Below are 72,089 nucleotides of genomic sequence, written 5' to 3'. Positions count from 1 at the left end.
AACTCTGGCACTTATGGGCATGAAAACCTTTTCTCAAAGGGTATGTATCACTTTCTAATTGCTAGCCTTGGTGGACTACTCAGATGTGATCCATGTGAATGGTATTAAAGAAATACATATGTTTATATTTCCATTAAGAATACATATTGCTAACTCACAGAGATGTTTAAATGGGAATTCAGCAAAATTGTAAAAATTTCTGTACATTCTAAAAATAAACTAAAATAATTTAAATATTTTAAAATAGACTGATGATTTTTTTTTCATAATGTTGAATAAGGATGATACTGTTTAATTTAAAAAACAGCCATCAGATATATAGGATAGGCATACATCAAGAAAGGCTAGTAAAGGAATTACCAGAAACCTATATTTTAGATTGTTTTTGTTCTTTCACTCCTGTGTCAGAAGAGAGCATGGGTTAGATTCCTTCCTTGTTTAGGGATGAGATTATAGCAAAAAAGTGAAACAGTCTAGCATTATATTTAGGAGTCTCTTCCCCTGAAAAAAATATAGTTGGTTGTGTCTAAGAAGCTTTATGGTTTAAGTGTAGACAAATTCTCAGTGAATTTGATAACTCAGTTTTTCTTAATGTCATTTTAATTAACACTATGATTAGCTATGCTAGGACAAATAAAGGATATCAAATGGTAGTAGATATCTGATTACTGAGATTAGCTCTGTTAGTTAGAGCATGGTGCTAAAATCACCCTAGATGGCAGGTTCAATCCCTGTACAGACCAGTCATTTAAGTGTTGGACTTGATGCTCTTCTAGGACCTCTGATGCTCTTCCATAGGACCTCTGCTTGGTCTGACAGATGTTTCTGCCATTTTCCCATTAACAGGGTCAATCAACAGCAAAGTTGTGTTTCCAAGAAATAAGCACAGCCACAAGCAGATCCACACAGGGCACAGACACAGGTGGTCATATAATCAGCATCAGACAAGGCTCTGCCCTCAGAAACTCCCACACTTGAAACTCCCACCAGACACATGCACACACAGCCACATTCCCTAATCCTCTTGGGCTGGCAGAGGCAAAAATCACTGGTGCAGCACACACACCACACTCCCCAGGGTCACAACACACACACCCATTCATGGATTTCCCAAGCACTACTGTGGCCCCTCTGCCCTCCTGGCACCCTTACCCAGCCACCTTTACCTACCCCACAGCTCCCTAATAGCCAGCTGCTCCAGCTGTGTGCTCACTGGATACACACAGCACTAGTCCTACAGGCACACCACTCTTTTGAGTCCTCCTGAGATAAAACCTCCACGCACCTGGTACCCCTGTCCAAACCCAGAACTTCCTACTTCTCACATAGGCCTGCTGACAGTTTTCCAGTGAATCCACACACAGACCCCACACCCCCAGCTGGGCATGTGTTACAACCTGCCCCAGAAAGCAAGGATAATCCAGGTTCTTATTAATAGATCCTGTGGGGGAGATTAGAGTAAATGGCACTGGATAATTAGTGTTTGTAAATACATATATGTAGGATTTGTTTTGGAACAATTTGGTTGCAATAGAAAGCAGGTATATAGCCATTTTGGTTGTTATTATCCATAGCAATATAAAAGTACAAATAATAACAGTTAAGAAAATGAAAGAAAGAATAAAAGTAAAGCAATATAGAGTCCCTATCTGTTGGATCCAGAAATTATACTTGATTGTTGCAATTTTGATGTCCCTTGGTCTAAGTGAAGGTCATATTCCTGTTAAAATTATGATCTTGATCTGTCAAGGAAAGTTCATGAAATTCAAAGATTTGAATTCACTCAGGTGGGAATGAGCAATCTCCCCTGTGGCAAGGAGTTTTACACTGGATGATGTAATGCTGTGAGTCAAGAGTCCAAGTGGTTCCAGCTGCCTATTAAGTCAGTGCAGTTGAATCCATCATGGCCATCAGCAGAGATGGATACCTTCAGGCTACCTGTGAATGTCCCAGTACTTCCCAGGGAAGTTATCACAGCTGAATTCACTTAACTAAGGACAAAGAGACAGTACCCCAACCTACCTCACAGGGTTTGCCTCTTTATTTTGTGCAACACCAGCTGTTAGACTGAGGCATCAGGTGTCCTGTCCACCTGCACCTGGGAGGTTACTTTGTGCCATGGCAGTTTTTCTCTGATTGTTTGAGCCATCAATATTCCACTCTCTCTTCCAGTATCACTTGTGGATATATTCTTCTCCCTAGGCCTGGGATGATTGGACAATAGTGCCCCCTTTACCTTATCTCAAGTTCCCATCACAGTCCAAATTCCAGTTAGCAGGCATATTTGAGGAGGAGTGGGCTTTTGTGGTCACAGGTGAGCGACTGCTTCTTTGCAGTTTGCTTTAGTGGATAAAGGTCCTCCAATAATTTTAGCAATGTTTAAACCATCAATCATTTCAGTCTCTCTCAGGAAGGTAGGTACAGGCACTTGGATCCATCAGTCAGCACCGGGTACACTGGGGCTGTGTTCCACAGTTCTGCTCCAGCCACAGGCAGGGAGCCCTTTCCATTTGTCTTACTCACCCAAGTCCTCACCTCAGTAGCTGGCACTGAGTCCTTGCAGCACTGTCATTCGTGGGATAGACAGCAGTGTTATGCAGAGAGATCATGAAAACATTTTTGTACCCCTTTCTGTCTATTCTTTAACTTTCCTCTCAGGTTCCCCTTCTGAGCATATTGATCTGTCTGCCCTTAGTTCAATTGATATGTCTCTGAACTCCCAAAGTACCCAGGATCCTCACATTTGCATCCTTATTGTCTGCAAAGAGCAGGTTGGGCCTCTTTGAAGTGGTTCCTGCAATTTTTTGGTAGCCCATCAGCTTGACCTGAAAGTTTGTTTTCTCGTAATTGCCTCCATTGTTTTTCTGAGGTATGCCTCCTCCTTTTCTCTACCATTCTGCTTCATAAAGTCCTTTGTCCCAGTTTTGGCTGGGATAGACTAATTTTCTTCTTAATAGCTGGTACAGTGCTGTGATTTGGATTTGGGTCTGGCTGAGACAGAGCTCATTCTCCCACAGCAGCCCTCCCAGTACTGTGCTCAGCAGCACTGGTAGCAGGAAATGTGTTGGATAGCACACCAGTGCTTTGGCTACTGCTGAGCAGCACTGGCACAGCATCAGCACCCCCTCTCCAACATTCTCCCCACATCAAGGGGCTGAGAGTGGGGAAGATACTGGGAAAGGACACAATTAACTTAGGCCAGCTGACCTAAATAAATCCAAAAGGGCATTCCTTACCATATGACCCCAGATATAAAAGCTTGTAGGGGGATACAGCATGGGTAAAGGAAGGTAGTATAGAATGTAATCTTATCCCCCAATGAGTTGCAGCTGGACCAATTAAAAAAGATTAGGAGCAGGCCTGGTCTTAACAGGCCACACCTGTGGCCAATAAGAACAAGTGGTATAAAAGAGTGGATTGGTGGGATCTGGAGTCAGATGACTACTACAAGGACTAAGAAGAGTCAGTGCTTAGAGGAGATGCCTGTGAGAAACATCAAGGCTGTATACAGCTCTGGCAATATGAAATCTTTGCACTATAATGATAACAGATCTCTTAATACGTAAGATAACAAAAGCTGACTGATGCCTTCAGTACATGAATTTTCATGACCTCAGAAAATTTGGTTGTTAAGGTGCAAGACAGAAAAGCACCTTCACAAAAATATGTTAACATATTGCTATTGATTTTAGTTTTTTTCTTCTGTCTTATTTATTTAAAGTTGTTCCACAACTACAAGCCTACTTTTGTACGTCATATATGTGATCAACTCAAGAGACAGCAGCTCAGTCCATATCTTCTCCGATTAGCTGTTACCAGAGCTTGGTGAAATGAAAACCTGGGCCTATTTGTGAATTGATACAGATATTAAGACATAAGATATTAAGACCTTTCTTGTATCTAAGGTATTCTTTTCTTTAGAGATAAAGAAGAGATTGAAATATTGTTCAGCATTATGTCTTTCCCTCACTTGGAGAAAAATCCAGTTGCCAGCTTCCTTATGTAAGATTCTAAGATTCTTTGTTTTTCTGTAGAAACCTTTGCTCTACATCTAGTCCATTTTTATGTGCATAAACTTATTGGAGAAGACATCGTCAATAAGTATTAGCCACTTGCTTCTTATAAAGGATGGATTTTTCACTCACCTGCAGCAGAAGTTCAAAGTAGAAGCAACGAGATTCATCCTTCATAGACACAACCTCAGCCCTAATTGAGCTGATCAACTCAAAATTACGTACATTACTCAACCTACGAAAATGTTTAATATTTTAGAATGTCTACTCTAAAGATATTTCTCAGTTAATAAGGCAAGTAAAAAAGATAATGACAGTACTTATTAGCATAAATAACTAACTAATTTACGGAATATTTTTATTTCCCAATTAATCAAACTTCTATTTGGTTGTTGTGTTTTTGTTTTTTTTTCTGAAGCATCTTATACACACTTAATTATTGGTTTTTTTTTCATAAAAATAATTTCAAAAAAATTTTATACACTAGATTCTGGTAACAAAAATCTTAAATCTTGTTATGGGTTGGGAATTTTGTAGGCTTTTTTCCCTCTTCATTCATCTTGCCACAGTCTATTTCAAGGACAAGGGAAAAGATAATTTTCTACTTATACCCATCCATTTAGCACCTTTGTGGGTATGAAAGAACAACTCTTAAGTTTAATGCCAACTCGTGCAGAGCTATGTTAAAATGCCTTCTTCAGACTAATTTTTCTTAGCCATAATAATGTTTTAGTTTTGAATTGGCTGTGTTAAAACTAACTTTCCATGCTTTGGGGTAAAACTGAGAAATATCAGTAGTATTCATTGAGATAAGGTGATGTAAAAGAAGAGTTGTCATGCTTTGAACAAAGTGAGACATAATAATTTCCTTAAGCCTTTCTAGAGCTTCAATGAGTAAGGTGTTTGTTCCATATGGAATATTTTTCGGCATAATTTGTTAACTTCAAATATAAATTTTAAAATTATTAAGACTTCCTTGTCATTTATACGTACTCTAAGAATACAGTTGCCTAGAAATCTTTAGCTTAACTGGAAACAAAAGAGTATGAAAATCTTTTAGTATCTGGAGATCTCTTGTGAAAAGGGTCTACTATGGCCATTTCTTACAAAGGAACATTGAAAAGTCTACCTTGGTGCTGCTTCCTGCTAATGAAAGTGACTGTCTCAAAAAGTTATTTAGTGAAATTCTGTAAAAGTCATCACATTACTTGGCATCTAAAGAAGATATAAAGAAGACCAAAGCAAATGGAAAAATCACAGCCAGAATTAAGCTACAATTTAATCTCGAAACTAGTTTTGTAATATGATGTACTAAACTTTGTATATTTGAGCTAGAGGCAAAATTGAGGGTTTATTTTTGCTAGATTAAAGAAAAATAACACAGAAGAAACAACAGCAAGGGCTTCAAAGACTGAGAAGCAGAATTCACATTGGTCTTGCAACAAAACTGTGCAGATCAAGTCCTAGATGCAACTGACTTGCATACTACTAAGCATTCCAGGATATTCAACAGACTTTCAAAAATTATTGAAAAGGAATAAATGAGTACCAACTGATAGAATTGAAAGTATTAAGAAAAGAGATGCTCAAGGAGTAGGAATATTGATAATAGGAAAGAAGCCAGGAGCATACAGCATAGGGAGAAGGATTAGTGGGCTTATCCTGTGGGTTATCCACTAATATAAAAAGGTGCCTGAATTGCTCTCCCTCTATCTCATATGGAATTTCTATTCCCCTGAAGGTGAATATATAACACTTTGAAAGCTAGGAGCACAAAATTAGGATTACTTAGATTTACATAGCAACTAGCCTGAATTCACAAGTGGCTTAGAGTAGCTGACTAAAAGTGTGAATTAAATATTAAAATTGGGAAGTGGAAATGGGAGTTTTAGAGAGACCAGGTAAGCAGAATGCCATTTAGACCAAAATTCATGGTATTTAATACAGGAAATGTACAGCTTCCTGATAAGCAGCTTCCCCAAAAAGTATCAGACAGAAAGCTATAGCTTCTCTATGAGGTTGTATCTTCTAAAACTTAATGACATGTCTAGAAATAAGAAAGTGAGCTGGAAATTCTGGTAGGGAGAACTGTGTATGTAGTGGGATATAAGAAAAGGAACAGTAAATGAGTAGCAAATTGTAAATTCATGCCATTGCTCCCAAGAGTTCTCAGAGTTACTGTAATTACTATCTAATATGTCAATCATGAAGCCATATTTGCCCTTGCTGCTACTAACTGTATTAACATCTATTGCCAAATAACATAGATATATTAAATCTAATCAGAATAGCCCCAAAGCTATATCAGAAAAAGACGACAAAAGGAAAAAGAAACTATTTCATTGCATAGAAGTGGAAGGGTATGTATGAGGTTTAAGTCCTGTAAAGAGAAAACCAACTAAAACAACTAAAATGCTTAATTACAAAATGAGATTTAAGTCAGAGTAATCTGTCTGGTACTATGTTTGGGAAAACTACAAGTCCTGAAACCTAGGAAATCCCAGGTTCCTAGACCACAAACTAATTTTCTGTTTATTTTCCCTGGATGTAATGGCAATCTTTAGGCATGCACTTCTTAAGTCTCTCTCTGCATTGTAAGTGTCATCTCTTTGAGTGCTGAACAGCTCTGGAGGTTTACAATTTTGCTACATTCTGCTTTATCGTGCAGTACTAACACTCTTAATCATGATTAAATAAACAGACTTCATTAATATAATATGCATTTCCTGCCAGTCCCCATGTCAAGAAGCTTTCTACACTCTCTTCACAAAAGCTGTGCACTTCAGAACTGGCTTGAAAGGTATGTGATATTAATATACATACGTACCTTCATGTATCTCCTTGCACACTTAGGGAAAAGGTTCTTTCCTTCTAAAAGAAGATGTTGCTTACTTCTTAATCACTTTGCCACAGTCTCATCTCTGGCAAACTAGTGCTAGTGGATCCATCCACTATCCTGTATTTTTCATCCATATTGTTAGATAGTTGGTGTACTTGTCAGCGAATTCCATTCTCCATTGCAGGAACAGGAGATGGAAGAAAAAAGGAAAAATGCATCTTTCTACCTAATCTGCCATTTACCTCCATATATCTGTTTTTCAAAAATATTTGTTCTGTGAACTCATTTTTTTTTTGGAGTAACAGTTAAAATTGTTTAGCAAAGATTATTTGTTTGTTTGGGCATTTGGGTTGGAATTTTGCTGGGTTTGTTGTTTTGCTTTTGAACTATCCATTTGATCATTTCAGTGTAATGAGTGGAACAGCTGACTGTACTCTTGGCCCACTTGATCACATATGAAATGTATAGCATTCCCAATTATATCAATTGATAGTTGAATAATAATCTGAATTGGTTAAAATTATATCATCTTTCTGCCTGAGGCATATAAATGATTCTGCAATGGTGTGCATACGTTATGATAAAATCAATTTTTATTCTGGGGAAGAATCAAATAGATAATGGGAGTGGTGAACATATTAATCAATTTCAAGCAATAATTCACAGCTCAAGTAGTGAAGAGGGAGAAAATTGTTTTATAGGTGCAAATACTAAGAAGTGGAATCCTCATTAACATTGTCTAATCTTTTTAGTTTGCATAATTTAAAGGTCAGGCAAATCTTCATTTTTCAAGGAAGAATACAGACCTTGACTTTCAGAACTTCAAACAGCCAAAACCTATTTTGGACAGTAGCCAAAAGTCTTGTCAGAGGGAAGGCTTTGATTTACAGGTGGTGAAAACTTTTCTCAGTCTCAAATGACTAGGTTATTGCCTTTGTAAGCAGGGATCTCTTAAAACAAACCTTTCCCGAGCCAAGAAATTATTTTGTTTTTTAGAGCTTCATCTGATAATTCCTATAGCCGAGATCTCAGGGCAGTTTGTGTGGTGTTCAGCAAGATTTCATGTTTATTGGAGCTATAGAAGACATTTATTGCTTCATACACTGGGATCTTTTTTGGGATTCTTATTGAAATACATGCCATTAAATCACCTTCAGCCAGTTGCTGCACCGATGGCTGTGGGCATCTGCCAAAAAGCAGAGGCTTAGGCTGAATATAATACCAAATTATTTAATGGCTCTGACTGTTTTCTAGTATCTTTCAAGAAGAAAAACCACAAAAAATTAAATTCTAAAGTTTAAATTCCGTAGTCAATCTCCAAGTAACAATAAAACTTGTTTTAGATATGCAGGAAAAGTCAGTTTCTAAAACAAGCAAAGTTTGTTTTGTGTAGAATATTTATAGGTTTTATAAACTGAAAAGCAAAAAGTCTGTTCATTGAAATAAATACACTTTCTTGCTATGATTTAGAAATTATTCAGTTTGTTTAAGAATAAATTATTAAATTAACATTTTGAGATACTGAAGGTATAGCTCATGATAGTGGTCAATGCGATATACTCACCACACATTTGGGAACACTGGAGAACTGGAGCCCAAGATTCTTATGCCTACCTCTCTGATGTGTAATACCTTTCACGAGAGGCAAGATTTACAAATCAAAGATACAGTGTACTTTGTTTCCCTTTTTTGTGCCATCTGAACATCTAGAGTAAAATACTTGAATTTTGTTTGGTCTTCATGTGATTTGATTTCAGAGAGAAGATTCTCCACTGTACTCAAAAGAATCTCTATATCTTTTATATAAATCTATGAAGCAGACTTCTGGACCTCCAGAAATCCCTTTCAAACTAAAATATTTAATGATTCTTAGCTGAGAAACCGTAGTGAAAAAATGCAATAAATTATTTTCAAAGGAAGCCTAATTATTGAAGCCAATAAAGTGACTAAAAAGATTACTTAAAAGAGTTGTGTAAGTCCTACATCAAAGTAAATTGGCATGGGTTTAAAACAGCTGATGAGAAAGTAAAGAATTAATGGAACATGGGAAAGAAAGTGTGAAGTGTTTAAAATGGTGTAAAAGTTGATTCTCTCTAAAAAGTGTTACCAACATAGAGATAGTGGTTTGGTCTCTCTCTCAGTGAACTAAATGCTGATCCAAGTTGCAAGGAGGGAATCTTGTTACAAATCTTCTCACTGATTGTCATACAGCATGCCACCTGCCACATAGAAGAACATATCTGTCATGGATATATAGAATTCAGACAACTAGCTTAATCTAAGTGTTTAGTTCATAGATAAATGGAGTGCTGAACTTGCTCCCTCATTTAGTCAACATAAACCATATTATCCCTTTGCTTTTCCTAAGTTTCAAGAGATACATGTGTTATACCAGAAGAGAGCATAAATGAAATAAAACAACACCTGATATATCCCTGGTAATCTAAGAAGGAAAACTTCCTTCTCATCTGAAGGAGAGGAACTGAAGTCTTGGAAGAGTGAAACACTCCCATGATGTATTAGATTAACCAAAGTTTATAAAGACCTGCAAGTGAAATCCTTAATTTTATTTTACTATTTTAGAAAAAAAAATCTATAAAATGTTTTGTTTCTTGTTGTTCTTCTCTTTACATTATGTCTTTAATATATATTTGGATTTCTTCTAAAATTGACTGGAAGACCCCTTGCTGTCCCATCAGGTAAGTTTCAAAACTATATCAATTGCTTCAAGAAATAGAAAACTAAATTAATATACTTTATATCATATTAGTAAAGTATATTTTCTCATTGCACTTCTGAATGAGACACAATAAAAGCACATTTAACAATCCCCAAAACACTACAATCCAATAAAAATCTATGTTGAGAAATAGTTTTAATTGTTAATTGCATTTTAATTGTTTTACTGTTTACTTAGATTTGCTAAAGACTCTAACAGAATTAATCCATGGGAACTGGTAACTTTAAACACCTTCAGGAAACAAGCAGGTAAAGAATTAACTAATGTAATAAAATGAAATTAGAAATAGAAAATCTTCAATATCCTCACGTGATATCTGTCATTATTTCAGAGCAAGAAGTAACTTCTAGATCTCTATACCTAATTAAGCTTAAATACATTTTTCCTTTTTCTCTGCTTAGCAGAGATTTTGTGTGCATACAGGCTGAACTATGACATTGCAGGTTGATAGGTAGCTGAACAGGCAAGACCTACCACACCTGTCTCTGTTCTCAGCTTAGTTGAACATATATATATCTTTCTAGTAGATATTCCTCCTCTCCTGGAAGCTTTGAGCTTAAAAAACTGCCTTTTAATGTGTCTGTGTTGTAGACATCTTTTATGAAAAATCCTTTCTTTAGGATTTTTCCTCTTGAGAAGCTGAGAGGCTTCAGGAACAAAATGTAAACATTGATTATCCGCTGCTGTGGAATGCAACAGCTGGATCTTTGTTCGGCCCATGTTAGTTGTTTCTCATTAATGGCCAATCACAGCCCAGCTGGCTCGAGCAGAGAGTCCGAGCCACAGGCCTTTGTTATAATTTCTTCTTATTCTATTCTTAGCTAGCCTTCTAAAGAAATCCTTTATTCTTTTAGTATAGTTTTAATATAATATATATCATAAAATAATAAAGCAATCTTTCTGAAACATGGAGTCAGATCCTCGTCTCTTCCCTCATCCTAAGACCCCTGTGAACACTGTCACATGTCTGTCTTTTTGCACTAGAATTAGACACAGTAAAATGATTAAGGGATTGAAGGTACCTGACATGCAAGGAGATGCTGAGACAGCTGGGACATTTCTAACCTCAGAAAGAGAAGGCTCAGGTGCATTTTATTGTTGTGGATAAATACCTGATGGGAGGGATTCAGAAAGATAAAATCAGAATATTCTCAGTAGCACCCAGAGAAATACAGATTGCAACACAAGAAACTCCAGTTAAACATAAGAAAACCTTTTTCTTGCTGTGAAGTAGGTCCAACAATGGAGCAGGTTGCCCAGACAGGTTGTGGAATCTCCATCCTTGGAGGTATTCAAAACCTCACCATACACTACTCTGACCAGCCCACTCCAGGTGACATAGTGATCTCCCGAGTTCCTGCCAACCTCAGGTATTCTGGGATACTGGGATAGTTTCTAAAAGAGTTCTTTGATCCCTAATGAGTAGTGAACTTCATGATATGTATGTAGATAGACAGATAGATAAATAACTTAGTATTGAAGAAGATGGTTAAGTTACATAAGTTTTTGTATTTTTCACTGGCAATGATCTTGACTATTAAAGCTTAGGTAATTTATTGATTAGATCAGTAATAATGTTATAATCACTATAGTTATCATTATGCTTTAATTTTTGCTCCAATCTTAAATGCTCTGGATGAGATTCTTCTTGTATGCTTTTTTGTAATATGAGATTCCTTCCTTCTGGAGATGCTTTTTTACCCCTACTACTGCACATGGTATGTCAAGAACTAGCCTGAACTAGCCCAGAAAAATATATGTTTTTATGGCCAAAGTTAGGAGACATTAATTATTCCTAAACATCTGCCACAAAAAATCCCTCAACAACAATGACGACAACAACAAACAAAAAGAAACAAAAAACAACCAAACAAACAAAATCATCACCCCCTCCCAAAAAAAAAACCCAACAAACAACAGTTAATTTAACTACCATATAACTCAAAAGGAAGATTCATTAGTACTAACTTGAAAATGTAAGGAAATATTTTTGGAGGTGCATTCTGAAGCAATGTATTTTTCTTCTTAAAAAATCTGAAAAAAAAATCCCTCATATGTAATTTTTACCACAATGTAGCATAGAAGGTGCATTTTCTTGTAAATAAGAAATATCTCTTGAGACATTTTTCTTGTCAAAAAAAGAAATATAAATCCCTTCTGGAAGTAGGGGAAAAGAGAGTTTTAATTACCCGAAGCCGTGTGACAGTTTGCATTTGATAGCTTGACTTTTAATTTCAGTGGTTACTCACAGAGCACGTTGCATTTGCTCAGCCATATGACATCTTATTTCTATTACAAAGATAAAGATACATTTTCTTTTACAAGGCCAAATTTCTGAGGAGTGGTACTGATAAAATTGGCTTGGCATCAAGCACAAGAAACTATCATGCTGGGCTAACCAGTATTATGAGAATTCATGTTTGTAATGTAGTTGATAAACTATGTAGTGCAGTGACTGAAGTTGTTCACAGCCTACTTACAGATTTCCTATTTAGTACTTTTAAAGAAAGATGAGTATAATAGAAAATTCCTGCAAAGAGTTTTTCCTTCTCAGACAGGAGAGCTCTAAAAATCTCTCTCTTTTATATTTTCTATTATTTTCTTCTTAAAAATAAACTAGATTCTTCTAGTCTGTATCTGATTAACTCAAAACTTTTTTAGATTACATTCTTTGTATTTTGCAGACTTTTCATAATTACGAAGAATTTCTGGTCTTCATATGTATTTTAGAATTCTATCACTATTAAAAACGGTAACTTCAGATGCTGTTCTTTGTCAAAGCTTTTGCACAAATGTATTTTTCCTTAATAAATATTAATATCGGTTTTGCAATTTATAATCAGTGACCACTGTCAGAACAGCACATGCGGAGTCAAAATGTATAATTCAAGTAACTAGATGTCAAGTCCTCTTGACCTTCCTTTCTTTTATTTTTTTTTTTTTTTTTCCTTATGCATATGGGCTACTTTTTGTGGAAGGAAGACTCCCAGGCCATTCTTCTGTAAAGCTTCTTTCCAGTCAGCAGGCCTTACAGTCTGTCTTGGTGCCTTGGATTATTCTTGTCCACTCATGGGCCTTAGTATTTCCCTTGTTGCTCTTTTCAATACTCCCATCAGCCTGTTTCTACAGCTAGTCGCTCTGAATGGCAACACAGCCATCTGGTGGTACCATTCCTTCCAGTTTTTCATCATCTGCAAAATTCCTGAGTGTGCACTCTGTCCTATCATCTGGTCATTAATAGAGATGTTAAAAAGTACTGGGCCCCTCACAGTACCTTGCTGGTGTCAGGGATTGGATTTTGTGATGCTGATAATGAGCCCCCAAGCCAAGGGGCTCATTTCACTTTTCAATCTACCTTCAAGTCCTAATCACTTAAGTCCAAATCACTCTGCTGTCTCAAAATAGCTTTTACTACCCTATCACTGAAAACTTATTCAATCATATATATAAAATTTACTTTAGTACTTACACTTAATAGTAAGAATAATACAGTTGATCTTTCTGTAAAAGGTTGTTTTTCCATAACTGTAACCACATTTTCTTGCACCAAATCACTGAAACTATGCTGTTTAAGGTAGATGATATTATGGCTAGACAATGATAAGATTCCCCCCATAGTCAAATAGAATCCATAGCCAGAACTCATATTAAAAAGATGTGAAAATAGTATGAAATGTGTAAAATCATACCTTTTTATATAATTGCTGAAATTTACCACTGTTGTTTGAGTAGTGGAGAAGGCTGCTGTTGCAGACATCTTTCCATTAAAAATACTTTCTTAGGATTTTTCCTTCTGAGAGCCTGAGAGGCTTTAGGAACAACATGTAAACAATGGTTATCTGCTGCTGTGGAATGCAACAGGTACATCTGTGATTGGTCTCGTCTGCTTGTTTGTAGTTAATGGCTAATCACAGCAGAACTGACTTGGACAGAGGGTCTGAGGCAGCTGCCTTTGTTATCATTCTTTTCTATTCTATTCTTAGCTTAGCTAGCCTTCTGAGATGAAACTTTTCCTTCTATTCTTTAGTGTAGTTGTAATGTAATGTATATCATGAAATAATAAATCAAGCCTTCTGAACATGGAGCCAACATTCTTGTCTCTTCCCTCACCTGAAAACCCCTGTGAATGCCGTCACAGGCTACCATATCCATTTCTTGAAAATATGACTGATTGTCCTAGGTACATAAGAATAAAGTCACTCAAAGGATCATTGCAGAGCTTCAACATTATAAACAAGACATTCTTAATATGTTGAAAAATCCTCAGATACAAACTAATATTTTTATTATTCTGGGAAACAGTCCTTTGCTTGTTTACCTGACTGCTTTTTCCTTGATGAAGAATGCAATTTGTCACCCACTGAGTTATTTCAGAATGGCATTTGAATGCTCATTAGGAAGCATTGAATATGCTATAGCTACAAAAAATAACACTTGAACATGAAATAAAAAAATACAGAGAGAGCTTCAAAATGTATGGATATCCAGATCATGAGCAGTCACATACAAGTTTTATAAAAGCAAAATATCTTTCTGAAGGAAACGAGAAAGATTTAGTTTCTCCCACACCTACCCTTTAGAAAGAATAGCAGAGAACAGAGCTCTTTCAAAAACTCATAGCTGAAAGCTTCTTCTACATAAACGGTCAAGATCCCTCATATAGGAGTAATGCTAAAAGGGGTATCAGTAACATTTCATGGTCTGAAAGGTACTGGTACAAAACTGGACCAGAAAAGTCCATTTCCACAAGCAGAAAACAGAGCAACAGGAAGGCACTTCTGTCTTGTATAGTGACCTGACTGGGAAATGCTGAAATGTGAACCAGAAAGACCCAATTGCATGAGGCTGCAAACCAGTCAGCTCTGAAATATTACTTGATAACTCACAATTCAACTGCAAAAATAGAAGAATGTCTGGAGTTAAAGTTCTACCTAGTCCAGCTGTAAGAACACTGTTCATTTTACTCAGCTTATAGTCCAAAGGCAGACACTACCTATAAATTTAGAACAGGTAAATGGATTGATTCAAAGTTAGAAATTCTTTTGTTGCTGGCCCTGGTCTTACCCTGTTGTTATTTTCTATTTGCCAGCACAAAGAAATTAACACTAATGGAAGTGGTGTTCATTACTATCTGGTGGGCAATAGCTCAGTTTTGTGATAACAGAAATGAAATACTAAATTCTCTTGTCCATCATTATTTCAAATCTCTACAAAAGCATTTAAGTTGTTAATTATGCTAAAAAGATATTTCAGTATTTAGAACTTTTTCTGTATTCATATTCCTGTACTTGACAATAAAGACTTCTTGTATAACCCGATGATCTACTCCCACTGGCTTCAGGAAAGCAGATAAGCTTATTCATGTCAAAACATTTAATTATAAATCTGATCATGTTGCTTTAGTACATCTTCTAAGAAGGAAAAAAAAAATTCTTAAATTTTATCTTGAAAAGAAAAGCCTTAAACATAAAATAGGAAATAAACATGTAATTTAGGAAGAAAGTAACTTGGCAGTTCAAGGTAATTAATGAGCTCCTTATACTCTCTAATGATGAAAATGACTACAGTACCCAGAAAAAAATAACTCTAATATGCGATAAAATTATGACAGATAATGAAAAGCTGCTTCTAAAACATATGCAATTAGTAATTGTGGTTTCACTTCTGTTCATGGCTTTGCACTTCCCGACAGTTAACAAAATAATAATGTAAAATAAATATGAATAGTAGAGTTGGCTAAAAAATAGTGTTCTTTTTGTTCAGTAAAATATTATTTTCCCCCACATTTTTTGCATTTGCATGCAGATGGATGAACAGAAAACCAAATGAAATAAAATGGAGTTTTCACTGAGAATTTATTTACTTTACATGAAAGGCAGATAAGGGGTTTTTTTTCCTCAAGGTAGATGAACTGCATAATTGGGGGATTAAATCTGGTGTGGAAGGTCCTCTAGGGAAGATAGGGGAAACTTGCAAAATAATCAAATGGTCTAAATTTCAGAGATTTGTTGTGATTTTTGCACTTCTGTGAGTTCTAGGTAGGACTGTAGAAGTGAGTTAGAGTGAAATAAGTACTACCAGCAAATGTAAGGAAAATGTACAATGCATATTTCAGCTATACAATCATGCTCTGTGCTGGGATTTGGGGGTAATTAAAAAAAAATGCTGAGGGATAGGGGCAAACCTGCGATGACAAAAACTATTAGACTATTAATACACATTAAAAAAAAGGGTGTCCTAAAAGGGATATTTTCAAGAGTTGGAGCTAGTTAGAGATTCTATGTGTGCTGAAAGAAGAGTTGGAAAAACAATTACTAAGGAAATTTTTAAACTGTAAGTCCAGGATGAGCATGAAATATTCTTCAGCAAGAATTCATTATTGGTCAGTTCATATATACTGTGCATCATAATGTTTTCTGTCCCCAGTGAAGAAATTGCTTTGCAGGCATCAGCCTTCTGGTTCCATTTGCACACTGCCTGCATTCCTGTAGTATGCATTTGGATTACATAAAGATCACAGTTATCTGCTAAGCTAAATGAGTGATGCAAATGAGGCACCAGTTTAGGTTGAGGCACCTTCCTATTACACTGTGGAAAAAATAGCTGCAAACACATCACTTTAAAAGTACCAGGTAATGAAAAAAAGCATACTTCAGGAGTGTTGGCAGAAAACACACTAACTATAAAATTCCTGTCATATGAGGTCTTCTAGAGACCCTAATATAGAGCTAAAGAAAAAACTGTCTACTCTGAAAACTATTAGACCTCAAAACCAAGAAAGAATGTCTATCTGCTTACCAAAGAATTGTCTGAACTTTGCTTTGGATAGGAGATCCATTGTTTTGTTAAGAAAAAAATTAAGCTTGCTCTAGAGGCAACTAAAGGACATTTAACACAGACAAAGAAAACCATTAAAAATGAATACTGATCTTCAGTTCTTACTTGAAGGAAAGCTGACACAAGTGCAGGCTGTTGTGTTGTGTGCATAAGTTGGACTGTTCCGTCCCCCCCGTTTTGTAATGGTTCTGCCCTGGTTCTCCCTCCCCTCCCTGCAGTTGTCTGTTATCCCAACTCCTCCCCAGTTACCCTGGTAACCGATGTATCTTTTTTGCATCCCTCCCTGGTGTCCCTGCCTGTCACTCTCTGCTCCCACCTTTTTCTCTAGAATCTTCCATCTGGAGCAGTGGGTGATTGGCTCGGGAGCCGGGGCCCCTCCTTTATGTTGTTCCCATTGGTGTTTACCTCATGTCAGTCCTTTGTACCCCACTCCCCCCTGAATCCCCATTCACTCAAGGACTGACTCCTCCCCTGTATCCCTTACCCTTTATAAGTTGTTACAACAACCTTCTCCCTCTCTTTGGCTGCTGGTTTCCCTTGAAACTCCAATAAATCTCGACTTTATCCCAGCTGGAGAGCGTTCTCTTTATTTCCTGCTGGCTGAAGCTTTGACACGGCCTCATCCTGCACAAGGAGGTGCCGCTGCTGTAACTCAGGGCATCATCCTTAGGCGCTGCCCCGAAGCGCTGCAATTGGGGTAGTGCCCCCCGAGCTGCAAGTGGTGCTGGCCACCTTGCCGGGACGTTTGAGAAGGTCAGCCCTTCTCCCTCTAGCAGGACTGCTTCAGCGGGCAATCCAAATAATTGTGAACAGCCTCTATCACTATATGATAACTCAAAGTTTATAATGGCTTTTGGTAAAATACCATGGCTCCAACCCACACAAGAAAAAGAAAAAAATCTTCATCTACCATTGTATTAGGCTTTAGAAAATTTGTAACTGCATCCTGTGGATAGAATTTAAGTTGGTTTGTTTGAACAGAGAAGTTGAGAGCAAGAAACATTTTAGAAATGAGTAAGAATTTGAAGATGTTAAAGAAAAAGTGGCAACGATGAAAACAATGAAGAGGCATACAACTGTAATGACAATAGTAACTCAAGAGATGAAAACTAACTGCAGGATTTTTTTTTAAGTATCAATTACAGATAAGTAATAAAAAGGGGGCTTTTGTGTACCATATTTAGAGAATATCTTTGTCTTAGTTTTTCTACTTGGTTTGATACAATAGTTGCTTTCTAAATCACTGTAACATTCTGTCACACACGTTGTATGGGCAATGGACGCCACTGTAACTGTGCATTATGAGAACACTGCCACCTTCTGTTTGCTTTCACCCAGCCAGCAACTAACATCATTCATTCGCCAGCTGCAAAAATAAAAAACAAAACCAAAAACCAAAACCAAAAAAAAATCCCAGAAAATAAACATTCCCTATTCTCAGTCTTGTGTTGTGGATCCTTTTCACTATATGCCATAGGATAAACTTTGAGTTACACTTTAGGCAGTATATTTTGTTTTACATTTCTGTAGGAATGAGGTCTAAAGCCATGAGGCATGTGTGGAGGGGATTACCAAGAGAAAAGAATTAATGTGGGTGTGCTAGCCTACTGATGGAAGTGACAGGTTATCAGGCAGAGGTTATCTTATATCAGCCTCAGGGGGGTCGAAGAGGGAGTGATGCCAACATGTCACACCCTTACACAAGACCCACAGCTTTTGTAAACAAAACTCTCTATATCTCTCATTCATATGCAAAGTCTCTTCCTTCCTTACCATTATGACAGAAATCTGGCATTTGAAATCCTCCATGGCAGAGGATAAGAATGCAACAGCATTTCACACACAAATCCACACGCTGGCTCCTCTCTTCTCCCCAAAGCAGGGATCACTCTTTGATAAGATTTGAGTCTCTAACTGTGTCAGATGACACCCAGGTGAAATGAAGCTTAATTGATTGCAAAGTTAAGATTACTGAATTACCAATTGATCTTTTTTTTTCTTTTTGCATGTCAATTTAGCACTAATGCAGTCAGTGCATTTATCAATGGTAATTTCCAAATTTGTATTTTCTTTGCTTCAATAAATCCCAATATCATTGTGATTGTGAAAGTTTTTATTGAATGCAACCAGTCTAATAGTGTCAAACTATTATAATTAGAAATTAAGTGCAGCCAACCTCATGTTGAAGCCAGAATTTACTGGAAATAGCAATGAGATAAGAAAACAATAACAACAACAATATTAATAACAAAAGGACTAAGACAAAGAAACTATTTGCATGGAAAACTTGCAGCAAATAGTGACTGTTATAGATAGATAATGAGATGATTTGCTCTTGCAATTAAGGGATAACTATTGTGAGAATATGAAGAAAAGCTTTAGTGATGTATAGTTATGTTATTGTGGTTTAGATGTCCTCTGTTCTCCCCATAGTTCCCTTTTCCTCCCCTGTATTGTGACCATCAGACAGCCGGGGTGGTCTAGGACAGGTACAAAGAAGGCTGCACACATGTCCCTTACCCAGGGCAGTTGGGAATGGAAAAGCTTGCTGCTTAGGGGGTGTGGCACAGCAACACCTGACCTCCAATCAAGTTACAATAAAGCAACCTCCACCAATAAATGGCAAAGAAGGGCAGACTGACAGACTTTGGGAGGGGCCAGGACTGGCTGATGCAACCCCCAGGGGTATAAAACACTGAGCATCAATCTTGAAGATGACCTGGTTATGTGGTATCTACAAGAGCAGTTCCTAGCACAGTGGATTGTTCCTTATATAGTTCTTTTGTTGTATTTTTGTCAAGGTTTAATATACCTTTTTAAATTTTCAAAGTGAGCAGTTGTTTCTCACACTGACCACCTTATCAGGGCCCAAACAGAACCCACACCCCTCCTGTCAGAAGCCAGAGTCCCTTTTCCCCTGCCCCTGGCAATGACATGAGATGATACCGAGGTATATTTGGGTCTCGCCATGTCCTCTACCAGCTATTGCAAAAAATTTGCCCTGTCCTTGCCTTAAACCAAAACGATAATATAAAGAAAGGGAAGTAACTTAAATTTGTCAGCATAATAAATAAAACAAAATTAACATAACAGTAGCAACCTTCCCTCTAGTCTATCTTGGTTATGTGATATGAATGGTTAAAGGGGGATTTTGTAGGCATTAAACCCATCTTCACTCAGTGGCCATGAATTATAAACTGATTGCAACTGAAATTTGAGATAGCTGGTATGTCTTGTTTTAGTTTATTTCTGTCATGGGAATGGCTTAGAGATGGGTAATTTGATGTAAAGAATATGTCAGTTCTTTGTTGTTTGAAGGCAATATTAAGATAATACTGCCTTAAAAAGTTTAGTCCGGTTCCCATCAACAGAACTTCTGTGTCACCTAACTCGTTTTGCAAATTTCTCAAAAGGCAAATAAAACCTTTGTTCACCTTTCTTCTTCATAGCCTAATGAAAAAGGTATAGTGAACAGCTACATGAAATAATCTAATAGGGGATTTAGTTGCATAAACACTGGTATCTAACAGCTTGTGAGATGACCAGGTTACTGGAAATATGTACCTTTCTGAAAAAGTAGCTGTCAGGTACTCCCATAGAGTCTGCATTTAGAGAACTGAGTATCAGCCTTAAAACTTCATTCGCTTCTACCTTGCAATTTGATGTGCACAATTTTTACATCCTTGATGGATTATATTATTTCAGGTGATGAAACCTTCTAGGTAACTTCACAGATTGGTCTATTGCCCCCAGTGACAACTGCCCAGTCTGCCCTCATCCTCTCTTTGCTCTTTCTCTTTGCTCTTCCTTTTACCCTTTCTTCCTTACCCTTCTACCCTCCTGCACTTCTTCTGTAGGACAAAACTCTTTGAGTATTTTCGTATGGCCAGGAAGCCTAATTTTACCCAGGCTTCCTGATGAGATGCCAGCCTTTATATTCCATGTCCAAAAAAGTGTTACCAGGATCTTAATTTGTTTTGTCTGGAATATGTGTTTGATAAACTGACATATATTGCCATTTTGACGCCATTTGTGTCAGGATTGTGCTCTTGCTCAGAGCTGTATAATAGATAATCCTCTATAACCTACTGTTGCCTTAAACTATTAACTATAACTTTAGGCCTTCTCTTTTTCTAGTTTATTGAAGATCTGTCAGCTTCCTATCTGTGTTGGCTCCAAAATATCTGTCTGCGATATATCAGCGAAGAATCTTAAGATCTTCCTGTTGATCTCTTTCAAGTTATTTTAATCAAGCTCAGCTACTAGGTATTCTATCTTCCTGTTTTCCTGAAAAGGTGATCTTTCTAGATTAGTCATGAACAAGTACTTTTCCTTCTGATGATTGCTGATATATTTTTCTGCAGTTGATACAATAACTTCCAAATTCACACAAACACAAAACTTTTCTCCACTCTTCTACAAAAAAATCCCACATATTTCTGTGGGTTTTTTTTCTTTCTCCAGCACAAACATCAAATACACCACACATTTGCATTGCACTTGATTAGATTTTTTGTTTCATTCATTGCAATGAAGGAGTCCTACTAGTACAGTACCTCTTGGCAACTTTCCTGTTTCTTCATCCATTTTATATATAGGAGAGCCTTTACTGCTTTCTTTTTTTCTTGCCCTCAGTATCCCTGATGCCTCACTTCACTTTCCAGGCTGTGTCCATCTTTGAGGAATTGTTTCCATGACATTAACAAACATTACTTTTTCTCCTTTGTTGCATCTAGTTTTGGAACATAAGCCTGAATCAAGGTGAAGCTAAAGTCTAGAACCAGTTATTCTCTTTCTGCTATGCAGATTATACTCACGCTGCTGTCTGGTTATTATTTCCTGATTTAGAGATTATGATAATCCATCAAATTTCTTTGTTTTCTGTACACCCTGTCTTCTAAATGATCTCACATACTATTTTCTTTAAAGCTGTTTTTTGTTGTTGTTTTTAACCCTGGAACAACCCTGTTGTTTTTAACCCTGTTTTTAATCCAGCTCAGCTCGACCAGCCAGTCCCTCACCAGCACTGTTGGGTCGGGGAGGGAAATGGAAAGAGAAAAGTTAAGTATTTATATATTGGGCAATAAAGACAATTTTAATAGCAAAAGCTGTGCATGAAAGGAGAAAACATCAAGAAATTCATCTTCCCCTTCCCATAGGCAGGCAGATGTTTAGTCATCTCCAGGAAAACAGGGCTCTGTCCCCTGTACAAGTAACTTGGGAAGACAAACACCATCAATGTGAATGACTCTCCTTCCTTCTTTTTCTCCCAGGTTTACATGCTGAACATGGTACCAAATGGCCTGGGATATCCCTTTGATCAGCTGGGGTCAGCTCTCCCAGCTGTGTCCCCTCACAACTTGTGCAACCCCAACCTTCTCACTGATAGGGTAGGTTGAGAGGAGGAAAAAGACTTGGCTCTGTGCAAACACTGCCCAGCAGTAGCTAAATCATCCCTGAATTATTATTTTCAGCATGAATTTAAAGACAAACTTGTGTACCAGCCATTGTGAAGAATATAATCTGTGTTCCAGCCAAAACCAGAATATGTATTGAGCACAATTCCTCAAGTATTTAAGGGCAGCTATGGAACAACATTATACCACAGAAACGAATCAGTTTCTAAACCAGCATTTCTGGTGGTGGATAAAACTCTCATGCTGAATAATTCTTGAAGTGTATGTTCAATTCTTGTTCTCATATGACTATTTTATGATTTTCATCAATAAATAAAAATGCCACTGGATTTCTCTCTACGATTTCTTTTTCCCTCACAGACATTTTTACGTTTTTAAAGACAATATTGTAATATTAGTTCTGCATCAAACTATTTTTACACCATTTGTCACAGTCAAATCACTTAGGAAAGCAGAGAATCTATGAGATTTAAATCAAACTAAATAAAATAGAAATAGACTTATATGAAAATCCAGAATGAGATCAAAACTCAGTCTTTATGCTGCTTTTATGAACTTCAGAATTGAATCATCAGAACAAAAATGTTAGCAGTAGAAATATGTTTAAAAATATGTTAGAGACTCAAATAGCCAAATCTTTATTCTACAAATTCAGATTTTTATTAAACTGAACTGAACAGCATAATGTGCATCCTGTTCTGTCAATCACAAAAACTTTCCTTTAGACAAAAGGCACATTTTTCATTCTATGTACAATAAATACAGAGATTTAGATACATGTATGTGCATCTGTGCATTTGTGTGACCTTTACTCCTCAAGGCTGCAGTATATATTTATTTTTTGATACATCTGGCTACGGTGTAAGCCAATAAATATATAATATTTACTGACATACCACTTACATGAAGCTGAAAAGTTTTAAGAGCTTTATATTTCTCTTAACTTGGTTCAAGTAGATATATTTTATATAAACAAAATTGATTTTGACAAATATCCTTTAAAAGCTAAGAAAAACAATGATGACCAACTTTACCTATAGAGATATACACAGAGAAATATATATGATGAGGAGAATTTTTCTTTCAAGAACATGAGAGAACACAATTACTACTAAATAGCTTTTTTAAAAGATAAATCAGATCTCATACAAACACTTTCCTCTCTCTATTAATTAATAATCAATATTCATATTGGAAAAAATAGAGAACTGCATAGGAAAGAAAACTTCCTTATGAAATATACTGTTTTCAATTCTATTTTAAATTTAGAAAGCAATAAAAGAGGAAAAGTAATTTAACTCTTTGGCAGCAATAACTGTGAATTTTCAAGGAAACATGTCAGTTACAGACAATATATCAGGCTGTTCAAAGTACCATTCTATTCCTTCTGAATAGATCTAGAAAAGAATAAATATGTTCTCCTTTGAATTTCCTTTCTTACTTTACTGCTTCTTTCTCTTACTGTAATGTTTTGCTCATCTACTGCTCTTGGGATATGAGCTTCCTAGGCGTCTAACAATGACTGCATTTTTTTTCTTACTTCTAAATGAATACACTCAAAGAAGCAAAAAGAGAGAAAAAAAAAGGCCATAGTCACAGGATGTTTTGAGTTTGAAAGACAGATTTATCTGCTCCTGGGCTAAACTAGAAACTACTATTGTTTTCCAGTTAAAAATATATCACTTTTACACTTCTGTACATTCAGTTCTGCAATTAAAAGGGAATTGTGCACAACATATATAAATGTAGGTTTCTACAAGGCAGAGTCAACAATATTAAGTATTTAACCTTAAATTGGTTAAAAATATTTTTTTTTTGCAATTAATCCCAGTGGGGCTGGGCTGAGTTTAGTTTTCATTGTTTTATGGGGTTTTTTTTGGGAGGGGATGGTGGGTGGTTATGTTAATTTGCCTATTTTTTGCTGATTTCAGGTTTCTGTGTGTTTAACTGTTTGTGTCATTCCACTATGTGATAATGTTCAATTGACAAGTTCAGTCTTCCTACAACGATATGGAGGAAGATTTCTCCTCTGAGAGGAAGGTTTCTTCTGTGAACTCTCCAGCAAAGTAAATGTCTCACAGAGCTGATACGCTGATATGTAAATTTGAAACAGAAGACAAGGGTCATATTTCAACATTTAAGGTAAATGGAATAAGAAGATTTTAAGCATCCCATCTTACCAGACATTTATCAATTAAAAAAAAATAAAAACCAAACATGACTTAATGTCATGTATACCTTTTAAGTATGAACCTCTATCTAAAACTGAGGTTATTTTGAATGATTCATGATTCAGAAATCATTATGTCCCCAGCAGTTTAACTCCCTGTGAACTAACTATATTAACTATAATAAATCTTAACAGAATACTCTTCCTGATGGTCTTCCCAAGTGAATTTTTAAGGTAGTGATTTTGAATGACAAGGCAAGATATTCACACTGCCTACTAGTTACTCTAAAGAGAATGCTTAGTCCCTGTTCCTTGCAACCATGGCAGGTGTGGATCCTGCTTTACATCTTACAACTGATAAATCTCTTTTTACCACACTGGACTCTGCAATTGCCTGGTCTTGCTCCAGTCAATGTCATGGAGTTCCTACAACAGAATCAGTAACGTTTTAACATCATCACATGCACAGAGAAATTAAAAGTTTAAATATATAATTTATTTTAAAAATATTAAGGACCTAGTAGGAAGTCTTCTGTAAAGTTTCAGTATTTATTAACAGGAGAGATGCATAGAAATAATTTCACCCACCATAGTTGCAAAGCTAAAAATAGTAGAATTTTTGCTAGACTAATTGGCTAATGTAATATTTTCATCCATTCTGCCTTTATAGAATATAAAAGATGAGACATGAAGAAAAGTTTCTGACAAATTTTATTTGGACTTTGTGAAAGGACTGAGCTCTAAGCATTTTATTGCTTACCTCCATGGCAGCAAAAACTCTTCCTATTGTTATGAAGCCTGAGAAATATATATGTTGTCATTTTTGAGGACTTAAATGGAAGAACCTTCTCTTTTCTGATCTGTCACAAGGTGAAGGAAGATACTTCACAACTAGATAACTAAACATGGCTTAATTTATATTCTTCTAAATAAAAAACGAGTTTCTAATAACTCAGAATATGCCTCAGAGTATTTGCAATGCAAAAGTATGTATTAGGATTGTTCACCTTCAGAATCAATAAAAAGAAAAAAAATCAGTCTATACTTTTTCTTATCTTAAAGTACAAATGTAAATAATGTAAACACCTTTGTTACTCCAAAGGTGTGATTTTTTTCGCACTAAATTTGAAGGGAGTTTATAGTAGTCATCTCAGTGTAGGTAATAACATGGTACAGCATGCAAAGTTAGGTAAAATTTATCCCCTTCTCCCTTTCCAGAATTTTGATACATCCTCCATCTGTTGTGCCTGAACAGATTCCATTTCCATCTCCACTTCAGCATTATGTTTTGAGTTTTTTCTTCTGTGTTTGTGAGCATATTGGAAGGTTTCATAATGCACAAAGCTGACTTGGGGATCAAGAATTTCTACCACTAACAAAATTCTTCTCTGACTGTGAATTCACAGAGATACATTAAAGTCTTTTACAAGGTTTTGCGCTGTTCTTATGCAGAAACATATCTGAGGGTATCTCTCATAGACTGGACAAACAATATAGACTCAAAAGGATTACCAACAAATGAGTAAAAGTCACAGCTGCTCTAAGATGTATGATGATGATAAAAATCTTATGACTGGGAAAAAGTTGACATTAATTTCTTACAATGATATTGGCTCATGATAGTAATAGTAGCATGTGGAAGAATCATCAGCAAATGATTACACTGCAAATGATATAAAACAGAAGTGTTTTTTGGATACAAAACAAACTTTTGTTTGGCAAGTTCAAAGGATGGAAGCCTGAAGTGTGACTTTATTCCCCTTTTTTTCATGCAGTTAGCCTTCCTCAAGTTCTGTTTTCTTTGATTCACTATTTGTCTAAAAAGATCTATTTATGTCTAAAACATAAATAAATCTTGACGGATGTCCAAAGGATTTTACTGACAGTTCCTTTCATAAAGAGAATCTAAGCACCTTTCAAGTATTTTGTTTATATGGAAAGGTACATTTTAAAACATAAATCTCCCATTCTTGCATTTCATATAGGTTGATAAATAGTGAAGCCTGCACAGATAGATACACACATGTATAGGTACTACAGTATTGCACATCTTCTTCTATTATTCTACTCAACTACTCCTAATGTTTTGCTGTCAGCATTAAATAGTGCTAATAAACATAAACAACATTGCCTTGTGGGATAATTAGAAGAGTGATGATTTAAAAAACTTGTGAATATATGAGCTCAATTTTAGTTGTGCTAAATCCAGGTATCAAAACAATGTTTTTTTTCCCAGAAGATGATGAAAAGGTGATGAAAAATATCAAATAATCTAAATCAAAGGCTGGATATTTATTTTGTTGAATTTAAGCCTTGTCACTTATTTATTTGCTGTTTTCTCATGCTCTCAAATACTCCCCAGTCTCTTGTCATCCTCCAGTATATGGCTCTTTCTTTTGCAAGTCTGTTGGAGTTGATCTTTTTCCCCATGATAAAAGGCTTTTCTTAGCTGTGCTGATGTTGTGTTTCTGAGTCTGTTGGAAGCCTTGGAAGTCTTTGGAAGCCTTGTTGGCTCCAAATCCAAGAATTAAACCACACATAACATGTTGATGCTGGATCACCACACTGATACATAAGTATGGATATCCATGGTATAGGAACCCAGACAGTGCAGGTGTTATTCTGAAAAGCGAAGGAGATAATTTCACTTGAACATGTTAGTAAAAGCTGAAGTGTATTGGAAAAGTTAAGGGTTTTACAAAGGGTGTAGTTCTGAACATTATACAACATGTGGCAAGTGGCACTGCTTTATAAGTTTGGTGCAGTGCTTGTTTTCTTTCATTTCAATTATTGCCATGGGAATATAGTTACTTCCAAAGTCTCATACACTCAGTAACTAAATTCAGCAGTTGTGTGAAAGGTTAATTGTAAGGACAATGGATTTATAGGTTACTGTCTCAAGGACATGTGATAGGGCAAAGTCTTCACAATCCAACCAGAGAATAATCAATATTGAACATGCAGATGTTCCTACAGAGCTCGTAGAACATAAATAGAAGTGTAGTTTTAAAATCTTTCCTTACTGAAATATCTATCTCCTGCCCTGGGATTGCAGTACCTGACCTCTTTGGACACAGCATATGTACCGTCTGCCTTAGTGACAATTTTTCAAGATACAGAAGCAATTCTTAAAATATTAGCATTCTTTCCTTAAGATATAATGTGTACTTAACAACTACTGCCATGGCTAAGAAAAACAAAACTGAGTAGAACTTGATTTCATAAGTCATATAAACATTTTTGTGAGAATGATTTAATTAGCACAACTATGAGCCCCAAGTACTTTTAGTTTATGAAAATGGACAGCTATCTTGTTTAGGAATTGGTTTTTATTATTGTACCATGCAAATCAAATAAGTAATTGACGAGCTGTTGATAAAATTGTGTCACGCTTAGAGTAGGGGAAGTAGCATTATAGTTTTGCTTGAATTTTAATAGGATAAAGGAATCTCATCTGAGATGTTAAAATATATCAGTCCCTATAACTTAGTTCATAAAAAATACTGGGTATTCAAGAGCTAATCAGTTCTGACTGTCAGTGTCTACAGTCAAAATTGTTATTCTAGGAATTTCAGTTTACTTTTTGAAAGCAGCTAAAACCTATTAAATCATGTTTTCACTACTAGAGGACTTTAAGGATCAAAGTATTTATCAGCATTTTCAGATGTCTGTTATTGATAATTATACAAAACAATTCAGTTTTTGTTAACATCTACAATATCTACAGGGAGATGAAGAAACAAAATATTTCTTCAATGTGTGGGCCTGAAGTTTGATCTGGTCCTCTTGAGTTCTATCACATATTGAAAAATATACAAAATCATATGAAAAGAAAGGAACAATTCACGTTATTTAACTCACATGTTCAGGATAATCTATCTACCCAGGACACAGAATTCCATTTTTCTTTCATCATACACTTCACATTCATGGCACAATTCTTCTGTAAAGAATATTTTGCTTATCAAGTTATTGTGTTTTGCACAAAAAAATTAAAATATCCTAGTAGAGGCATTCAAATGATTTCTTTGTTGGTAATTCTCTAATTTGAAATTAGATATTCAGGGAAAAAAATGTTTCAAACAAGGCATTTTCCTAAAAATACTGCATAATATAGTCAGGTGAAAAGCTTAAATGCTTCATAAAGCCATTCAAGAATGAACAATAGTGAATAGATAAAAATTGTAAATAGTCATTTTGTATCCAAAGATTCAAAACAATGTCAATATTGTAAGAGATCCTCTGAAGTAATAACCAGAAGAGGGTAGGTTTTCTATTGTTTCTTGGAACTTTGTTTACAAGGACTACTAACAGGAAGACTGACCAGCTGTCTCTGAAATAGCTCTGCTCTGCAGTGTGAAAGAGATTTGGGGCTTTCTCATTTGTTTTGCGTTCTCTGAGGCCGTCAGCTTGCTGTAAGCTTTCTTATTTCATCTTCCACAGACCATATTTTTGAAATGTGCATTACTTATTTAGAATTTCTTAAAAATGCACGTCACTGAGTTGAAAAACTCCTTCAGGTTCATAGCTGTGAAAAGTCAAACAAGGCAGAAAGTCTAAGCCTAAAGTATCTTCAAAACTTTGGAGAATTCTAGGCAATCCAGGGACATAAAGTGATTAATACTTAATTATGTAATAAACATGGGGAAAAAAGCTTTACTTCTGCAGTGAATACTATGTGTGTGATATAAACAGGTTCTGTGACAGTACTAAGTACATAGAGGAGGAAGACAGAACTGCAGTGAAAATACAGATGTCACTCTTTTTCATTCTTTTTCACCAAGCTGAGAGCAGAGACCAGATTGTATCTGCTTAAAAGGAACTTAAAGATGTCAGTGCTGAGCTAGGTTATTTAAGCAACCCTTTGGAATTTCTACATCAAAATAAATCTTGAACGGAGCATACGTCTAAAACTGCAATCAGTTTTTCTTCCTGCTTGTTTTATACAACCCTGAGATAAATTAAATTTAGGCAAAATTACAGTTATGACACTCTGCAAAACAATGAAGGGCATATGAATAAATTGGTAGGTATTTCAAGAACGACAGTGTAATCCAGCAAAGCACTTAGACTTTTAAAATACTTCATGGATGCAGATGTTCAGGAGTCTCCTCTACCCTCCAAAGACAGCTCTGCCCCCACATCATGCATCAAGCCTCAAACTGACCCATTTCTGGCATATGAAATTGTACTGGAATAAATGTCCACATCTCTTTGTCTAGGACACAGATTAGAACAGCAGTTGCCTCCTGTGAAAAGGCATAAAATAATCTTTCATATAACTTGCTGGAAAATCCAAATACCTAGCCAAACTTAAGCCATGTTCTCTCAATCAGGCTACTGGCCAAGATAGTAGGACAGTAACAAGAAGGTAATCAAACCACTTGTTAAGGAAGTGAGGAGATTTAGGATTTTGCAAAAGTAATCTAAGGCTCAGTCTTCAGTCTGCTCTGCATAGAGCTTGTCCTCACAATTTTTTTGGAAGTTATACCCCTTGACTGTCAGAAGTCCTTGCTCCTCTAGAATTGTGAATACAAGCTAGACACAAGCATAAAAGCCTTTTGTTTGTTCTCTGAATGGTTGCTGGGTTTTTCTGCAGCAATTCTCAAAAATTACAGGAAAAGTACATGCTCTTTGTCAAGGCTGATCTTACTTTTGTGCTGTCATTAAAAAGGCAGGCGTCAATGTTGCCAGCTGGCTCCCTGGTGTTAAGTGAAAGACTAATACCTACCTTAATGGAAAGACATTTCTAAGAACTGTAGGAATCTTATCCTCAAGCTAAATGGGATATCATTGGTAGTGGTAGTCAGATTTATAAATTATATAAACTCAATTACTTTCTGGATCTTGGATTTTTAAACATATATGTCTTTTTTATCTCTCTGTTGGAATTTTGGCTAGTGTAGATATCTCAGTGAACAATAAGCAGCATGTAATAGATCTCCAACTTGTTATTCTATCTTCCTAATATATTCTGCATTTCTTGTCAAAATCTATGTCAGTACTGGGAAAGGTTTGTTTCCAGAACAAGATAATTCCCTTTTAGCTATTTGTCCTCATAGTCAACTCTTCTTTCTGCTGAAACCTGCATCCCATTTACAATTTATTCCCACTGTTTTCAGTACAGCTCTTCACACATATGGAAGCTAAAGAACCTTTAGAAGAGCATTGCTCTATGTTAAGTTAAATCATTAGAAACATAAATCGTTCTAACTCATTCTTGCATACATAGCTTTTTGACTTGTTTACAGTCATAACATAACTAGTTTTGAAAGAGAAATATAAATTAAAAGTTGCTGCAAAAAGTAGCTACCTAGGATGTTCACATAGTTCTAGTTGTTGTCAGAACTGCAATCACAGAAACAAGACAACAAATCCTTCCAAAGAACATCAAATAATTTGCAATGGGACCTTTTCTGCAAACAAAGCTCTCTGGCTGAGAAAAATATCAGTGTTTTCTCAACACTACACGAATCTAAAAAATAGAAAAACATGTAAATAAATTGCTATTACAGAACTGATGCTAGCTTTGGTAAAGGCTACCTTTCATATCACTTCTGGTACCCTTTTAATGAAAATGTTATTCTGTTTTTCATGGCAGTCAGTTGGAGAATACCAGTCAGCCCAAACAGATGTTACTGTCTCGTAAGCTCCCTCTTTTGGATAGGCAGATCTCTTGCTGTAGTTGAATCCAGGAAACAGAAGGCAAGAATAAGGACAGGCCATCTGGCTACTTAGGAGTGTAGTGTTACTGAAGACTACTGAAGTATTATTCTAAAACCTCATAACCTGATAGTGAGCACAGAATAAGAAATATTAGGCCCAAATCCTTCAAAATTAAGGGAATTTAGTTTAGCAGGGGCATTTACATTAAACTTTTTCAACAAGACCTGGTATAACAGGGTGCAGAGTTGCTTCAGTTCAAAGGAAAAGCTGAATAGGTTGTTGGAAAATGATTAAAGGAACTGTATTCCCATCTCTAGAATTATGCAAATAACAACAATTTAACTTTTGTTGGGTGCATGAGATGTATTTAAGGATAAAAATATGTCTTAATCCACAGAGAATTCAGTTTGTAGAAATAAACATCAAGAAGACATTTTTAGGATACTTAAATTTATCCAAAGTGAAGCATAGTTAAACTATAAAATGCACCATGTATAGTAAAGAACCTTCAGAGAATTCTACTCAGTTTGAAGACTTCAGTATTTTTCTTCAGTTTTTAGTTTTTTGGGGTTTTTTAAAGTAAGATATTTTAAATGTAGGAAACCCTTGCTGAAGAACAGAAATATGTACTTTCTCTGATTAAAAGATCTTTTTTCCTAAAGTGTTCTCTCATGTTTTCTTCATTGACAGGGTTGCACTTTAGTTTGTCAAAAATAATTGGTTTGCATGATGTCTTTTGGCTCAGATGTGATGTCTGAAATTAAAGGCAGTAACAAACAACTTAAATTAAACTGATTATTATAAAAGTATATGAATGTCAGGTTTTATATTTTGAATATAATGCATAGTTCAGTGTTTGAAAAAGATGAAAATGAAATGTGAACAATGCCCACTGAGGCAGAACATAATGTCTTAATATGCAGCCAGTTAATGTCTTGTTAACTACTTTCTAAGCCTCAAAGAATTCTCATGGTGGAGCTGAGCCACAAGAAAAAAGACAATTTACCCAAACCTGGGCCTTATGAGGTTTTATTTGGCGCAAAAAAGGCTTCTACTGATCATGAGCCTATTGTCTTGTGAGCTGCATACAAAGAGAAAGAAAGATCTAATGCATTTGAATTTAAGGGATCTTGGTTTGAATCTTTCCCCCTGCATTTTCATCTGTTTCTCTGCAGTCTTGCAAATAGCTGCAGACTTGGTAGTTTTGTAAATAAAATAACTATGCATGGGTAAAAGAGACCTTGGCACTTCAGAAAGGATTCCACAATTTTCTGCATAAAAATAATGATTCAGTTAGAAAGACTGAAGAAAATTCCTGTCTGAAAGCCTTTCCTTCCAGGGTTTAGGTGCCTAACTGAGTTTTGGTAGTTTTCTTATATTGATTCAGGAGTCATAAGTCAAACTTATGCCTAGAAGCTGAAGAAGAATTTTTTTTTTTATTTTACCATTAACATAAATTCAGAAATAATTTCTGGGGTGATATTTATTTTGTTAAAATTTGTTCTTTACTTGGGATTGAAAAAACCACCAGATCCTGTAAATATAAGAAAATCTATGTTTCTTTACTTTGATTTGGTGTTGTCAGAATTGCAAGAAGAGAAAGCAAGAGTAAAATAATTCAATTTTTTCCCTGGTAGAAAAATCTAATATAAATGTATAGCTCTTTATCAATGTCTTTCTGTAATTATAGCAACAATATGGCAATAAACTCAAAGAAACCACAAGAAATCCTTCTTACATAATCTTAATGACAATTATCTCATTCATTTTGCTTACCATTGCTCTTGCAATTATCTTGCTCTTCCATCTCTAACACATTTTCAGAATGAACTGACTTTGAATTATGACAGCCTATTTCACCTGAAAATTAGAGTAAAGGGATATTGAACCTCATTCTGTGTCATTGCACTCTACACATTCACTTTTTTTTCAGGCCATACATATTTATTCATTCCTTCTAGTGAAGTTGTCACAGTTCAGTTTAGTTCAAAATCTCCTTAGACACAAATTTATCCTCTCATCTGCAAATAATTAAATTTTATTTATCTAGATAGCCACCTAGACACAGGTAAACAATAACATTTTAAAGCCATCAAGAGATTTGAGACTGCTGAATCCGCTTTCTGCAGTTCTTGCCCTTTGCTTGTGCATCTCAGTCTTTGCAATTTTTTTTTTTTTTTTGCAATACAAATTTGCTATAGAACATCTAGGCTCAAATATTGTTTCGGTGTGAAGCAATATCCTGTTTCACCTATCCCAGTCCCTCAGATGTGCCAACCTCTCCCTTCCCCTTCCCCTTGCCCCCTTGCTAAGAGCTGTCCATCAATCTTAACATTCCAGCAAGGGCAGCGTCTGGTTGGTGCAGTTCAAAAGATGCTTCTCAGCCCTGGGGTCATTGGCCAGTCCAGGTGTCATTGTCCCCTGAGAATGCCCCCCCTCCCACCTGGTTGGTGGCACACCAACCCCTTCCCCTCCCCCTTTCCCTGGGCTTACAAAGACACGGGACCATGCAGTTGGGATTCTGTTGGAGCTGTTACCAAGATTCAGAGATCTGTGACCCTGGAATAAAACTCTGGATTAACCCTCCGGCAGAATCCATCTCCTTTTCCTCTTCACCTCGCCTAAAGCCTTTCCACCAGAGGTAAACCTGAGTTCCTGCCTGCCTGGACTTGTTCCAAGTGCCAGCTGCAACAAAAGATGTAATGCCAATAGTCTTTCAATGGCAGGTTGAACACAATAGACAATCGAGAGGCCTGTCTGGACTTTAGAAGTGATTATGCGGTCAAGTCAGAGGTTGCTTCTGCACATATGTTTGGGTTCAAAGGTGCAGCATGCCTTGAGAAATGTGAGCACATGTTATTACATTTTTATAAGTAAAAGTGATATTATTTTGATTTAGCTATATGTTTGAACCTTTTCTGGCCCTTTAATTAACCAACAGGCAGAACAAAAGAGTGAAAAATATGGACTTTTCATGCAGCAAATATGTAGAAGAGTTAAGGAGGAGATGAACATTACAAAAGATGACTGAAAACTAGGAGAAGTAGGAGAACAAATATAATGAAGGATATATAGGGAAAAATGCTTATCAGACAAGGAATAGGAAAAATACTGCATAACAGGATGATGCAAGATATAATCTGGAAGAGAAATTATGTCATGTATAGTGTCAAAAAACTTGACTTCAGCAAGGAATTTGCACAATATCCCATATTATCCCTGCAGGAAAAGTGATGAAGCATGGACTGGATAAGTGGAAAATGAGATGAGCAGAAAACTGGCAAGACCCTTGTGATCAAATTTGATCATTACTGTACTGTGACACTAATAGAAGACTCACTCTTAGCTGGTGCTTCCCCTCAGGATTTAGTACTTGAGCCACCACTGATGAATGTGTATACTAAAAACTTGAATGATGGCACTCTGAGTAGCGTTGCAGACAGTAACACATACAGGGGAGCAGTCAATATGCTGGAGGGTAGAGCTGCAATTCAGATGGACTACAACAGGCTGGAGGAAGGACTGATATATATCTCATGAAATTCAGAAAGGGCAAGTGATAAGTCATGCATCTGGGTGGGAATAATCCCATACACCAGTAGAGGTTAGAGACTGATTGTATATAAGCATTTTTGCAGAAGTGGACTTTGGGGTCCTAGCAGATGAGTAGAAATTTGAGCCACCATTGAATCCTTGTAACAAAGATGGTTATCAATATCTTGGGCTGCATTAATGAGATAGCTGCCTATAAGATGGCAGAAATTACTTTTTTCCCATCTATTTACTACTTGTGAGGTTACATCTGGAGTGTGACATCTAATTTTTAACTCCCCTGCACCATATAAAAGACACCAAAGTATTGGGGTGCATCCATCAAGAAACTACCCAATGCTCATGGGACTGGAAAGCCTAAAGTACAAGGAAAGGCTAAGTGGATTGGACTTTGTTCATACTTAGAAAGAGAAAAGAAAAGGGAGATATTAATGCTAATACCTAAGAGCAGAGCTTGGGATGTGGTCCCAGAATCTTAGATGTGTGTCAACAATACACAGGAGGTAGGAAGCAACAGACTGTAGTTAACAACAGAAGATATTCTCAATTGATGCAGGAAGCAAGAGCTATCAAAGATAGTGGAATATGTGGTAGGGTTTCCATTACTGGTGATACACAAATTTTGGTAGGGCAAGGCCCTCAACAGCTTGATAGAACTGATTCAGCTTTAAGCGGTGGATTTGTGGTGGGTTAACTTTGTGCAGCATTGAGATATCTACCCACAAGGAAAAATGTGACAAAAACACTTATGGGTCTGTATAAAGATGGGGAGATCACTTAGCAATCCCCATTATGTGCAAAATGAACTTTGAAAAATTAATTTATTACTATTTAGGATAGATGTTTGTGGTGAGAAAAAAAAATTTAAGAAACACCTTTCCCTGCACCCTCATCCATGGTTTCAAAGTCTCATTTCATTCCATTCTCATTGTGTTCTACAGTGGATCCATTTTGGAGCTAGTCCCTTCCAGCCTAAATTACTCTCTGATTTTGTGATCCAGTGTTAGTGGCAAGAAAATGGAAAGATGAAATAAAGAGACTTACACACACTGCAGTAACAACTTTATGGTACAGGTGGAGGTATGGAGGAATGCACAAGGAGGAGGGAAAATAAAAAGGAACAGCTGCTCATCTGCCTTTTTTCAGTGTATATATGAGTAAAACAGTAATTCTTAGCATGGTGAAACTGCAGAAGATCATTTGTGTATCTATGACTGCATATAAAATGTGCAAATATTATGGTTTAAAAATAAAACACATACCATGGAATAGTCAAAATTGCAATATCTTAATATTTGCAGATAGCAGTGTTGATAATTTGTAAACAACTCTTCATTAACTTAACAGGATGATTTGCAGGACTGGTTAATACACTGAATAAGTAAATAGATAAGGCTCTATGTTTCATGCTGAATTTGATGCAGAAAAAGTATGTATATATAGACATAAAGATATTATCCTTAAAGTTATCAGTGACTGTTTGACGCATTTATCACAATTTTAGTGCATCTGTGCCACAGGAGGCTGTATCAGCACAATGCAAATCTTTTATAAACAGAAGTATAGTAACAAAGAAAAAATGAAGTGTTGGTAAAAAATAGTTTATTTTTTGAAGTACCACTATTGTCTCCAATCTTTGTAAAATATAAATGCAATCAATCCAAATTTTATCTCTTTCCAAATTTCACAGAAAGTATGGTTTTCATAAAATAGGTGATAGCAGTGCTCTTCTTTAGCTTAGCTCTAGTCACTACTGTGATTCTCAATTTGATATTGCCCTCCAGGGAAATACCCACACACTTGTCATTTGGACTAGGAGTGCAGTCATCACTACAGAGATCCATTTCTCATGCTTGTCACTCAGCTCTTGAAAGGATACACATCCACATATTGTATAGCACATACATTCCACACACCGTAAACCATCACCTCGCACTTTTGATCTGCACAGAAAAAGATGACTATTTGCAGAGCTCCGTATTAGGACTTAAATTGAAATAATGTCCAGACAACCTAGAAAGTGCTTCGGTCTGGAGAACAGTTTAAATGCATTCTGTATAACACTGAAATTAATGCTTGCGATCTATTTGTTACAAAGTTTCATATACTAAGTTTTCTAATGCAGGACTTTTATTTTATTGAGATTTTGTGCTCACAGGAATACTTAAAACAGTTTTAAAAATACAATACCACTGTCCAATGAATTCCATGGGTTTTTTTGCTGAATACATGGGCTTTGTGTAATTTGCCTAATAAGCTGAATGTATTCATATGTTAATAAATTTGACTTACTGATGTTTTATTTGACAAAGCAATTATTTGCATACAGACTTCTACAACTGCAAGATAGTCATGTCTCATGAGATTAGTTTTTAAAAAAAAGAATTGAAAAGATTACAACTCCTTATGGAAAATGGACATCAAAGGTTACTCTGTTCAAGAATAGTGTTGAAAACTCCATTCACACTGGGGGAAACAATAGAAGTTTTATTACAATCATTCAAATATGCAGACCAATTTTGCATTGACTCCTCACAGAGAGTAATTGATCTGCCTAAAAATCTATTCAAAAGAGATATATTATAACTTCTTTTGCATTTACTTACTTCTACATACAATATCTTCATCATCTTGGACTCAAATGGCTATATTCTGTGATTTTACTTTTATTATGAAAAGAGATTTTCATCTTTTCTTCTTTCATTCCACAAATATAGTACACAAAGCAGTATGGAGTTTCATATGAAGCTGGGGTGAAGCTAGAGTATTCATTATAAAGAATTTATTTTACAAGTGAGCCTAAATATTTTCACAACTACACTTTTCCACTTCTATTCTCTACCCCTATTTCTCTTCCTTCCCAATATTTTCATTCTTTTCAAATTATGTAAGTGAACAGATATGCTACTCCACACCTTAGCTTTCACTACTCATTTTTTGCACACCATGTTCTGCTGTTTAGTTCAACTTCAGCAGATGCAAAGGTACATTTCATGAACATTCAAAAATACACAGCAGGTTTTTGCACAGTGCTAACTGTCTCTTTTTGTTCAACTTAAATTAACTAATCAGAAACTGAAAAACTTCAGGTCAGTTAGTACTACAAAGCATTAGGAGATGGTTGAAATATTCTGCCATCAGTTTGGAGTTATTATAGTTACCCTAATAGAAGTTATCCAATAAGCAAAACTAGAGAGTAGAATTTTATCCTTTCTTAATGTTCAATATTTTTTGCCCACGCTCAGATGCTTGTTTCTCTTGTCTACACTGATCACTAAACTTGCTATAATTTATATTGTTAGTGGTATCAAGACCCTTGTTTTCATCTTTCTTCCAGCAACTATTAGTACATTTAATTATAAGACTGTAGCTATTTACTTTAACAGATTAATAGGATTACTTAGGATGCTACATAATCTGTGCATAAAGTAGATATAAAACTCTCTGTAGAATATGGTGTAATTCCAGAATGATGTGTATCAGAAAATCACAGAAAAGTCATTTCATAATGAATATATGTAGGAAATTACTTATTTCATCTTAGCGCCTCATTTTAATTAGACCTCTATTAAACTCATTCAAAGACAATGAAGTTGGCATTCTATAACTTTGAAACTAGGACTTAATCCCAAATGTATATATCACACCCAGGTAACCTATATGTACATAATACTTTATTTCAAAACCAGTGAATTACTTATATTTGTATTTGTACTGTGAAGAAAATGCTTAAATGCATTATTTATACTAACAATATAAAAATAAGTCATTTCAATATTAAAAAGTGGAATCTAGAGAAGATATTTTTAATGTTAATATTAAGGAAAATGGATGTTTGAATAATAAGCAGGAAAGTCTTTTTATGATGTTGAAAGATAAAACTTCTGCAGTAAGGTTTTTGCATATATTGTTAAACTAATTTTGTACCATTTTGAGTCTGAGTGGAACCAAATATCACCCTGTCTTGTATAAGATAGTGTTGCCAGCAGGACCAGGGCAGTGATTATCCCACTGTACTCAGCACTGGTGAAGCTGCACCTTTAGTGCTGTGTCCAGTTCTGGGTCCTTCACTACAAGAAAGACATTAAGGTGTTGGAGCATGTCCAGAGAAGGAAAAAAGCTTCTTCCTAAGAAGCTGGTGAAGGATCTGGAGCACAAGTGTTATGAGAAGCAACAGAAGGAGCTGGGGTTACTTAGCCTGAAGAAAAGTACATTCAGGGGAGACCTTCTTGCTCTCTACAGCTACCTGAAAGGAGGTTGTTGCAATGTACGGGTCGGTATCTTCTCCCAAACAACAAAAAATGGGGCAAGAGGAAATTCCCTCAAGTAGCACCAAGGGAGGTTTAGATTGGATATTAGGAAAAAATTCTTCACTGAAAGGATGGTCAGACACTGATGATGGTAAGTCCCCATCCCTGAAGGTTTTTAAAAGACCCATAGTTGTGGTTCTTAGGGAGATGATTTTCTGGTGGATTTTGCAGTGCTGGGCTTATGGCTTGACTTTATGACCTCAGGGGTCTTTTCCAACATAAATGATTCTATTATTCTATGATTTTAAAACAAAAATGTCTTTTGTGGTTTTTTACTTCCATTGAAATCTCTGATACCAGACCTCTGTCAGAAACAGAACAGACTGTATCTTGTATTCAAGTTATTAAATCTATTCTATTTTTCACATTTTGTAGAAGAGTGTGTGTTTATGCTTCCAGATAATTTTCCAAAGAATTATCTCAAAACATATTCAAATGTTAATCATGATTATTCAGAACAGTGAAGAGACAAAATGAAGAGACAAATTTAAATAATGAAGTAATTACTAAGAGAAAAAAAAATTTCATGATTCTGAACTGAAAATGAAACAGGTTTCTTCTTAAGCCTAGTGATTAGGTATACCTTCAAGTAAGGTTTAAGTCCCGAAATAAGAAATTGTATTAGACAACAAGGCATTTATTCAGACTTCATCATCACTGTGATCACCATCTAAACTGATCATTTTATCTTTCACCCTTATTAATTTTAGCTATATTCTCATGTTTTTATGATGTGAGTGGTGTTGTGAGTCAATCTTATTTTCTTTTAATTGGCATTTAGACATCATGTAAATCAAAAGTGTCTTTTTCCAATTCAGTCTTTGTTTCATTTTACATACACCACAGAGAGGCTTTAGTGAAACACAAAAACACACATACATACACACAGACACACACACACACACTGGTGTACTTGCACATGTACTTCCTCAGCCCCCTTCATCCTCTCTCTCTCCTCACACTGAGGAAAAAAAGGAGGGGTCACTTTTCATGTCTCCTTGAATGAGTTAACCATGGTTTTTGTCTGTCTCACTTTGAGCATTTAACTGTCATAAGAGCAAAGCAAGAGCCTTTTCATACATTTTGAAATAATGCATTGTCTCTTCAGAGATAGCACTGTCATTTTTTTTCATTTCACCAGCACGTCACTGTTCAGATTGAAATATATATTAAAGAGAAAGTCCACTTTCTGAGAAATGTGATGAAATGGATGTGTTTTCCTCAACTGCTTTTCATCTGAAACACAATCCTCTTACAATAAATAGTGTGATGGATTATAAAATATATTTTGAAATTCAATACTCTTTTTTTTTTTTTGCTTATATTATTGTAATTCTAGAGGAGAATACAGGAGACAGTTGTCTCCTTGTCAAAATTTCAGCTTCCTTTTACAAGCTTGTCTATATTTATGTAATTTTCTCAGAAACAGTAATCTGAAATAGTGTATATAAATAGATAAAAATATTATTTTTCTTGTATCTATTGTTATGCTATATATTACTGAAAACTTTATTTCCTTGCAATAGCACAGGGAAGGAGAATCAAATAGGCTTTTAGATTTATAGAACTCAACAGTCAATACAGATTGAATATGACTTACTGTTTATGTGTGCATTTGAATACAATTGCTGAAGTATAATTCATTCTGTGGACAATGGCTGCATGTGTGCTGGTGTGCTTTGATGCCTTTACAAGTTCTCATTACCAAAATCCAGAGGTTACAACAAAGAAAAATTGGAGTAATGGATATTTCAATGTCAGGCAATCCATGGACCATCCAAAGATTTTCCTATTACACATCTAAAGAGGTGTGAGAAACCCTAATTTTGATCCAGCAACAACAGAATGGTGACTTACAGGATGCTTCAATGAAGCATGAAGTAAAACACATTTACAATGAGATTGTGAGAAATTGTCATTTATGTCTTTGTTGTTGGTCATGGGCATTGTTGTTACTGTAGTGGTTTGGTGGGTTTTGTTTATTTGCTTCTTTGTTAGTTCATTTGTTTGTTTATTTTTGAGAGGGACTGGTTATTTTTTAAGATGATCATCTGGAATCTATATCAAATTACCCAAAACACATAGGCCTTGCATTAAGAGTGATAAATAAAATCTCCGAGGTTTTTTTCAGTTAAAAGAATTATTTGCAAATGGACTTAATCCATCTGTTTTAGATATTTCTACTTATACTACGTTGAGTTTGTAGCCTCTTTCCTATTTTAGTGAACTGCATATGTTTACAAGAATATTCCCTTTTTTCTGTCTTTAGTAAATATTCTTCTAATTGAATTAGCATTAAGTTTTAATGTTCACTAGAAGTTACATAAATTGGTCATAGATTAATGTGAGACTTCTCCAAAATTTTGTTATGTTGAAAATGAATAGAAAGTGGAAATAATAATTCCCTCAATGTTATATATATATATATGATCATGTATCTGTACACATACAATAAATAAACATAATTCCAACTCTCCAGAGATTTTTAAATTAATTTAATGGCTCATCATTAGGCGGGAAAACCTGCAAAAGTATTCTATAGGAGAAAGGAGATTTAGAAAAGTTTTATGCCAAGGAAAAAAATTCTTTTGAAATTTACACAGATTATCTTTCCTGAGTTGATGTACACATGGATTTCTTTGTTTTAGTCAATTGATCACAAGTCATATTCTACATTCACAAAGTAAAAAGACTTCTCAAGATAGAAAAAAAAATATCATCAGAATCATGCAGGGTTTTTCTTCCTCAAGAGAAACCTTAGCCAGCAGAATGCATAATTTGGTGTAGTGAGAGAAAAATTGAAGTGACTTCATTTTCTGTGATTCAAAATTTCTGATATGGTTGATAGAATTTATCATCACCATGGTTAAAGCTATCAGAGTGTTTATCACAATATTTTGAGGCATCTATATTATTAATGCAATTTCAAAAAGTACATAAAAAATTATGATTTACATATGGTTTTATTTTTCTGAAAACACCATAACTAAACATGAAAAAAACCCAATCCTGGACTGTGTATTGGAATCTGACATTCCTATCATACACAGATTTTTTCTACATCTATTTCTTTCATGTCAGATAAAAGGACTAAATTGTTTTTGAGGAAGATAGTAAAAAGAAAAGGCTTTTAAAAACAAGCCTTGCAACCATTTTTAAATCATTACAACACACTACATCTGTCAGAATCTAGAATTACTCTAAAATATTGCAGTAACATTCACAATAATGATGAATGATCAACTGGATACATTAGCTAAAATGAAAGGAGCAGCAAACATAAGCAAGAACTTAGTATATACTAATGGCATGTGGCTGGACTAAATGTCAAGAGAGTATGCAAAAATTGCTACATCCTGTGATTTATTTTGGGTGAATATTTCTGGTCTATTCCTTCACTGAGCTGTAAGTTTGCTTGTAAGAGCAACATATGTTTTTCCAGACTAGGACTTGAGTCATAAGAACCAAGTAACATTGAGATGCTAACTACATTGAACAATATAAGAATTTCATGAGAATTTATCTTTTTGAGGCTTCTGTCATCTTTATGCATGAAATATTTGAAATATTTGCACAGGTATGAATATGCAAGTAGACAACTTCACCTCTGCTTCTCTAGGTTTCTTAACTTATGACTTTTTAGAAAGTAATATACACCAGCTACTTCAAAGCAAGCCTCTCAAAACTGTCTCAACTAGAATTGTGTATATAGATTATTTTGCAATTTAGAAGACAAATGGGGAGAAAAGATAATTGTTCTTTTTTCTCTTTTTTTTTTTAAATTAAAAAGTAAAATAGTACTTTGTCACTTTAAGCAATGAGAAATTAGAAGAAAAGGATGTATGCAACTATAAGTACTTCTGGGAAAAAATGCAGCCCTTTATTTTTTTTTCCCTAACCATAAATATACTGTGGATTAAGATCAAATCATATGATAAAAACCACATTTTTACCAAAGTGGCCTTTAACCAAAAACAACAAAACAAGGGAGAATGTGTAATCAAGCTTTAATTATGTAAGCTCTGCAAAAGTGAAGAAAAAACCCAAGCAAAACTAAACTTTTTTTTTCCTAAATACATCATGGTCAGGCTTCATTGATGAAAATAACAGTTTTTCTTCCCTGAATGATTTTACCTGTGCAGTCCTAGAAACACATTTTTGACAAACACACTAAATATCTCAGAAAAAACTTGTGGATCCAGCATACACTGAGCCTGTTTAGAAGCATACTTAGCTGGTGACTATCACTTGTCCAAGAGGAAAAACAGGTAGGTGAATTGTTTCTCCTGTGTGAGTCATTTAAATGAGTTAGGCAGGCCCTTACTACTGGAGGCTGGAGTGTGGTACAGAAATGCTTATTCTAGTGATTATGTATACCTTCAAGTAAGGTTTAATTCCCAAAATAAGAAATTGTATTAGACAACAAGGCATTTATTCAGACTTCATCATCACTGTGATCACCATCTAATTCTACAGAATATGCTTATTCAATGTTGGAGGAGCAGAGAGTGAAGCAGTCTTGTGCCTATATCTGCTTGTTATCATTCTTATTGTGGTGAACATTTCTGAGGGAACAGTGAGCTTTTCTAGCTAGACTTCTTAGAAGGCATTAATCAGCTTAATAATCAACTGCTGAGAAATGTGTTACTTCAGCTAAAATTTGGAGTCAGTTTTATATGCAAAGCACATCAAAGAGTTATTAACTCTGAACCTTCTCTTTGCTTTAGGGGCAGAATTCTGGCTTCAAAGCAAAGATAGATTTGTCTTCTGCTAATGAAAAACTTAATTTCAGCAAAAAAGAAAACTTAGTTATAAAACTAGGAAAACCAAAGATGTAGAAAATTTATTTCTCCTCTCTAGCTCTATTAACCACCAAATGACTAGTTAAGTAGATGTCTTAACTGGATATGGCAAGAACAGACAACTAGTATGAGTACCAGCTGTAGTGACAAAATCTTGCATTTGCTACTGAATCCCAAGGTGAACAAGTTCTATGGACATAAACTAAAAGGGAAGTTTCTTTCTTATAAATAGTGTATAGGAATTGTTTTGCTTCTGGAAATAAATGATCTAAGATACCTTTCTACTAATTTTACGTATTTTTGAGGCACCTATCTCTGCAATCCATAAACACAAACATTCTTGTTTTCTTTTCACTCCTTACAATTCTCTTTCCCTGTGCTCTACATCATTTCCTATGGTGACTGAAAGATAAATCCCAGTGTTGCACTCCTCCTTTCTTTTTGCTGACACTGCAAACTGGAATTCAACAAACAGAGGAGTAGAAAAGTTTTTTGTGTTCCTACCATTGTAAACATACCAGAGGATGATGATTCCATTTTTGAAGTACACTGTCCTGCAAGGTATATTTATGTTTTATTTACTGTAAGTTTTACTAGGAATCTTGACCATATATTTGTATGGTTTATAGTAAGTATCACCAAACTATCTTACAGCAGCTTCTCAGAAGATAATGATGATAATACTTTCTAGCTACTGCATTTCCAATTCTAAGAAATACACCTGAAGAAGATAGCTAGGTGGTGTATGTGAACTGAAGGAGTTGGTACAAGATTACAAAAACCAGTCTTAAAATACATTTTTACAGGATGCTTTAGTTTCACCCATATCACACAATGAATAATCAGAGTTAACTGTAAGAAAAAAGATAATACTTGTCATTCATGAATGACAATAAATCAATTTTGCACCATCAGCAAGGCAACTAAGCCATTCCTTCTTATGGTTGCTTGTTGTGAAAGTTTTGTCTTAAACTGCTACTTTGTGAAATCTACTTAAACTGAATGCATTCTGTACATACACAAAATTTATTATTTGTGTCCTTATCAATTGGTCAATTTGAATACTATAATTTCTGTTTCCTGAATGAAACTCTCAAGAGATGTATTTTCATGCACATATTTTAAATTGATCTTCTGAATTTTTGACTGTAGGAAATCCTTGGGATAGACAAGAATAGGAGCGAGTTCTTTAAAAACTTAGTCAGACCCTATAGCTAGCATTTGTCTATTGATGTCCCAGCTTGGTATGTGTGCATGTGTGTGTATGTGAACACTTCAGGTGGGGAAAATGTCAGCTAAAGAATGAAAAAAGATTAGTAAAAAGCTGCTATGATTGGCTGGATAACATTGACATTTACTGTACCAGAAAATTATGGAAACATTAGAGCCATTAGCTGTCAGTCATTTCTGTGAATAGTTCTAAAATAGGGTTGTAGAAAAAAAGTATCTGTGTAGCTTATTTTTTAAAGTGAATTTCACAGAAGCCACAGAAGTGTTTAGAAAGTGCTGTCATAGAAGGTCTTTTATTTCTTTTCCAAACAGTAAAGTGAGGCACTGAGCCACAGCATTAGTCTAAAGATCAATGTAGAAAAGTGAAAAAGAAAGAGAACTTGAGGGTCAGAAACATAGAGCAATTCAGAGTGGAACCATATAATTTAAAAAGGCAATTTTTTCCCCAAAACCTGAAATTTGGAAAGGTCAAACTAATTTATACAACTTATTTTTCTTAAGAAATAAACAGTTTTACCATAATGCTAGAAATGTTTCTTCTTTATTGCTTTCTTCCTTGAGAACACTCTGCCCTGAAGACAAATTCTGTAATTCACTGAATGAGAAGCTGGAAAAAACAGAGAGAATGATGGAAATTCAAGCACCTGTGAAGTTTGAACGTGTGTGCTTCAAGCAAACTCCTTAAAGATCAGTTATTTAACCTATCCCATAAACCTTGCTCTACTGATTTCTGTTTCTCAAAGCAGTGACAATGTACCCTGATGCTAACTTTTTACAGGTTAGGAAACTGTCTCACATTTGATTTATTGTATTTTTTCAAAATACATAACACAGTGATGTTAAAAGAGTCACTTGTTGCAACAAATATGTCTGTTGTAGGTGAAAAGACAAGCGAGATGTCTTAAAACTGATTCTCACTTAAACTTCATTAGTAACTTTTACTGAAAGGCTGCAGTGTCATCCAAATGGCTACAGGAGAAGTATAAACCTGAAATCCTACAGCAAAAAATAATTTCTACAGAAGTATAACTGCTAATACCTGACATTTAAACTGTGAAAAAAGTTCTACTATCTTTTTATACCTTTTAAAATTCTTATGTACAAAAACCTAAGGTTACTTAAATCCCATATAGAAGTAAGTTATTATGAGGTCTCTAGCATCTGACCATGACTGCAGTGTGCTGGGAGGTGATGTGTTATGAATGGTCAGCATGCTGGCTGTACAGGTCTATGCACAGCAAAAATCTATCACACTCTTCACATCAACACTTGGTGCACAAGCCTGTTTATTGCTGTAGGCACAGCTTTGGATGCCTCCTTTTCCTGCCAAAGAGTACGTGATGTTTGCTGTTCATATACATTTTTCTCCTTCCTCATCTTGCTGTCTTGGTACTGCTAGTGGCTAGAAGCGTAGGTGGCTCTTCCCTAAGCTGTAGTAACCTTTTTATTTCTAAAGGTATTTTGAAGCTGCTCTTTTAGTCAATCTTACTTCCATCCACAGTCCTCTCCGCCCATTAACCATCACACCTGGCATAAACCTTTGGTCATGATGAAACTTGTTAGTTCATGGACCTTAGTAAGGCACTTAGGCAGACAAGCTTCTTCAATTTGGAAGACTTTGTCTAATGCTGAATGTTATTTCGGTGAAGTTTTGAAGCAACAATTATTAGGTCCAGCTTCAGCTAGCTCTTACCCTGGAACTACAAAAACTATCTTTTCATGTTCATTCTTTCCACAACACTCACAATTTGATAGACTTCATCTATCTTCAACACAAATTATTATGGTTTAGTTGCTCCTCAAGCACAGAAATCAGGCTAAAGCCTAATCATCCTCTTCACTTTTTCTTCTGTCACATATTTATTTGTTGAAGGATTTGAATTGCTTACAGTCTTTGCCACAATCTAAAACAATCCATTAGTTCTAATTTTAAATTATTATTCTCAGAGTATCTGTGTGTGTATGTGTACATGTGTGTCTGTAAATATTCCTAACATTGTAGCAAAAGCCTTCCTTTAAAGCAAGGCCTGCAAGCAAGACTCAGAGACCTGTCTAACAAGTTGAGAGAATAAATTTTCAAATCCTTCAAATTAAACGTGTTTTTCTGATCTACTCCATAGAATTTATTGCAAGAGAACATGTCAAATTTTAAGTGTGAAGTGGGTAAATGAAACAATGCAAAATGCAAACAAAAAGGGAAAATTATTTAAGATGTAGTAAATTTTTCATTAGCTGAAGATATTTGTGTCTTCAAACAGACTCAGAGTGGAGGTGCTCTACTGGAGAGCTCACAAAATGAGGAGAAAGGCAACCTGTGGAAGCTGTCTAAACCATCATTCCTGCTCCATGTGTGGTTACATAGAACAGGTTGTCCAGAATATGGTGAAATCAGGTTTCTAATCTTCTAAAATAGACATTCTCCTAAATTTCTATTTAATCTCCTAAAATAGACATTTTACAACTTGTCTTAGCAAACTAATCAGCCTCACAGTAGACACAGACAGAATGGTAAAAAGGCAGGAGAAATAAAGAAAAGGAAAAGAAAGTTTTATGTTCAAAGGTCCCTGTACTCCCTCTGTTCACATAAAAGACAATTCCTCTCCTCCCCTGGTCTGTTCTTCCTGATGAAATGGTGACCCATCTGCAGCAACCCTGCAACCATGTGAGCTGTCTTCTACGTGTCTCTTTGAAATCAATGAGATTGCAACCCTTGGCCTGCACACAGATCTCTACCTCCCTTCTTTTGCTCCCCATTGTATGTGCATTACAATACAGATACTTCGGAGAAAATCTCAGTTATATTAATTTCATGGAAAGGGTATGAGACCTCTTTCTGTAATGCTGTCCTACAGACACTTCCTGATTTGTGTGCAGAATTCAGATGACCCCACTTCAGCCTAGAGAAATCAAGTATGCCCAAGTCTTCTTTACCTCAAACAGAAAGGAATCTCTAAATGTAGAAGGTGAAAGAAAAAAAAGAATTTGGAAAAATCTCTATAAAATACGTAACCAAGACCAGAATGAAAGTAGGAATGCTGTCAGAAGCAAAACCACAGTTACTCAGATATTTGAGAACCTACTTTTAATTTCTTTTACTATGATTGCTTGCCTCAGACAACTAAGAAAACACTTTAAAGAATAAGTTATACAGACTACATTATTCCATACTGCCTGTTAATCAGATCATACTCTTTAATTAGTTATGAATAAGACCATTGATCCATAGGAGGGAGCTCACAGGAATTGTCTTCAAACATAATATTCCTGGAAGGTAAGAAAAGTATATTTACTATAAATTTTGTCTCCATTCTCATTCTGAATTTCTTCTATTCTTCTTGTGTTCCTACAAAAAATCCTTCTTAGTACAATCAAAAAAGGCTATGATATTTTATTCTGCAAATAAAATATCAAATAGTAATCAGCAATGTCACATGAATAGCTACCTGTAATTACTAACAGTGGGAATTACAGCACATGACTGCACAAAGTTAAATTAAAGCTGAAATAAATTTATGGAGTAGTTACCTGCTACTAGACAGTCTTTATGACTGCAAAAAGATAAAATAAAATTATTTCTATTCAGGGCAAGGGCTAAAGATGTTATGAAAGCCACTGAAGCCAGCAGCCTTTGGAGCCCAGGGACTCCTTCCTGACATCTGGAGCCGAGCCCGACACACCCTGAGATGCAGATGACTCAGTTCCAGGCTGTTGGATAAAACTGATGCCTTCTCCTTTGCAAATTCATCCTGTTTCACAGGAGACCAGTGCCAACAGCCACACAGACTGCTGCTGCCAGGGCACTGCATTCAGCAGCACACAGGGATAGTGCTCATAAAGGGTGAGGAGAAACAGCCCAGTCCTGCACCTAACCTCTGGCTGATCAGGGCTGAGGTTCACAAGTGTAAACACACTTTCCACATACTTAGGTAAGACTCTTGAACATCTGCACAGGCCCTAAACACATCTGATATCAACACCCAGATCCTGGGACTTCTCACCAGTATAAAGCTCTCCTCCTGCTTGCTGGATATTCCAGTCTGAAATAGTGAATTGCACAAATACACACACAAGCTAAAGTCCCTGCTCTCATTTATATGTGTGTATCCCAGGTTAAGAAGGTCAGAGTCATTGTGTTCTGCTAGTGCCATCTGAAGCCCCACCAGATCACTTAAAATGAATGCCTGAAATGTCTGATGGATTAGCACCTAAATTAATTTTTTAAAATCAGATGAGAGAGTAATCCATCTTTACAAAATATAAGTAACCATTATTCACTTAACTATTCATGATGGCAAAAGTACTTATATTAGTACACTAAGCCAAGAAAAATCTGAAAATAATATTTTTATAATGATGCTTGGTGTGTTGTACCATAAACATCAAGTCTATAAATTTAAATTGCAGTGTAGTGAAAATGCAAGGTACAAAACTCCAAATCTTACTTATAACGGAGTAACTTCCTGATCAATATATTGTTATTATAGTGGCATTTTTGTCATTATATTACAAAGGTTCCATATTGTTGTCTCCTTATTGTAAGGGTTTCATACCTCCTTGATGTTTCTCGTAGGCAGCTCCTCTAGGCACTCTTAGAGGACTCTTTCTTCTTCTCACAGCAGCCAGCAGACTCCAGCTCCCCCTCAGCCACCCAATCCACTCTTTTATAGCTCTTCTCATTGGCTACAGCTGTGGCCTGTTAAAGTCAGGCCTGCTCCTAATCTCTAATAATTGGCTCAGCTGCAACTCCTTAGGGGTAAGATTACTTTTTATACTATCTTTATTTTCTTATATTCTATCCCCCTACACCAATACATCTAGAAAAATCCCAAATCAAACCTTCTCAAAAATTTTATGAGCTAAGAAATTGTGGAAATAAATAATGTGCTCTATACTACACTATTTTCATTTCCATCCATTTGCACTCAGTTATATCTCTGTTCTTAATGAAGCAGACTGGGAGGGGAAGAGCTTTGCAATTGACTTTCAAGAGTATAGAACATTTCTCAGATGGAACATGTAATAAATTAGTGTATCATAGGTAGCTATAACAATATTAATTAATGGGCAGATGACTATTAAGAGTGCTAAGTGAATGAAAAAAAGTAATGAAAATTGTTTCTCTTCTGAAAATCACTATTTATGTAGTTGCTGTAGTTCCTCTGTAGCTTCTCCAAGACATCCAACAGTGGCTTTGCTGGAAGCTGAAAGTGCCTGCAATGGTCTGTTCATGCATATCTGCAAATAAAAGTGAGAAATGGCCTTTGTCTCCATTTTTAGTTCAATGTATGATTGGCAAGATGGAAATCAGGCTTTTGGCGAGGAGCAAATTTTCTAATAATCACTTTTTTTTTAAGTGCTGCTGACCAAAAGTAGATGATATATTGCCATGCTGAATTTTAAGTAGCACCCTAAAATTAACTTATTTATAGACAAAAATGACACAAGTGAAGCAAAGTTTAGATAAAACTCCCAAACTCGAACCTAAACAGATATCATAAAAACATGAAAAGTTTTCTAAACTATTCTTATTTCTAAGGATCTTTACGTATTCATTTACTTAATTACCAGGGACATTGCTGCTCAAGCCCCATAAGGAGAATTTTGTAGGGAAAATTATAAAAGTACGATTAAGTACATGACAAAAAACCATAAAATTTAAGACAATGTGAGAATATATGTCGTTGGTGGTTTTTCCTATGATGTTATTGAAAATTACTTTAATAAAAAAGAAGTTAAAGAGAATAATATTTTGTGTGGGAAAAAAAATTAAATGACAACAAGATTTTTTTGGTGTGGATTCTCTGTTTTATATTTGCTTGATTAGTTGCTTAGTTTGTTTTGGGTTTGGGGTTGGTTTTGGGTTTTTTTGTGTGTGAGGTTTTTTTTTTGTTTTTTTTTTTTTAAATTTTTTAAACATCCATGAGAGCAGGATTACTGCAGAGAGCTCAAAGCTATGTTCCAGGAATCAAATCTACTATCATTTTTGCATCTATATGACAGCATAAATAAACTAAACTACATGAAATTTTGAAAAGCTTCTTTATTAAAAAGAGATTATGCAATTTTTGAAAGATGAATCCAAACCTTTAATATTGCACATTGGCCTAATACTTTTTTGGATAAAACTGCAGTTTTCAGAGCACAGATGATTTTAAAATAAATCCATAGGTAAAACAATTCTACCTCAATTAACTGATAACAGCATTTATTATGCACCAAAGCAAAAGGCTGGAGAAAACAAAATATTCAGATGGAAGTAATAAAATAGGCATCATTCTTTCTATAGCTCATGTCTGTTGTAATAAAGAACAAAAAACATGTTTCGCAAAAGCTTCATCCATATTCCCAGGACTTTGGGTGCTACTGTGATTTAATTTTTCTTTTTTTTTTTCCTCTTAGAATTTGAACATATTTTAGCTTTCTATTGTGCTGGGATAAAAAAGAAATTAAAGCAAATATAAACCTAGATTTCTGATTTGGGGGTAAAACACTCATAAAAATAATAAGTTCTGAAGAATTTTGCAAATATTTTTTAAACAATTATGCTAAAACTTAATTTTAAGTCTTCTCCAAAAGTTCCTCTTTTGAAAACAAAGTTAAAATGCAGCCAAAAGTTATAGTAAAACGTATCTTATTGCCAGTGCAAGATATTGAAATCTGAAAGGTTGTTTTAGTTTCTCTTACAGTTCATTCAGGTAAGATCTGTGGAAAATTCTCATGTTTGAAGTTCTTTGCTCTCTCTTTAGAAAATCATCTGACACTAAGTAATTGAAATCTATAACATTGATTTGCTTTAATTCATTGCCCTCTTAGTGTCAGCTTCTGAACATATGTGTCTAGTTTGGGTTTAAAAAGGCTTGATCACTGATTCAGTCTCATAGCACCCAATTTTTTTATATGTACATTCACGTGTCTTTATTTTATGCGCTTACACCATAAAAGAATTTCCAGTTCTGATATAGATCTCTTTTTTCACACACTCGGAGGATTCAATCAAATTTTTCAATGCAAATTTTGCTCACAAGAAATGAAAACAAATTAAAATTTATTTGTGAATAAGATGCAAAATTATCCAATAATATCAACAGATTGTCTGTTTCCAATGTCTGTGGGCATGAGTTATTACACACAGTGTAATACACAGGCTTTCCATAGTAATTAACTATTCAATACAAATTTTAACTGACTAAATCATGTTGCCTTATGGTTTCCATCACGGTGCATTGTTTCTGTGACACTGTCATGGGAAGGCTGGAACAAGGATTTAATATCTTTGAGTTAAAAAAGCCCTTAAAAGTAAAACACTTTTCCTCTTTATCTTTGGAGATTCAATTTATCAGAGGAAAATTTCATTTTATGTAGGAAAATTTCAGATAATATCAAAAAATGCAAAGGTAAATCTAAGACGAGATTAAGTAGGCTTGAATATATTCTTAACTCTTGTAATAAAAAAAGTGCTGTCACTTTTTTTTACTTAAGATTTATGGAACTTAATCCATAAAATATATAGATTTAAGCAGCACAATATTTAGTGACAAACTGGGGAAAGACACTCCAATGGGTCCTAAATAAGCTGTTTGTTTTGAGCAATGTGCTGAAAACATGTTTCAGGTTTGCTGCTTTCATCATCCACAGCTGCACCTTTTGTAGAAGTTATCACTACGTCTGGATGACTTTCAGGTGACTGAACAGGGAGAACAAATGAATGAAAATTAAAGGAAATCAAGGTACCTGTCGTGGTTTAGGGGAAATTTGGAGGAGAATTTCCAAATTAGGGCTCCTCCAGTAAGCAAACCCACACGGCCCCTCCCCCCAACCAGTTCGGGAAGGATTTCTCGGAGAGGAGTGGAAAGAATCTGTTTATTTAACAAGCACAGCACCCCCCAGCACACAAAATGAACAATACCGGATGACACCGCTCTGAAAAAAGATGACAAATTCAGAAAGTCTCTCTTGGGGGGGTGGTCGCTCTGTTCTCAGTCCCTCTGGCGCTGGGGCAGCTGCTGCAGGCCGCAAGGTGCAAACTCTCGGTGTTCCCAGGCCCCAGTCCGGAGCAGGTTTGAAATGGTCAGAAAAAGGAAAGGAGAAACAGTCCAGGAAGAAATTTGGACTCTTTAGCTAAACTAGCTAATGAGCAAAAGCAAGCAGAAGCAAAGCAAGCAAGAGTGAGAGAGCAAAAGCAAAAAGCAAAAGCAGCAAAAGCAAAAGCTGCAGTCTCTGTGTCCCGCCAGGCTGATAAGAAAACCAAAACAAAACTTTCCGTCTTCAGAGCCGGTCTTAAAGGTACAGAACATAATATCCAACATTAACAGAACACATGAATGGGGATACAAGCATCATAACGTCACCCTAGGACAGTACCGCACTCACAGACATTGTAATGTTAGTAGTTCTGCTGCTGGTTATTATTCTTAGTAGTATAGTAGAATATAGTAGAATAGTAGTATTCTGCTGCTGGTAGAATTCTTCTCCTCAAAATACATCCTCACTTCCTTTGTTGCTGAGATTGTTCCTAAAGAAGGATAAATTGATTGTCTGAGTGGCTTAGTTTTTTAGTTTTTCTCCATACCCAGTCAGCAAAATAAGTGATCAATAAATAATATCGAAAGCTCTTGGCAGGTTATAGTGATTTTGCATATGGACATAATCAGATTGCCTATCCACTATCTGTGGATAGTCCATGCAATTCAAAAACAAAGGGAATTCTTCAGTTACAGAAGCACTCTGTACATATGTACAGAACATAGAGCACACATACATTAAAATGTATATCTAATAAATATATATATATGCATATACAAAAAAAGAGAGATTTTAAAAGCAGAAATTCCAGAAGAATAATCCAGGAGGAGAGTATTATTAGCAATATTCAGTATATTTGAAAAACTCTTTGCACGCTTTCTTACTTGGTGTGAACATTAGGAATCAATCAGATGACCGATCCCTAAGGTGCAAGAGAGCACAAAAATACTTGCACATACATGCATTCATGATCTGGGAAAAAGAGCTGATTTTACTAAGAAATAAAGGCATACCATATTCTCTTCATTTTTAAAAAAACAACCCTTTTGAAAAGGGTGTTTTTTTCATGTTTATCTATTTGTCTTAAAAATTTAGTCAATGAAGCAAAAACAGATTAAAGAACCCCACAACCTTTTCTGTGGCTACTAGTGCAAATATTAAAATATTAATTAGATAAGTCCTCCAAAAAAAAAAGGCAAATTTGTAGTAAAATACAATTTCTTTTTACACTGCCTGTGCCATGTTCCCTTTCTAAGGCATTAATATTAAGAAGGTGAATAAACTGTGTGTAGATGGTTTAAGTCTATAATAATGGTCCCCTTACATATTAGTAACATATGGGGTGTGTTAGTGCAATGCTTATGCAAGCCCTAGGTTCTTAGGGACAGATTAATATGTATCTAGCAAGTGTAAGGAACTAGTCAGCATCTGACACGTTAGACAGAAGTTCATCTACTGAAGGCCTGAATTTGCAGGAGCTGCAAGCAGAACTCTATAGCTGCAGTAATGTCACTGAAACTTGTTTTACATGTCAGAATAAAGAGAGTAGAAAGAAAGGTACAGTTGGGCAATTTACTTTAAAATGGTGGAAACTTTGCAGTATTTAACATACTGCAGATAACACTACATTTTTGAAAAGTGCATTGTGCCATTTCTTCTACAACACTATTTTTTACCGTTCAGCTTTTGTGTGCTTACAGCACCATGATTTATTATCTGCTTCTAGTTTCTCTTCAAAGTAATTCTCAATCCATTTTATTTCCTTCATTAGCTCTCCCCTTGTTTCTCTCCTTCACCCTTAATCTCCCTTGCTAACCTTTCCTGTTTAATTTTCTTTTCCTCTTTAAACAGTTTTATCCAAAATGCATCCTCCACAGTTTTAAGAGCAAAATCCCCAGGCGTTCACCTTTCCATTCTTCAAAAAAACTTCACTTGCAAAGCGTGTAACTATCTCAGCATGTTATTAGTCAGTGTTGAGCAAAAGAAATGCTGCAGTGCTAAATGGAGTCATTAAAATGCCTAGTGACAACAATAAGTGCTTGAGGAAGCTGGCATTTCCCATTTGCTAGTCTAATAGCTATATTAGGGCCATCTTTCTTTTGTGGAGAAGATAAAAAGAATATATTCAGTACTTGACTGTTTCCATTCTCTGCCATTGCACTGCTCATGCCCTGACTTTATTCTTCCTCTGCAGCTTCATACCCATTTCTGGAAAACTGTTAAGTCTTTTTCTCATTCCTTTTAAATCAATACTAGTTTTAACATCAGCTTCAATGGGCTGTGTGTATCAGGCTCTGGAGAGGAAGGTGGTTCTCCACTAAATGCTTTTTGTCTCAATGAGCGTTGAGTGCACCAAGCCTATGTCTGCTTGCCTGTTACAGATATCTTAGGTGCATCCTAATAGGCTAGTCAGGGTACCAAGAGAAGCCTAAATATGTTAGCCCAGCAATCAACACAAGCTTAATTGACCCTGATGAGAAGCAGGATATTTTATCTAGAGGCAAGAGGGTTCTTGTTCATGTGTCATGGAAGTACTTGCTAATCATGAAGTTAACAGCACTCTTTTTGGATTTCAAGTGGTATTCCCATTCTGATTTACAGTCTTCTACAAAAACTGGTGGGTTTTTTCCTGGCTGTAGTTTCTAAGTGGATGGTGGTTTATATATAAATATATGAAGTGCATCAGTTTTTTGGGGGAGTTTAAAATATATAAAAATGAGTCAGTGAACACATGGGCCTCGTGCTTGTTTCTTCCCAGTGATATAAAGTATAGAGAAATTCAAGGAATTTCAGATCAAGATTTATTCTCAAGTCTTCAAACAATTTCCTGAGATTTGTTTGTAAAGAAGAAGTATCAATCAGGTAAATAAAGTAGAGAAGGTGTATGTAAAAGAAGATGTATTTAAAAAAAAGAAACAAAAAAAGAGCATTGAATATTTTTTATATGTAAACTTCTCAATTATGTACCAATATCATCATGGATCAAATGTTTGTGCAAGCCTAAGAATTAAAAACATAAAAAAGGTCAAAATTCAGGTCACTGTATGTTCCAGTTGCTAGCTTTGCCTTCATGTCTGCATCTCTCAATGGACACTCATTTAACATTCCTGCCACGACATTTAGTCCATTTTAAACTGTACTAACTGATACAATAAATTATGCAATATAACCTCAAGCAAAGAATTGTTAAGAGAGTTTGTATGTCCTGTCATTAAGCATCTGCTATTAGAAGCCATGCTATATGTTGAGCTAGAATCTCCAGACTAAACAAAAGAAGTTGCTGATAATAGTTCCATCTGTCATGAAATTAGGGAGAAATTTGCCACATTAGAGGAAACATTTCAATAGCATAAATATATTCATTTGTCTCTGAAACCTTAGAGAGCAAATAGTAATGTAGATGCAACTTCCCATGACAAATTATGAACCTCAAAATTAAATTGTTGATCTTGTGTTTATTGGATTCTAACTTCAGATAGTATGTACAGATAGTATGTGTAACACCATTTTAATGCTTCAATGTCATCTAGTTTGGCTTGTGTTCTGCAGCATGTAACTGAAAGTTTGGGGTTTTGGGTTTTTTTTTGTTTTTGTTTGGTTTTATTTGTTAGTTTGCTTTTTTGCTTCTTGTTGTTGTTGTTTTGTTGTTTTTTGAGGGTTTTGTGTTTGTTTTTTTTGTTGGTTTTTTTTTTTTTTTGCATCTTGACTGCTGTTTCTATTGAGTTATGCAGATTTTCTTTGACAGTTTTACTAAAATTATAATTTTTTCTCTTAGGGAAATTATCAGCAGAGCACTGACACATTTAACCTTTGTGGTTTTTTAAGACATTGATGCTGAAGTGCTGAACTTGGTTTAGCTGTCATATAACTGCCAACTAGTTGCTCTCAATGGCCTATTCTATCCATAGTTCAAAAATGCTGAAGCTCACAAGGAGTCTGTCAATCAAGAAACAAATCACACAGTTTTTCAGCTTTTATTCATAAATTTGAGGGTTTTGCTACACATTAATTTTTTCTTTTTTTTTTAATTTATTTTAAGCATAAGAAAGTCATGAATGCTTGAGCTGAAACTTCTCTGCCCTCTGCCCTAGCTTTAGATACCTACACTTAGGTATCTACTCTTCTTTTGTCAATCAGATTAATTGCCCCACTTGAAGTTTCCTGTTCATATGCATTGATTATTAAAATATAAAGTCTAACCCTGCTGTCAGTGATCAGTCCTGAGCCTGATCCATATAAAGTAACTATAGATAAATATATTTTCCTTGTGAATATCTCCTTTCTATAGTGGTCACTTCATCCCTTTATGTTACATACAGAAAGAGCAAGAGTAACATCTTCAAAAATGTGGTAAAACTGATTCATTTTGAGGAAGGACTTTTAATTGCACTAATAATTAGCAAAAAAATAATAAAAATAATTAAAATTTTCATTTGGATTGACTGCTTTTTTCATCCGTACTTGTTCTTTTATCCACCTTTTTTTCCTACTCAATAGCTGGAATTGTAGATACTTAAGTAGGATATATTCTTGGAAGTTTTTTAAACCTATCTTATTGTAAAGTATTTTAAACATTAATCTAGTACTGAAATTTCTAGTTGTATTTTTACTTATTGCATTTGTTCTTAGGAAAATAATAATAAAAATTTGACAAGAAAATAAATATTTGTGGTTTGCCTGTTTCTGCCAAAACTATGATGATCAGTTTTCACACACTGTTATTCCCTGACCTGATGCAAATATGTTGAAAGAGATCTGAAGGATGAAGGTAGCCTGAAGCGTAAGGAATCTGTTGTTATTTTCAGAAGGCCCAAACTGCCTTACTGTATTATGAACACTGAACTTAACATTTTCAAAAGCTATCTCTCTCTTTTGCAGAATATTTAATCTACATGTAAAAGGGTTTCAAATGTGGGTCCTTAATGCATGCAAAAAAGCCAATAGAAAAGAAAAAAAAAAAACCAAACCGCAAAACCACAAAATTCAACAAACATGTGCCACTACTACTTTCAGTTAAAATAAATTAATGCAACAAGACATGCATGTAGTAAAAGAAAAGATCTAGAAGAAAATGAGTAAGACATCAGAGAAATTTTTAAAGTGGTGTTGCAAATCACAGAATCACAAATTGGCTGAGGTTGGAAGTGACCTCTGGAGGTCATATGGTGCAATAGCTCCTCCACTCAAGGGGGACAAATCATAGTTTGTTTCTCAGGACTGTGTCCAGAGAGCTCATTAACCTCTCTGGGCATCCTCTTGCAGCATTCATACATGCTTATGGTGAAAAAGTGTTCCCTGAAGTTCAGACAGAACCACCTGTTTCAAGAACTGTTACTGGGCTCCACTGAAAAGAGCTTGTCTCCATCACTTTGCACCCTTCCTTCAGGTATTTATATACACTGATTGATAATTTGCTCCTTGAGCCTTCTTTACACTGAACAGTCCCGGTTTTCTCAGCTTTTCCTCATGAGGGAGAATCTGTTCCTTCAATCATCCTTGTAGTCCTTTGAGGAACTCTCTGCAGTGTGCTCATGTCTCTCTTGTACTGCTGAGTTCTGAACGGGGCACAGTACTCCAGGTGTGGGTTCATCAGGTTTTGAGTAAAGAGGAAAGATAACCTCGTGTTCTAGCACTGCTTGGTGAGCATGAGATTCTGCAGAACACCTGTCCTCATTAGCCTCTTTACCATGTAGGAAAGGAAGTCATGAATGCACTCTGAGAACCATCTGTACTGTACATAAGATGTCCTGCTGTGTTCCTTTTCCAGAAAATACCAGGGTGGTGGAAGTGCCCCTTGATGAGCAGGCCTGTGAATATGAGGCTGCTCCTATCTGTCCTGATCTTCTTGGTTCTATGGAAAACAGAAACGATGCCACAGGATTGAGCTAATGTGGATGAAATGCATTGAGTTTTCAAGAAAATATGTATAATTTCAATTCTGTGCATGAGTTTAACTGTCTCATGGAATACTGTGCAGATATATTCTAGATAGTGACCAATTTTATTAGATTTTATTTATCTGGAAAAAACAAAAGTTTAAATTTTGACTTTTTTTTTTTTTAAGTCTGATAATGCAGCTTAGCTTTGTTCCCTTTATTGTTAAAGAAATATTCAATTTTGCTTTCAATGGGGCAGTATAACCTTCCCAGAAGCAAATTCCAAACAAACATGTTTCAACTACATTATTTGATATTCCTATTGGCCAATTTACTCCAAATAGGAATTTTGCATAACTGTGTTTCGGTCTCCTCTTATCTTAAATTAACTGCATGACAGTGCAACATGCATTTGACTGTAAATTAATTCTCTTCTGCAATCCTTCAGCAAGATGCTCTTGCCTTTGCATATGTCCTTTCAATTATGTCAAAATAATCATTTTGCTAATTCTAGGGTTATTTAACAACTGTTCAAATATCTGATATTTCACAGTAACAGAATTTAGTAACAGACACTTAGTGACAAATTTCGTAAACATCCATTTTTGTTTCATAGGGATTTTGATGCTTCATTTAATATTAGAAATTTTAGAGTGCCTTTAGAGTGCAATTAGAAATTTTCGAGTGCATTTATTAGAAATATAGAGTTCACATTAATTAACATAGAGTTTAATTTGCTCAAATTTATGGTCTAGTTCTAGATTAATTGCAGGCATGCCCTATTAAAAAAAACCACAGAATTTTAATATACTTATGCCAAATCAACATGTGCTAAAGAATTTATCTACAGATTAAAAAGTAATCAAACCCTAAGTGAAGGAATCTAGTTTAGAAATCTGTTTTCTAAATTTTAAGTGTGTCTGCCAACAGTTTAATAGTAATAAATGTATTTTTTTCTTGTCATAAGTCACATCTTAGGTTATAGATTGGTCATCACTACGTAAGAAAGTGGATTAAACTGCAGCATCTCACCATGTAACTGACAAATTTTCCACCAAGATGATGTTTGGACCAGGAATCAGCCCCCTCAAAATAATCACGTGTGTTTCTGACACAATATTTCCCAGGGAAAGTAAAATATCTTCCAGCAGAAGCAACAACAGGAAGAGCACACGAAGGTGGGTAAACTGTCTCACATGTACTGCATGGTAAAGAATACCCCCATGCATTTGTCCCAGTTTCACTATTAACCTAAAGTTTACATTAAGTTCTAGAGTTAGAAAAAAGTGAGATGACATTCAGTTCTCAGTCAGCATCAAAGTTAACTTATTATTCTAGCACTTCAATACAGTGAATTTTTAATTTTAATTTAAATTAATGAGATAAAAATAATAGCTCAAACTCTATCCCTTATGTTTGGCTTAATTAAAAAAGTAAATGAAAAACCAGTACAAATATTGTTTCATATATACCACATTTTTTGTGTGATGCTGCTACTTCTAATATTTTCAGTAGCTTGTTGCACACAGTTCATTTGTGTAGCTCTTGTGCTGTATTTTAACAAGAGGCTACTGGCTTTCTAAAATATTTCTTTGAATTAGAAAACTACTAAAAAAATGGATTAATGCAACTGTAATTCTAAATGAAGAAATTTATTTTTTTAACTTCTTTTTAACAAGCAGATATCTTTTCTCCAGAACAAAGTTAAATCTGGTGCCAAAATGAAAAGAATTTCTTTTATTTTTTACTATTCATGATCAAAAGTTTTTTCATTTTCTTCTAATTTCTGCCGTTATTAGTAATACTGAGCAGTTTCAAAGACAGTTCATTTACCCTGTCCATATTGCTGCTATTACAAAAATAAATTATTAGGGGATAACACATGATTTCTATTTATACTAGCTAAACTGGTCAAAAACAGTAGTCTGTAGTCAACTTATTTCCAAGGATGTAGTAAAATAATTGCATATATAATTTGTAGCATATTTTTAATAATCACTCAATTTAAATACTAGACCTATACCTGCTAGAAGGTTTTTTTTTATTTCAACATTGATATGTTAACTACAAAAATTTTAAACACCTGCTTTATCGTTGCTTTACAGATTCATTTAAAAATTAATTGGCAGATTTCTACCTTATACTCTGTGCATTTTTTGTATAATCTATTCCACTGACACTTCAGTTAGATGCAGATCCTTTGATGGGTTGGATATAAGATTGAGTTTTGGAGTGAAAACCTCCACAAGGTCTCTCAGAACCAACAGAAATGGTCCTTTTTAATTCTTGGGGCATCATTTAACATTATTATATTGCCATGGCTATGTGTCTTGATATCCCACTTACAAATCTCATCTGAAGACATTTTATTTTTGCTCAAATATTCAGCACAAGAGCAGAAGGAAACCCACAATAATTTGAGCAGCACAAACATTTCATATCTTAGCTTTGTATTAGTCAGAAAGAGAAACTTGCTCTGCTGAAAACTGTACTGTTTTTGTGAGTTTTTATGTGGATTTTTAAAAATATAGTGTGGTGGTTTGATAAGAAATGTGTTTTTTGAGATGCTGTGTTTTTGGCCAATAGATATTCAGACTTTAATATTGGCATTTAACCTGACCATTGAGACATGGACACGCCTCTGAGAACACGGGGTTAAAAGCAGAGCTCTCCCCTGAGAGGGTCCTCTTGGGTTTCCGGCGGGAAAGAGTTCGGGTCTCTCCCCCGGCCCAGCTGCTGGCTGGGCAGGGGGAGGGGAAAACCATGTGGCCGAGAGAGGTAGGCCTGAGCCCGGGGTGGAAGGGTGGAAGAGAGAGAGAGAGAGAGACACCGGAAGCCATCGGGCAGCCCCCCCTGAGAGACACAGAGAGAGAGAGAGAGCCGCTGCCTGGGACTGTAACCTTGAAGCTTGATAAACATGGGCCTGCGCCGGCAGCACGGCTGGGACGGAGAAGAAGGGGGGGGTTCAGCCGGCCGCTTGTAGGAGCTTTTAACCCCTTTTTGAAGAATGAGAACTTTACAGATCATTGACCTCTCCTGGAAGATAGAGTGGAAAATGAAGAAAGAAATGGGCCAGTGTGAGAGAGGTCTGGGCGAGTGAGAGATAGTAAAAGAATAGAGAAGAATCCTAGTGAGAAGAGATGATGGAGTGACTTTTGCTGGACTCTTTTTGTATAGCCATGGACAGAACCATGTTCCTTGTGATACAGAGACTGCATTCTAGGGGGAGGCAATGGCCTCAGAACCAAGAAGGTTCAGTGTTAGTGCCCCTCGGCCCCAGAGAGTGAAAATATGAGGGAGACAGGTGTCCCAAAGGAGAAATTGTTTGTGATACAGAGACTGTTCAGTGTTGGTGCCCCTCGGCCCCAGGAGGTGAAAAAATATAGGAGAGACAGGTGTCCCAAAAAGAGAGATTGTGGGGACAGGTGTCCCAAAGGAGAGACTGTGCCTTTTTTAGATCGGGACAGAGCATCCTTAAAAGACAACCCTAGAAGCAGTTCTGGTCCATGTTCAGTGGTGAGAGCACTGGATATGGAAAGGAAGAAGTCACAACGGCAGATGCACTCCGGGCAGTGCCACAAGTGACACAGAAACACACGAAGCTTCGACTGTGTTTCCAGGAGAAGCCCATGGTACAAGAAGAACTCCTCTCCTCTTGATGAACTGAAGATTGATTGTCTAAAAAGTAGTGCTAGACTGAGAGTTAGTGATTTGAAGAACAAATGTATTGGGTTAGAAATTTGGTAGAAGAAGAAGAAATGCATTTGTGAAGTTTTCATTTTCCCTGTGTGTGTGTTCCTTTTTATCTGTAGTTGTAGAGTAGTTAATAAAGTTCTAGTTCTTTTCTTTCCTAAGTAAGAGCCTGCTTTGCTTATTCCTGGTCACATCTCACAGCAACTACCAGAGAGAATGTATCTTCATGGAGGCACTGGCATTGTGCCAGTGTCAAACCATGACATATAGGTAATAATTTTTGAAAATCTACAGAATAAGTACTAATGTGTCTAAATTAGTACCTTCTCCCTTTATTGATGCTAAAAAGTCATTTAAGTGCTTTCAAAGAATTGATCCAGCCATTCAAGATTATGCCTGCTTCCCTTTTTATCACTAAGATAAACATCAAAGTGTAATGGTAGATAGAGTTTAGACCCTTAGCATACAGGGCAAATTTATCCAGGAAATCAGGATTGCTAGGAACATATCTATAATATCATCACCTATATTTGTCTACCTTCTCATTCTCAAAATTCTCATTCTAGGTGTTATAATTCAGTTCAGAAAAATTCAATGTACTTTTTGGGTTCTTTTATGAGCAATGATACCTTTAAAATTGTTTTGGTTTGTGTATTTTTCCATTAAAAGAGAGTGGCTGCCACAGAAGAAAACCTCTAGAGAAATTGCATCTTCTTTGCTGAACAAATAGGTATGCCCCAGGAGAGATGCTCCAAAGCCTGTAGGGTGAAAACTACACAAAGTACAATGATAGGAAGTGTGAAAAGGGCTCAGGAACACCAGGGATTTGAAGTATTCACAGAGCAGAGAGGCTGAAAAAGAGTAACAGGAAAAAGACAGTCTAGCTATCATGGGGATGGAAGGAGAAGGTAATGAAGCATCAGAGTTTTCTCTTAGCAGACTTTTTCACAATCTAGAAACTGCAGAATATGCTGATGCCTTAAAGTATGATCCACCTGGATGCAATAGGAAAAAAAAAGATAAATTATTCAGTTACATTTTTTATGATCTAATCTCCTCAAGCCTTCTCTGTTTAAAAGTGTCTTGGAATTTTTAATAGATATGTTCAACAAAACTGCCTTCCTATTTTTAGTGGGTTGGGATTGATTTTAGGTTTATTTTAAATATTTTTATATTGGGTTTTGGGGAAGGGGGGTGCTGTTTCTTTGCTTTTTAAGTTTTTTGAGAAATGTATTATAAAATAACTAGTCAGATCTACACAAAAATTGGCTTATTCAGGGCCTTTTTACTTATTGGTTTATAGATCAGTGGAAAGCAGAGCTGGGAAGGAATTCAGGGTAGAGACCTACTCTGCCCCCTACCCAAAGGTATGACCAGCTCTACCCAACCATGTCTGAAAAATGCTTTTCTAAATTGCTGTTAGAAAGTATAAAGAACACAGTTTCATATAATCAACGCAATTAATTTTCTGAAGTCTTTTCAACTCTCCTGGTCACTAAAATATCTTTTGGATAAATGCATTCCAATCCTATCACTCCTCAGTCTATTTGCAGAAGGTTAAAGGTTAAAGAGACAGCTTTTTCCTTTTACTTGTATAATTTTTTTTTGTTGGCTTATACATTTGAAGGTATTTTTTGCTGATCATCAGCCTTCCCACTCTCTGAATGCCTTTTAAACACTGATGTGACTTAAGCAAGTCATGCTTGATAGATCCTTATGATCATTACTGATATTCTTTTTGAAGGTTTTTCAGTTGTTCCACATGTCACAAATGAATATACTATTTTAGCAAGAAGAATTTCCAAATTATATTCCTCTGTTTTCACATGCAGGCACATGTGCTCATATCTGTACATATACATCTAAATATACATAACCTATGCTCACTTAAACTATTTGTCCCTAAAATTTGTTGGCAGTTTGGAGTTTTTAGGGTTTGTTTTTTTGTTCTGTTTTTTTTCAGCTTAATTTAAAGTGGTGCTGTTAATTGATCTAATAATTTCAGAGGCTGGACTTTTAAGCAAACAATAGATGAATAAAGTAATTGTAAAATTGAGAGAATGAACACCGTCCAATGTACAAAATCAGTTGTTCTGTAGCCGTAAGATAAAGACTACCTGAGGTGCATACAGAATTCTTGGAGTTGGAAGGGACTTTTGGAGATCACCTAGTCCACCCCACATTCAAGGCAGGGTCATTTAATGCACACTGGTACACTCTGGTAGCTCCTTGTCTTTTTTGAACTGGAGACCACAACTGAAGACTATACTCCAGATGTGGCCTCACATCACCCTTGACCTGCTGGCCACACTCTTCCCAGCACATCCCAGGATACCATTGGCCCTCCTGGCCACAAGGGCACTACTGGCTTGTGGGCAGCCTTTCAACCAGTGCTGGCCCTTCTCAGCAGAGCTGGTCTCCATTAGGTAAGCCTGGGGGATGCCTGGGGAGAATCCCTGACTACAGGCCTCCACTGGATTCTGCTGCACTGATTACACCCCTCTGATCTCTGCCATTCAGATGATGATCTGATGATGAAGTTATCATCATCATCTGATCATCAGCATCATGGGATGATCCTTATAACAACAAAACTTATAATCTCTGCAAGTCCACAAGTGAACTTCTATTCCAATTCTAGAAGTAATTTGTGACTTTTATTAAAACATATTTCTATGCACACACTAGAATACTAGTACACATTTTCCAAAGGAAGACAATTCCAAGAGCTGATAGCATAATGTTGAAGTAAAGTTTAAAATACTAAAATAAGAAAGAAACAAACTATTTTCTCAAACTAAAATTCTTCAATGGAATTTTAATTTCTCCAATCCTTTACAATCTATTTAAAGACCTAATAGAGAAAGTTAAACAAATGAGTCATGAAGTCCAATACTAAACTCAATACTGGTTTATGTTGATCAATATTACAATTTATTTAATGCAATTCAACTTCTTTTGTGATTTTTGTCTACTACACAATGTTCCTTTAAGTTGTCTTGCTATTCATTTAATTATTGCAGGGAGATAGACATTCAAATTAAATTAAATCCAAATACTTTGACACATGGGAGGCATTTAGCAGCTGCTAATGTGAAACACTAAATTGAACAGAATCTAAACAAGAGTTTTAGAAACACTCCTCAAATGAAATTGCTTTCCTTAATGCTTCTGTTGTTGTTCTTAGTTTTCCTTCCCCAGAAGAACCTTTCAAGAGAAAAACTTTCAAGGTAGCTAGGATGTCAAGTCTGTGACAATGGGCACGATCTTACCCAGCAGAAGCATCTCAAAATAAGTCTTTTTTCTTTCATCTTTATTACCCATACTGCTATTCTTCTTTAGGTTTTGTTTCCACACAGATTCCATGATGGCAAAAAAAAAATTACCATAATAATTAGCTATAGAAAACATAAATTTAATCTAAAAATTGTATTTTAACTGTTAGAAACAGTTATGTCCTTTCTACAAGACAAATAATAAAACAAGTTTGTTTGTTCAACAAGCTAACCACATGAGACCTGTTTTTTGCATTTACTATTTATAATATTTGGCATTTATAGCATCTCTGCATCATAGTTTTTTTATCTGTTAAGAACTATCATAGTTTTAAGTTTGAAAAATTGATGGTTTTCTTTTCTGAATCCATACATCCAGGCTCAACAGAAAATGTGGCAAATTTGTCTTTTAATAAAAATATTTGGCTTGCACCATTGCAAAGCACAGCAAGATATCAGGAAATAGCTGAGCAGTGATAACTTGGTAACTAAAAATCCAAAAGAAAATAGTTAAATAATTTTAAGAAAATCTTTCTGCTTTGTTGAGGGAAGAGGGAATATAATGATTTTGAAATCTTGAGATTTACTATCCCATGTCTGTCTACAAGATGGACTACATTTCTAGAAGGAACATTTTTGTGAGCATGTAGATCCCTTTAACAACTGTGCTTCACCCACTTAATCAGTGAACAAGATTAAGAGGAAACATACAGTTTATGTAATTTTTTAAGATGACATATGATACAAAAGAATAGGGAGTAAAATGGGGGAATAAATAAAAGTGATAATTCAGATCCAATAGTGCTTCGGAACAGTTTTGAATTATTAAAGTAAAAATATTCAACTGCAGGCTACTTATGTGGTAGAAAGCTGAAGTACCATGCAACTTACCAATGTTACTTTTGCTCCAGCAAAGGAGATACACAGTCTTTGGCTGCTGTATGCCTTGTCAATAGGGCTGTGACTGATGCAAACCCATGGGGCTTCATAGAGTCTCAGAGCAACCTAGCACTCAAATTGGAGCACACTTCTAATAGCCCTACTTCCCTTTCTGACTCTGGCCTATAATCTCAAAACTAGTCAGGCTGCGTATTTTCTAAACATTTTACCTTGCATGTTTATTTTAAAAGTTTATCTTGAACACTCACAACAAATAAAATGTCAAAGGTGTGATAACTGAATTACTCTGTCACTTCAGAAAACCACTGAATATGCAAAATTAAGCTATTTCTTAGCTATTTGGTCATCAAGGCCAACTCTTAAATGTCCGTAAGAAGTGTGTGTTTCCATCGCTTGGTGATTTTATAAACTTATGCCACTACCTTTTTACCCCTTTAATTTAAATATATGTTGCCAAATGTCTGTCAAGACAAATATAAAGAGTACCCTGTAGTGCTTTCTAAAATTTTATTGCTGCTATTAAGAAACCATAAAGCTTTCAAAGGGCGGTGACTATGTTAATGTAAAAGTGAGCAGCAAATCATGAATTTCTGCTTTACCTACAATGGCCAGACTAGTGTGAAAGGTTTGGTTATTCTTTTTCTCAATATTTTTTTTCATTAGCAAAAAACACATTAGAAGTGCAAAATTTATCTTCTCATTTTAAAAGGAAGAAAAAGACTCTCACAACAACCTAAGCCAGGTTAAATTTTATGGTATGTGAAAACAAAGCCTAAGCATAGTATTTTTAATTCCAGTATCAATATTCATTAAAGTACAGCCTACCTCAAGGCTAATCATAGCAGACTATAAGATAATTCTCCAAATTTTTTGGAGTTTTTTGCCTCTCCTTCATATAAGCATAATGGAAAACATTTTAGCATTCTTTCAGTCAAGAAAATGTGTGTTTCAGAGTAAAGAGATACACAGTAAATCCTGACAGAATGATTAAATGTCCTAACCCAACGGACAGCTAAGGTAGCACACAGGACCCATCAGGATTGTGCTCTGTCTCTTCACCTACCCTTTGATTCCAACTCTTTTGATTAAGGTGTCCTTGTCTCAGAGGTCAGTTTAATTCTATCACATCCAAATATTCTAGGTAAAGTGTGTTGCACATGTGCAGGCTGCAGGCTCATTTGTTACATTATTGTTTGCTGCCACTTTTGAAGGTAGGTGTCTGTTTGAAGAATGTGCAGTGGTTGGAGGGTCAGGGGATTTGCATAAAGCTTGGAAAGAACCTCTTCAGGCACAAAGTGTGGGGGGCTACCACTGCCTGTGTGCACAGAAAGCATACAGCATTCAGCTCGTGGAAACTGATGATGGTATGGGTATATCTAGCTCTTTTTTTAATCCCCAAATAACAGCAATTTACCAATACTTTTAGTGAATTCAGCATGAAACTTTGATTTACTGTTCTGTTGCCCAGTTTTTCTTTCTCACCGGTGTAATAATGATCTCCTGAATTGTCCTATATTGTTTGTGGTTCACTGATGACTCCATTTTGAAGGTATTTACGTTTCTTTCAGTTATTTTAGTAATTATAGCCTTCAGGAATGTAAAAATATTGCAGAAATTAACTAATTGGTTTAATCACAGATAAATGGTTACATAATTATTCCAAAGACATATATGTGTTTGCAAAAAGATAGGAGGGAGTGATTGAATATTGAAATAAAAATTAGATTTTTTTTTTTAAGTGTGCCAAGGAGAGGTATGTTTGCCTTTTTTTCTTTAGTTGTTTGTTTTATGTGTTTTGATTATTTGGGACAAAGGATGACTATCTTTACATTGGAAAAGTTCCTGTGACATGAATATTCCTATATTTCAAAACTTTCACATCTTACTCAGCTACTAGAACATAAAGATCTTGCATAAATTTTGTGGTTTTGTAATAATGTGCAGACTCATCACCTGCTTTCTGCACCTGAAATGTAGGTAAACAAATATATACTCTGCACATATGTCAATGTAAATTTAATGCTTACTTCACACAGAATAACTTTTTCATACAGAGGTGAACAAAAAATCAACAAGGGGTAAATACACCTATTACTTAAACTCATCCAGAGCTCGATGCAGTATTCCAGTATTCTGTTCTCAGGTGTGTTCAGTAAAATCTTCAGCTCCCCTTGCTGTTCAAGGATGTTGAAGCAGGTCAATATACCTATTACCTACAGGAGCTATGTTGTCATCTGAAATTTCAATACTTGAAAGATAGCTGCTTATGTACCTATGACTAATGTTGTTTATATGAAAAAAAGTCCATACATAAGTTTTCTCATTGTTATCCTCAGCTTAAATAGAGCGGGATCACAACATGCAATCAATTCTTTAATTTTGCTGAGGTCAGTCTCTGCCCAGTCTTTCTGCCTCTCATTTTCTCATTCTATATGATTAATATAATACATCTACCTGCCTTAGTCTTAATAATGAAATTTCTCTTTCCGGATTTCCAACATGAAGAGTTGGATTTGTTCAGGGGGCTATGAATAGTGGAAGGACTGCACTTGCATGCTAGTAGATTCTCAAGAGTCCTTCCTTTTCACCTAAAAGCTGAAATGTTAGTCTATGGTTTCTGACCTACTAGATCTGTTAAAGGACATAAATAGTTGGTATTCCTCTTGGAATGTTTCACATATCAGACTAGTAAGTAGAATACCCTACAAGGCCAAAAGAGCAAAGAATGCATTTCATTACTAGGAAAACCTGAAACTATATTTTGTGCAGTTCTATTTCACTGAAGATGCTTCATAAACTCTTAAGCAGTAGTTTCAGAGAACCACAAATTATTTCTTTCCCTGTTTCAGTGCTCATATGCAGTACATTAGAATAGTTTTAACCAAGAAGAAAGCTAAATTCTGTATTGGGTAGTTCTCCTGCGGTTTTTGGCTACTTCTTTCAAAGTGCTGTGAAGGTGTTTTAGATTAAAAATGGTTCATTTTGATCCAAAGGACAAACTACTCCAAAGCTATAAAAGAAAAGTTTTTATTTCACAAAGAGCAAGGGTATCAAAAGGAAATTCTGTTGACCCAATCTTGACTAAGACTGAGCATTAATACTCTCAGTGACTTTCAAGTGGAATATTAATAATAGAGTATGTTGAATGTAGATTTAAAGTTAAAATGTTAAGTTTATCAATAAAGCCCCAAAGATTTATTTGTGAAAGTATATTCTAGATGGCTTATGCAAAATACTGAATGCAAAAATCTATACAGATAAAAGTAATTCAGAGCACTGTCAGAAATTTACGTATGTTTTCAGGTAGTGCAACTGGGGCTGTCCAGAATGGAGGAAGAAGGCACTGATAGCTGAATCCCTGGAAGCTGCTTCTGGAAAAAAAAATACATATTCACTGTCAGCCTATGAACCATTCTGATTTTAGGTTACTCTAGTGCAGTTGTTTATGATGTAGGAAATCACTGCAGTTCAATTGTCCAATGTGAGTTTGGGGATTGCCCCATAAGGCACATTTAGAAAAACTATGCAGACTTACAAAAATCATTAAAGTAATTCTAATTTTTTTTACCTTAGTTTAAAATTTGGGGCTAAAATATTTTCATCAAACATTTCCTAACCAACCCAAGAAGACTGTTGGTCTGTATATTTGCCTGTAGCTATACTGGTTGCCACTCTAATACTTTTTTTGTTGCAATCTTTACATTTGCATTTCCGGAGTTTTATCCAGCACAGCACATTTCTGTCACATTAAAGTGATACATAATTTTCTACATAAAACAGCCCTGGTTAAAAATTAAGTCCCTTTCAATTACAGCCATAGATTGTAGCAGTAAAATGTAACATGAAGGAAAATGCAATTAAAACTGTAGTGAACATTTATGTAAATCAAAAGTCGGTAGTGAAGCAAATATAATGAGCTAGTCAAACTGTGACTAAATCAGATTTGTTAAAGTTTTGTGGACATATATTTTCACAGAAAAGAATATTGATTCATTTAATTTCCTTTTTTGGACCACATACTGAGATCACTTCTGAATTATTGTGGTCAACCCAAGTTACCAGAACATATATTTATTTTTGATATTTCAGTCTCTGAAAATTACAACCTGATGGTCTGTATAGCTCCATGACCCTAGTAATACAGTTACTCAACCATCAAATAATCTCTAGCCTGGGACAAACATAATCTATATTTAAAATCTAAGGAATTTACCACAAAGGCACTCCTGAGATGTTAACACCTGCCTTAATTTGTACTTCTCACATATTGAGATGTGTCAGGAAAATGTCAGAGTTGCCACAGGAAATCTAGTCTTTGAACAAATCCAAGAGTTTTTACAGCTTCAAAAACTAAAGATAATTTCTGTAGGTATCTCCTGCAATGTTATCCCTACATCTGCATATGGATCAGATTTTAATATAAAGTCACTGTAGGCATATGCAGTATTTTTTCATCTGTTTCAGAAATTCTGAATATCCTGTATTGCATCCAAAATAGACTTTTGCTGCATTTTTTTTTGTTTTATGCCAGTCAAGTCAATCTAAAATTATAATATTTCTCTTTTAATATTAAAAAACTGAATGAATGATGTGCTACTACAGACTAAGTGGTGCAAATGTTCCAAAGAAAGGAAAAATCAATGGTAATGGAGCAGTACATGCTAAATGTGTTGTTCATGATAAGAGTTAATGTTGTAAAAGGAACATTCATTTTAGATGTCTGTAAAACCCAAAGATTTTGACAGCCTAAATTCTGTACAATTAATAATCTCCCTTCCATGCCAGCTACCACAAATATCAGCTCAGAACTTTGTACAAACTATTATCAAAGTTTAGGTACTTAAAATAGCTGATCAAAATTTCTATTACCTCTTATTTGACATCTGTGAACTGCTTTTCTGTAATGACATCTCAGATATCTGTGTCTCGGATGTTATGCAATACACAAAGATAACAAAAAAATGGGGATAAATTGAAAAACTATGAATTGGAAGAAGGCTTCTAATTAACAAAATCTAATTCTAGGAGAGCATTAGAGCTGGAGTCATAGACTAAACAAACAAGACTTTAAAGAGTAAATGATCATAAAAGAATTCAGCAATTAAAAAAAAAAGTTACTCATCCCTTAATCATGTCAATTTAACATATATACAAAGGAAATTAGGAAAGAATATGAATTTTCACTGTATTTCTTTCCTTAAATTTTGTGTATGAATGGAGAATAGTTGCTCTTATGTCTGTTCTCATGACATGCATCTTCCTTTCTTATTGAAAAACACTCATGATGGTATTCACCCACCAAAAATAGCTACTGACTCTTCAGCTAGTCATCCTGAATTTCATTTAGAGCAAATTGAAAAGATTAAGCACTTTCTAGAGAGTAATTTATTTTATTCTAAATCAGACATACAACAGGTCAGATTAATCACACCCAAAAAATGCTTATTTCTCCACATTAACTATCATATGAATGCAGGATGGCTAGTTCAGATGTAGATAATTACAGTATTGATGTCTGGATCTAGATAAGAGTAGTTACCAGATTGCTTACTTTGGATTCTAATTATTATCTATTTAACAAGTTAAATGCTTAAAAGTTTCTACTACGACCAAAAATCACCATCTTTGGAATTATTAAAGTTTATAAATAACAAAATTATGAAAACTGAAGAAAGTTACTTCACCAGCCTCCCAGCCCTGAGCCATAATTGTATTGGAACACTAACTGTGAAGTATAAAACTGTAAT

This window comes from Molothrus ater, chromosome 2 (genome assembly GCF_012460135.2).
Source record: "Molothrus ater isolate BHLD 08-10-18 breed brown headed cowbird chromosome 2, BPBGC_Mater_1.1, whole genome shotgun sequence".
NCBI classification, from domain to species: Eukaryota; Metazoa; Chordata; class Aves; order Passeriformes; family Icteridae; genus Molothrus; species Molothrus ater.
Note: the sequence above shows the minus strand (reverse complement) of the source record.